Genomic DNA, 72,089 nt, shown 5'->3' with positions numbered 1-72,089 from the left:
AAATGAGTCTGAGGAGGGTGAAAACCGGGCTTTAGTTTTCCTCTGTCACTTCAGATTTCGGAATTAGTATAGGCAGCAGTTTGACTTCATTTTGCAGTGTAAAATCCTCTTCTATCTCGGGATGACATGGATCTCTTGGCAATTTCACTAAATGCGACAATGAACTGGAGGATCCCCTCAAACTGCTGAATTAGTTTCTGCTCTGTATTTTCTGTTCTTGCTTTTCTCTGCCTCTGTTCCAGGGAACTTGATGACGATTGCAAGCTTGTATCGGGGAAAGTGCGGTCTCTCCAAATGTGTCACTCGCTACCTGGTGGAAATGGCAGTGGCCGATATCCTGGTCGTTATCTCGGATCCGCTGCTGAGGTGGACTGCTAGGTATTATTTTCCACAGTCATTCCTGATCATAACTCTTGTGTGTAAACTCCGTTTCGGGTTGATTTTTGCGAGCACTGCGACCTCTGTCTGGCTGACTGTCGCTTTCAACGTCGATCGATTTGTGGCTATTTGCTGTAAGAAGCTGAAAACAAAATATTGCACCCTGAGAACGGCGGCTGTGGTCATCGGGACAGTGAGTGTGCTGGCCTGTTTGTAGAATGTCCCCAGGTGCTTTGCATAAGCGCATGAGGTTCCCTGGTATTGTGTTCTTACACCGAGATACAAAAAACCCTCTCTCATGGGCTGCATTTGCGATATTTCATCGCATTTTTACACCGTATGTCCCATTCTTTTCGATGTTGCTGTTCAACATTATGACTGTCAGGCGGATTCTAGCGGCCAGTCGAGCCCGCAGGGGGCTCCGGGGATAAAAGAGTGGAGAGAATGAGAAGGACCGGGAGATGGAGAACCGACGAAAATCCATCGTTTTGCTCTTCAGCATTACCAGTAGTTTCATATTGTTGTGGGTAAAACAAGTGATATTTTACATCTATCAGACGATTTCAAAGACTTTTGCTTGTTATGTTACTGAACCCCGTTACATCACAGAAACGACATCCAGAATGCGGCAGATTCTCAGCTCATATTCTAATACGTGCATTTACGTCCTGACCCAGAGCAAATTCCGGGAGGAACTAAGGAATGCGGTGAGGTACCCGTGCAATCCTGTGTTGAAGCTCATGAAACGTCAGAAATGAATGACATAAAGATTTATAATTCGGCTGTCTTCTTGCTCCCTTTTCTGCAATTAGGTGAGCTAATTATCAGGTGCGTTTCTATTTTTCTTCATAATTCTTCATTCCTCGTCCACGTAAGCACAATAGTGCGGTGAGAATGTCTCCGATTGCTGTGCTTTTTTCCGTTCGTCAGATATGGTCTCCCAGATAACCACATTACCATCAGAAGCAACTAGCCGTAGCTTCCCTGAATTATTGTCAGACTTCTTGTTAGTAGAATGACAATATTGTCAGTAGAATGAAAGGAAATTGGATCTAGAGCAGAGTAATCTGTGCCCGTTCCCCTTTGTGATGATACACTGTAGACACCGTTGATGACTGCCTACAAGGGAGGAACGTGGGTCGCAGAGACCGGGTTTCTGGCACTGAATCTAGTGCTGCCGCCCAGGTACGAAGAGTCTTGAAGGGGACGACAGTGTTGAGAGGAGATTAAAACAACGGAGAGCAGATTGGAGATTCTGCAGGCGCGATAGAGACTCCCGGATGGTCTGATGCCTCTCAGGTGCCCGGGTCAGAGATGTCTCAGATCTGGTCCATGGCGTTCTGAAGTGGAAACTTCGGCAGCCAGATGTCTCAGTACCTCTCAGTACGAATGACATCGATTTAAAAGATAAAGAGGTACTGAAGTGAGACTTTAGGTTGCTGGAAGAATTTGGGTTGCTAGAGATAGTCTGGATAGTCAGTCAGAGGTTTGTTTTTTGTTTTTTTTTTTGTTCCCAGGGCTGAAGGTTGCCAGAAGAGGACAAAGATTTAAAGTCCTGGGGAGTAGGTACAGAGAAGATGTCAGGGGTAACTTTTTTACTCAGAGATTGGACAGTGCGTGGAATGGGCTGCTGGCGACGGTGGTGGAGGCAGATTCGATGTGGTCTTTTAAGAGACTTTTGGATAGGTAGATAGAGCTTAGGAATAATAGAGGGCTATGTTTAAACCTAGTAATTTCTAAGTTAGGAGCATGTTCGGCAGCACTTTGTGGGTCGAAGGGTCTGTATTGTGCTGTAGGTCTATGGTTCTATGTTTTATATATGTGTTTGTATGAAAGCGGTAAAACAGGACATCCACGCTAGTCATCTTTGGAGCCCTTCCCGTGCCACACGGCAGACAGCAGAAGATAAGGATAATTTGGCAGATGAATGTGTGGCTGAGGAACCGCTGCAGGAGACAGGGTTTCAGATTTACAGGGCAGTGAGATCTCTTCCTGGGAGAATACAGCCGCAGAATAGAGTGATGGGCAGGAGAAGAATTTCATTTTAGCCAGAACTTGGTGAAATTGTGGAATTCATTATCATAATCAACGATGGGGGCCAGTTAATTGAGTATATTTAAGTCTGACTTTGATAGATTGTAGGACGTGAAGTGAAACGGGGGAAGGCATGAGACTGCGGCTGAGAGGGAAAATGAATTAGCCATGATGAAAAGGCGAAACAGACACGCTGGGTCAATTGGTTTAGTTATCCTTCTCTATCTTATGGACTTATCTGCGGAATCTTCTAAACCCTGAGCTACTGGAGGTGGTGGTAATCGGAGCGGTCTATGGGGAAGAGTTCAAGTGGAGACAGCTGAATATTTAAATGGTGGGGAAATGATGCCAGTGGGGTCCCGGAATACACAAGGAGCGTTGATCAGGTTTGATTATCCAGGGCAGCGTTCAGGGTTCGAGCGGTATCCTCTGCTGTGATCTACTGCAAGCCTTGGGAGAACCGTGCAGGGACTCAGTACCAGGGTACTGGCAATCACAAGATGCCGGTCTCCTCCACGTCCCTCACTGCATTAATGGGCAGGATGAGCAATGAATCTCCCAAAACCGCAAACCCTCCCTGCACTTTGAATGATCACACCGCCGAATTTCCATCACTCCCTCGGGGAAGAAATAACAACTGCAGAAATCTCAGCCAACTCCATAACGGGAACCAGCATCTCCAGCAGGGAAGGCATCTGCCAACCGCGATGATCAGAAAGGCGGCATCCATCATGAAGGATTTCCTACTTTGGAAGCTGCAGTCCAAGAGGAGTAAACGGAGCCTGGAGTCCCACATTCGGGCTCAGATTATTTCCCGCCAACGTGAATCTTCTGCGTGGACAATGAACCCATATACATTACCTCACTATTTATCATCTTTATAAGTAAATATTTAATTGAAATTCTTATTTTATATTCAGACCTAACTATGTATTTTACTAAGTTGCTGTCGTAAAACAACAGATTGTCCAACATGAGCCGGTTATAGTAAACCTGGTTCTGATTCTGATCTTCCCACCGTCATCCACACTTCACTCCCTCCCTTGAACATCTCTGACCGATCTCTACGAACCACACCAAACCGCATAATCACCTTCATAATCCCCATCACACCCCCTACCCAACGTCAGCCACACCCACACCCCCCACCACCAGCAACCACCACCACCGTCAGCTCCAAGGTCTCCTTCCACCGGAAACCACATGCCGTCTCTTCCCTGGATCCCCGCAGATCGGACTTCTCAAACGCCGGTGACCCCAATCACCACCATAGTCACCTCCAAGCAGCCACCTCTCCTGTTACTGAACAAGCTTCCGAGCTTTCACCCTTAATTGACCCGTTCTCTCCCTGAACACTCATTTACCTCATTTATTTTTCGGAAGAGTGGTGAAGAGGACGGCAGTGTTGAAAGGGGATTAAAACGCCAGAGCAGCAGAGTCGAGATTCCGTGCGTGCTTAGAAACACCCGAATGGTGTGTTCCCTCCCTCGCAGGTTCAAGGGTCAAGTTTACTCAGGTAGGGTCTAGGCATTGACGTGGAAGTGTAGGCAGTCAGATATCTTGATACATGTCAACACCAATAATCAAAGTAAGGAGGTCAGAAGAGAGACTGAAGGATGCTAAGTGATAAAAAGGTAGAACAGGACATCAACGATTGTTACCTCCGGAAACCTCCCTGAACCGTACGGAGGATGAGAAGAGAATAATTTGGCATGTTAATACGTGGCTGAGGAACTTCTGCGGGGCACACGGATTCAGATTACTGGTCAGTGGGACCACTTCTTGGGAGAACACAGCCTCAAATTAGAAGGAAGGAGACGAAAAGGAATTTATTCTGCCAGAGTATGATGAGACTGTGGAAGTTATTGCCAAAGTCAGCTGTGCAGACGAGGAGCTTTGCTCAGGTTTGAATTCACATCTTCACAGAGAATGGTGGGGCTGCTTGGAGGGTTCGAGTGACATCCTCTGCTGAGACCTACTGTGAGCTCGAGAAGACCAGGCCGGACCGGGATATCGGTGGACTGAGGGTCACAGTCTATGTCTTACGTCCGCGCCCCTCACTGTGCTAAAGGGCGGTGAAACTCCCAAAACAAAAACTCCGCCGTGAACCTTCAATGATCACCCGGCCGAACTTCCATCACTTCCAAGAAAATAATAAAAACAGCTGCAGAATTCTCAGCCGAGTGCATCACGGGAAACAGCCTCTCTGGCATCGAAAGCATCTTCGAAAATTGATGATTAGAAACGGGACATCTATCATTAAGGATTTTCAATCCTGAACATACCCTCTTCTCATTGCCACCGTCAATGAGGAGTTGACAGAGTCTGAAGGACCACATCCCCAGATTCAGGGACAGTTTATTTCTCTCCAGCACCAGATTTCCTACTGGAGAATGAACCACTCTGCACTACCTCACTATTTACCCTCTGTTTAAGAACTACATATTTACCTTAAAACACTTATTTTAGGAAAACATTTCAGGAATTATTTTACTGAACTGCTGCCGGAAAACAATAAATTCCAGACATAGGACTGCGATACTAAGGCTAGTTCGGAATCTGATCTCCGCACATACAGCCACATGCCACTCTCCGCAATATCCACCTCTAACTCCCCTCCATTACCCATCGTCAACTCCATGCCGCTCTCCTCCTGACCCTTGGCTGATCGGTCTCTCCGAACGCCATCACCGCCATTCCCACCTCCATCCATCCCACCGACAACCTCACGCCTCTTCCTCCCTGGACGCTCGCCAAACTTCTCTCAAAAGCCCCCCATGGCCTCCAATCACTCCATAGTCACCACTATCACCCCCTCATCACACAACCTTTACTAATTACATTTCCGAGCATTCACCCTTACATTTGACCCAAACCTTTTCTCTTCCCGAGCAGTCATTTATTTCCACCTCCCGCCCTTACTCTCAGCCTTCTTCTCCTTGTCCCGCAGTGAATGTTCGTCTCTCCACAATTAACATTAATGTCCCTGAGTCCCACGCACCCACCGGCCCCGTCCTCCATCCCTGGTGTTACTGTCTCCAAGTGAGACTGGTTCGGTGAGTGACCCCGTGGTGATTTGCATCCGTGGGACTGGAAGGGAAGAATTGTGAGAAAGCCTTCTGCCCCGGAATGAGGGAGACCCTGTCTGTCAACCGAATAATATTCAGCGAAACTCTGCCCACCTCAGCCGTCGCTTCAGACCAGAATAATTCCACGGTAGGTGACATCATCATAGCAGGAATTTGTTTAGCCCATCGGCCCCTGAGAGAAATCCCGCTGGTGACATTCTCTGCGTCGGTGTGTCTATGCATTCCCACTCTCCCACACCCCAAACGGCTTCCCCAACAGCGGGCAGCTGCCTCAGAGTGACTAGGCATTGGGAGGGAAGCGGGATGGGCTGTTTCAGGCCACTGCATTGTCTGCTCTGGGAGCAGGCTACCCTATGCGCTCGGTAGAGCTTCACAGACCTTCCCAAATGCTCGCCGGTACCGAATACAGCGAGTTTCTGTCAAGAGACTGAGACCAGTTTAATGCAAACAGCGTCAGCTTTATTGAGTCATGCAGCTGGATGGAGTAACGGTTGTACTACGGCGGGGCAGCGATCAGCGGCATAGTGTATAGTCAGTACCGATATCAGAGAAAGTGAAAACCGGAAAACTTTAACCCTTTCCCGTAATCAGAGCACAGGAGAATCAGTGTAGTTACATAGAGACAGAGGCAGATCACATCGAACACCCGCTGCCCGTTCTGCCCAGTGTGTGCACCGCTCCAGCGCCGACACGCGGGCGGTGAGACAGAAGTGACCTGTGGCCCCCATCTTCCCCAGTGCGTTCCCCGAAGAAACCCAAACATCCCTTAAAACCCCAAGCGTAAACCTGCGTGACTCGATGTTTTTAATGTCTTCCGGATCTCACTCTTGCACCACGAATGCAAAAGACCCCAGGGCAGGACGCATCTGTCTGTTCCCGACATGGGCACAGTTTTCTCAGGACTGCTTCCCTTATCAACGCGGTGCGATGTTCCTGGGTCAGTGGAGGACCATGGTGGCCGGAAGTCCTCGAAATGGTCTCCTAATCCAGCCACATTGCGGTTATTGTGAGAGTGGGTTATGATCCGTCACGTGTTGTTTACAGGGTGCCGAGGCCAGGCTGGGTGAACAGGCCAGTGCTGTGATTACTGAACAGCGGTATGGGAACACGTTGTTAGCGGAGAGCGTGCCGAAAGCGCTGATTGATACGAAGCAAGGCGGGCGATCCAGGGCTCGTCCTCACATGAGTGGGCAATCCATTTCGCCAGTGGCAACGAACCAGACCTCGTTACTGAAAGGTGAAACAGAGAGAGGTGAGGGGAAAGTTCCTCAGTGCAACCGCTGTCCCTGATCAATTTATCTCATTATCCTGTACACACCTAACTCGCCATCTCTCATCTTCTTTCGCTGCAAGGAGAAAACGCCGAGTTCACTCAGTCGACCCTCATAAGCCATACCCCCAATGAAGGGAATATCCTCGTAAATCTCCTCAGTGCCCTTTCTATGGTTTCCACGTCCTTCCTGTAGTGAGGCGACTGGAATTGAGCACTGTACTCCAAGTGGGGTCTGAACATGCTCCTACATATTTGCAACATTACCTCTCAGCTCTTAAACTCAACGCTGCGGTTGATGACGGCCAATGCACTGCATGTCTTCTTAATCACAGTCAACCTGCGGAGCAGCGTTGAGTGACATATGGACTTGGACCCTAAGATCCTTCTAATCCTTCATCCTGACACGAGTCTTACCGTTAATGTTATATTCTGCCACTATATTTGACCTACCAACATTAAATTATCTGCGAAACCTCACACTTATCTGGGTTGAACTCCATCTCCCAATTCTCAGCCCAGAATTGCATCCTATCAATATCCCGCTGTAAACTCTGAAAGCCCTGCACACTATCCACAACGCCCCAAACCTTCGTATCAACAGCAAATTTACTAACCCATTCCTCCACTTCCCCATCCACGTCATTTATACAAATCAGGAAGAGTAGGGGTCCCAGTACAGATCCCTCAAGCACACCACTGTTCACCGACCTCCATGCAGAATATGACCCCACTAAAACCACACTACGTCTTCTGTGGGAAGCCGGTCCTGGATCCCATGCCTGCTTATTTTCTCACTACATCCACTGCTCCAATGTGTTTAGTCACATCCTCAAAAAATTCAATCAGGCTCGTGAGACACAACCTCCCCTTGACAAAGCTATTCGGACTATTCCTAATGATATTACACCTCTCAAAATATTCATACATCCTGCCTGTCAGGATCTTCTCCATCAACCTACCAACCACTTAGGTAAGACTCACTTGTCTATAATTTCCTGGGCTTTCTCTACTCCCTTTCTTGAATAAAGGAACAACATCCGCAAACCTCCAATCGTCCGGAACGTCTCCCGTCTCCATTGATAATGCGAAGTTCATCCCAAGAGGCGCATCAATCTCTTCTTTCGCTTATCACAGTAGCCTGGGGTTCAGAATTCTTCCGTACATTTCCCTGAGAACATGTGTCTCCAATTATGCTTCCATTTCCCTGCCTGATAGCCTCGTATTTCCCCTTAGTTCAATTAGTCGTTTTCCTAACTTGTCTGTTCCTGTTCTTCTACAATGCTATGGTAAAGGAGATAGAATTGTGAACACTATCTCCAAAAGTTATGAGGCATGGGATAAGTGGAAACTTGGCTGCTTGGATTAAAAAAATGGCTTAAAGGATGAAAGCAGAAGGTAGTTGTGGAAGGGAAGTATTCTGCCTGGAGGTCGGTGACTAGTGGAGTGCCTGAGCGATCAGCCCTGGGATCCCTACGATTTGTGATTTTTATAAATGAACTGGAAATAGAGGCGGAAGGATGGGTGAGTAAGTTTACGGATGACAAGAAGATTGGAAGGGTTGTGTTTGGAACGGTAGGTTGTAGAAGTTTACAAGAGGATATAGACAGGCTGCAGAGTTGGGCAGAAAAATGGCAGGTAGATGGTGATGAGCTAACGGACAAATCAGCCATTATCTTATTAAATGGTGGGGCAGCCTTGATGTGTCGGATGGCCTACACCTGTTCCTATTTCTTATGTTCTTAAGTTTAGTTCAAGAGGACTCGAATTAAACGTCACATAATGCATGCAGGCTGTTGGGAAGTTTCTTGATTGGTGAGGGAGCTAACGGTTTTTGTGCGAAGGAAAGAGATTAGGGTTCAGGAACGAAACACATGAGAAAGAAAGCAGGAAGAGCTCGATGGAACGAATAGTCCAATTCCGCTCCTCTATCCTGTGGCTCAGTAGTCTTATTCCATGCATTTTGACCATCGGTCCTTCACCCAAAGCCTTACAAAAGTGCCTATCGAAGCTAACGACCGTGTTATGTTCATTTAAAATCTTTGGTACCTCGTTAAAAAATGAAAACCATCTATTGAAATGAGAATGAAAGGCCTCTTCCTCACAGATTCACCCAAGGCACCTTTCGAAATAAACTGCCTGCAGGCAAGATGGGCGTTGTAGAGAATTTCGCTATGCAGGTGAACACATCACAAAGTTGACACCAACTAACTGGACATAGATAGACTGTATAGATACACAGATACGCAGTAGGCGCTGCCTACTCACTCCGAGAATGGACGAGGTCCGATCTGCTCTCCGGGCGCTCAGTGAGTATTCCACCCCGACCCCCGTGACTCTATGTGCTCCTTTCCGCTCTGTCACCGTGAAACAACGGCTTCGTAGGTCACGACCGAAGTGTGATTTCATTACCGAAAGGGGCGTGGTGATGACCAGAGCGGGAATATGGTGAAAAAATACAAAACTAGATTGGACGGGAGGTAGAGAAGGGGGGAGTGTCATTTCTGGTTAGGGATAGTATCACGGCTACAGAAAGGGAGGACACTGCAGAAGGATTGTCCCAGAGTCCGACTAGGTGGAAGTCAGAAATAGGAAGGGTGCTCTCTCGGCCTCTAAATAGCCCTCGGGACACCGACGAGCAGATTAGCAGGCAGATTTTAGAATGGTGCAGGAAATGCAGGGTAGTAGTTATGGGTGATTTCAACTTCCCTCATATTGACTGGCACCTCCTGAATGCAAGGGAGATAAATGGGAATGAATTTGTCAGGTGTGTTCAAGAAGGATTCCTGACACAGTATGTGGACTGGCCGACGAGAGGCGAGGCTATACTGGATCTAGCTCTGGGTAATGAACCTTGTCAGGTGACAAGACTCTTGGTGTGGGAGCATTTTGGCGAGGGTGACCACAACTCCCTTAGCTTCAGCATAGCTACGAAAAGGAATAAAATCAAACGAAATGTAAAAGTGCTTAACGGGGGAAGGGCTAACTTTGAATGGATGAGGCAGGAACTAGCGAGAGTAAGTTGGAAGTAGATTTTCGAATTGGAAAGCGCAGAAGTAATGTGGGAGAAGTATAGGGACAACATGAGCTGGGGTTAGGATAGATTTTTCCCACTGAGGCAAGGAAAAAATAATAGGAAAAGGGAGCCGTTGCTGACGAACCATGTGAGGCAACTCGTCAAGTGGAAAAAGGAAGCATATGTTAGATATAAGAATCCGGAAGTAGCAGGGGCTCATGGGAAACATAGGGTAGCCAGGATGGAGCTAAAGAAACGACTTAGGGGAGCTCGAAGGGGGCATGAGAAGGCCTAGGCATGTCGGATTAAGGAGAACCCAAGGCGCTCTATGCGTATCTGAAGGATAGAAGGATGACGAGAACGAAGGTGGGACCGCTAAAGAATAAAGAGGGCAACATGTGCCTTGAGGCGGAGGATGTTGGGGAGGTCCTAAATGAACTTTGTTTCAGTATTCGCAAGTGAAAAGGATCTTGATAAGGATGAGGTCGAAGTAGAGCGGGCTTGTGTGTTGGACAGTGTGGAGATTAAGAAAGAGGTGCTGGATCTTCTTAAAAATCATTAATATTGATAAATCGCCAGGGCCGGATATGATTCACCCCAGCTTGTTGTGGGAATTGAGAGGAGAGATCGCAGGAACACTAGAGAAGATCTTTGAATCCTCTATGGCAGCAGGGGAAGTGCCGGAGGACTGGAGAATGGCAATTGTAGCTAACTTGTTTAAAAAAGGTAATAGGGAGAATCCTGGGAACTATTGACCTTTGATTCTTACGTCGGTTGTATGCAAACAACTGGAAAGGATTCGTAAGGTTAGGATCTACGAGCATTTGGAGAAGCACAGTCTACTCACATGGCTTTGTGAAGGGAAGATCGTACCGTACGAGCCTGATTGAGTTTTTTGAAGAGGTGACAAAATAAATTGGTAAGTGCAGGCAGTGGATGTGGTCTACATGGACTTTAGCAAAACATTTGACAAGGTCACTCATGAGAGACTATTCCAAAACGTCATGAGGCATGGGATACGTGGAACCTTGGCTGTTTGGATTAAGAAAGGCTTTAAGGAGGAAAACAAAAGATAGTTGTGGAAGGAAAGTATTCTGCCTGGAGGTCGGTGACTAGTGGAGTGCCGCAGGGATCTGTCCTGGGACTTCTGCTATTTGTGATTATTATAAACGACCTGGATGCAGAGACGGATGGATGGGTGAGTAAGTTTGTGGATGACAGGAAGATTGGAGGAGTTGTGGACGGAGCTGTAGGTTGTCGAAGGTTACAAGAGGATATAAACAGGCTGCAGAGTTGGGCAGAAAAATGGCATATGGAGTTCAATCCGGATAACTGTGAGATGATGCATTTTGGAAGGACAAACCAGAAGACTGAGTACAGGATTAATGGTCAGTTACCCAAGAGCGTGGATCTACAAAGCGACTTTGGGATTCAAATCCATACATCCCTCAAGTTCGCTGCACAGGTTGATAGGGTAGTTTTGAAGGCCTATGGGATGCTAGGCTTCATTAACAAGGGGATTGTTCAAAAGTAGAGAAGTCATGTTGCAACTCTCAAATTTCTGTTGAGACCGCACTTAGAGTATTGTGTTCAATTCTTATCACCTCATTATAGGAAGGATGTGGAAGCTACGGAGAGAGTGCAGAGGAGATTTGTCAGGATTTTACCTGGTTTGGAGAACAAGTCATATGAAGCAACGTTATAAGAGATGGGACTTTTCACTTTGGAGCATAGAAGAATGACCGGGGACTTGATAGAAGTCTACAAGGTTTAGAGAGGCATAGATAGGGTGGATAGTCAGTACCTGTTTCCCAGGGGACCAATAGCAAACACTAGAGGGCATAGGTACAAAATTAAGGGAGGGTTGTTTCGGGGAGACATCGGGAGTAAGTTTTCTACACAGAGCGTTGTGAGTTCCTGCAATGACTCGCCAGGGATGGTGGTGGAGTCTAAAACATTAGAGGTATTTAAAGCCTTTTGGGCAGGCACATGGAATAAAGAAAAATAAAGAGTTATGGGGAAGTGTGTGGGGTTTAGTACTTTTTTAAAGGAATATTTCGTTCGGCACCATGAAGGGCTGAAGGGTTTGTACTGTGCTATAGTTTTCTATTGTTCTAAAGGTTATGTCATTGTGTCCAATCTGCTGCAGTAGATATGTACGCATTTGAAGTAATATAGTCTGAATAAAGATAGTCAGCATGGTCTTGCCAATTGCAGGTCCTGTCTCAAGAATGTGATTAAATTCGTTCGGGTGCTGCGAACCAGGTTGCAGGTTTATACGATGATGGTGTATGTTATCAAGAGGTTTGATAAGATTCCTCATTGTTGGCCCATTCAGAAAGTCATGTGACAGGGAATCCAGAGAATCTTGTCTGTGTAGGTAGGGAACTGCCTTGCCCGAGAAAGAGTGTGCTAGCAGTTGGAGATTATGCCACCTGGAGTTCAGTGAGATACTGTGTTCCGTAGAGATCTGATCAGAGACTCTTGGACTTTCTGAATTTTACAAAAGATTTTGATGAGGAAATGAATAGACATAGATATCAGGCAAAATATGGATGCTAATGGATAATGTGGTGGGTTGTCGCAGGTTACAATTGGGCATTGATGGGTGCAGAGCTGGGTTGAGAAATGGTAAGTCAAGTTGAGCATGGGGAAGAGAGAAGAATTGCACTTTGAAAGGTCGGATTAGAATGCAGAATGCATGGATTATGACAGGCTAGTTGAAAATATTGAGGAGAAGAAGATCTTTTAGCCTTCATATAATCTTTAATGTTTCCGCGCCATTTAATAGGGTAGTTAAGGATGTGTATGAGGTACACGAGGTACACGAGGTACTGTTGCAGCACTATAAAACACTGGTTAAACCATATTTTAAATTTTGTACTACACTGTAGAGTGGAAAAAAATGCCAAGGGGAGGAAATTTTAAAGCGATTTAGGGCTATGTATAGGGGCAGCCAGCGGTGCGTTATTACCCATAGTGGTGAGTGTGTGAAACGGAATAGCAATGGTGGTGGTCTAAACACACACATTTGGGTCATTTCAGAGACTGTCTTAGCACACGGATTACGGAGAAATAGACGGCTCTGTAGGAGAGCAAGTTTAGAGTCGGTAAAACATCAAGGACCAAAGGGCCATCAAAAAGCTGTCCTGTTGAATGTTTTCTTATCTATGTACGTGATAAACTAGGATGGTCAGCACAGTTTATAATAGGGAAGATCATGCCTGGGTAACGTATCAGGAGCTCAAGGTAGGGACAGGGGTCACTGACCACACCAGGTTCGTGGACTCATTAAAGATCGAAAGGAAGCTGTTCCCTTGAAGGAGCAGAGTGAGGAGAAATTTGTTTCTCTTTCCCGCCGCCGTAGAGCTCCCCACCCCCCTCCCCCCGCCCCGACCGTGCATGAGCCCAAGCCTGGTACTTTAACGTCTCTGTTTCATCAACTAGCGCAATCACAGACACAACATTCCAATGCCCCTTACCCTGCCGGCATCGAGCTGAAGTCATACGATACCCTGATGGAGATGGTGAAAAAAATAACAAAAAATCATTAATCGCCCGACATCGTGAAGTTAACAATCCACAATCCACATCTCACTCACACTCAACACTGATCCCTTCCTGATGTGCTCAGAGGCAGCACCGGGACACGTTGGATCTCCGGATTTAACATCAAGTTCAACCCTTCAACTGAACTCCTTTCCTTAATTTACCAGAGAACCCTGCTGCAGTTCACTCTGGGCGCTAGCCCAGCTTACCGCTTTTCTCACATACACACACGATGCAGCAGTTACATCGTTTCACGTTTCGCAGGAGCAACTTGAAGACAGATGCGTCTGGAATAAGTAGCGTGCGATCACACTGATTGGTTTGAACTACAGGGTCTCCAATAGCTGCTAGAACATTAATGAACAGACAGGTAATGAACGCAATAACCTGTGTGAAATTAAATTTTGATCTCATTGGAAATTTCAACTTCCCCAATACAAAAATGTACATTCTCAATGCAAGGCGATTAGATGGGGAGAATGTATTAATTGGATGATTTATTAAATGAATATGTGCACCGTCCAACGAGAGGAGGTGCCCGACTGAAAAGGCAAACATGAGTAAAGTTCCTTAAATTCGGATCAAACGGAGCAAATCAGGAGTATAACGAAGCCAGTAATGTACGGAAAAAAAGAATGAGGATAACCAAGAGGGGACGTGAGAGGTCCTTGGCAGGCAGGATCAGGATGAATTTAATTAAGCAACGTTCTATGCCAATGTCAGTATCAAATGAATAACTAGGGGCCGTGATTTTTTGGCAGTGCGCGAGGCTAGTTTTGCTTTAATGCGGAACATGTGAGTGAAGTATTCGCTGAGTATTTTGTTTCCGTTTTTATCTAGGTAAAAGACATGGAGGAGCAGCAGATCGGTTGTCAGTGCATAAATATGCTAGGTGTTTAGAGCAAAATTAGGAAAAAGACCTCGGGACTCGGAATGAATTTTCAGGTGAATAAGTCCCCAGGTCATGATGGGAGTTCCATAGGTTTGTGACGGAAGCAAGAGACAGATTTGCACGATCCTTGGAAAAATATCCTCTCTAGCCACATGCGAGATGCCAGAGGACAGGTGAATGGCTAAAGTTTTACATCTTCATGAAAAGCGAAAATAGGGAAATCCTGGAAACTATTTACCAGTGAGTCTCAGGTTAGTTCCATTCCAGTGAGATATTAATTATTTAATGGCCTTATTGAACCTGGAGTTTTAATTAGTGAAACACAGCAAGGATCTATACTGGGACCTCTTCTGTTTGTGGTGTGAATAAATAACCGGGATTTAGATGTAGACAGGTTGTTGATGATATCCAGAATTGATGGAGTTGTGGATCGTGTAGAAGGACTTGCAGAGCATCCAGCGCAACGTAGATCAGTTGCAGATATAGTCAGAAAAATGGTAGAAGCAGTTCAACCCAGATAAATGTGGGATGTTGCACCTTGGTAGGGAAAATGCAAGGAGAAAGTACACTCCAAGAGCAAAGACCCTTAACTGTGTTGAGTTCAGAGAGACATTGGTGTCCAAGTTTAGAGCTCGTTGGTAACAGGTACACAGGTCGATAAAGCGATTAAGGATGTTTAAGCAATGTTCGCTTTTATTAGTTGAGGAATTAGTATAGTTGCGAGTAGGTTATATCGCAAGTTTATAAATATCCGGTTCGTCTGCATCTAGAGTATTGCATACAGTTTTAGTCTTACTACCATGGGAAGGATTTTGAGGCTTTGGGCAGGGTGCAGAAGAGGATTACCAGGATGCTGCCTGGTTCAGAGGCCATGTGCTAACTTGAGAGATACAACAACTTGTGTTGCTTTCTTTGGAGCGGAGGGGGCTGAGTAGAAATTATGAGAGGCATAGATGGAATTCACAGTATCTTTTTCCCAGGGCAGAAATATCTAATATCAGAGGTTGTAGGTTGAGAGGGGTTAGGTTCGAGGGTGATGTGAGGGGTAACTTTTTTTAACCCAGAGATTGGTGAATCCTTGGACTGTACGGTCTGGTGAGGTGGTAGAGGCAAATAAATCAGAGGTTATAAGTGACGCTTAGATATGAAGCTCCATGATTGTGAGTAACGTGGAAGATTATGGACATTGTATAAGTTGGAGGGATTTGGTTTAGGAGAGGTTTTATTTACTCTTCAGTTCGGCACCATATTGTTGGCCGAGGGGCCTGTTGCAATACTGTACTCTTCTGTGTTCTATGTTCTATCTCTGCCACCCTTCCAGCAGCATGAAAGCACACCCGATGTTGCGACGCCTTTGGTTCATTTAACTCCTCCTTACAGACGCAGCTTTCGCATTCCACTTACCCGCCAATGGAGACTTCTGCTCCCCAGAAGGATGTCCTATTTGAAAGACGTGAAGAAGTTAACAAAAATGGTTCAGTGAAAAACGCTCAGAGATAAGGTGCAGTGTTCACTCAGCCTTCTCTCAGTGCACGGTGCGGGTTGAGGTGCTGCCTTTAAATGGGACGGTACAGAAGGTCCATATTTTATGGAGACTCAGCAGTAAATAGAGGCTTAGGGAATGCGGGAATTGTCCGACCAAGCGCGTTGTAAATATTTTCGTAAAACTGTACATATATTACTATTACGCATTCTTATTTACATAATTCATTAGGGGTCATATATAGGAGGTGCATAAATGGCATACGTGATATGTGAGTGCCTCACTAATAGAAAACTAAGTAGACAAGTTACCCCTACACCTCCGCATTTAATTTGATTATTTTCTAGAGTTAGTAAACATAACAGCACTGGATAGGAAGGCATCAATGTTGTGGGCAGAGAAGGGTCGTGTTACCCTGGGTAGATCTTCTGATTCTCATAAAAAAGGACAAAAGTGTGAGCTCAATTCCCGTGTTGCATCTGCAGGGAGTGGAAGTGTTGGCTCGAATGATTAGGGGACACCACAGCTGTGCAATATGTGCAGTCCAGAGGGGCCACAACATATCCAAAAAGACCACAGCATTACGTAAGAAAACAAACGTTAGGCCCCAGGAATATTGGGTAAATTGAAAATGATGATGAAGATGTTGGAATGGAGATCAGGGAAAATTACTATGGAGTGAAATGTGTACTTAGCAGCTGCTTTCATTCAATAAGACGCCAGTAATATGCTCGAAATGCACGAGATATCGGAATCAAAGCGAGTATTACGGCCATCACAAAAGAACAGTTGGTGGGAAGATTGAACAGTCTGGAAGTGAGGAAATTACCTGGGTTAGATTAACTTCACGTCAGGCTTCAGGAAGGCACAGCGGAATACATCGTCGAGGCATTGTTAGGAAAAGTAGCAGAAGATTATAAATGGTGAATGTGACTCTGCGCTTTTGACCGGGGAGCAGGGAAGACGGCAGCCTCTTCTTGGGCAGTTATCCGACCTTGGCTACGCTGAGCTGCTTGAGAGTACTTCAAGTCTCACTTGAGGAAGTGAGAGCGCTGCGCTGGGGGCCCACAGAAAGCTGCGGGTGGTTCGGTGATCACTGGCGTTCCGCAGGGATCAACTCCATGTGATATTTATAAAAGATTTAGATGAGCAGGTGGAACGGTGAGTTAGGACATTTGATAATTGTACGAAGGTTGGTTCGTGGATAGTGCCCACGAAGACCCGGCAGGACATCTGCAAATTTTGACAAACTTCTATAGGTGTGTATTTAGAGTATCTCAACTGGCTGCATTACACCTTGCTGTATATAGACTGATGCCCTTGAACGGAATATCATTGAAAACGTAGTGGACACCAGCCAGTTCATCACGAATATTACCCCGCCTTCAACCGCGGAAAACTTCTGGATGGAGGCTGACGCAGAAATTCAGCATCCATCATCGAGGATCCCTGCAAGTCTGCTCATGCTGTATCCCCGCTGCTGTCATATTTAAGAAGGAACAGGCACCTTACAAACCACATAGCCTGGTTCAGGAACAGCAATCACTCCGGAAAAGTAGGTTATTGAACCAGAAGAGATGACTTCACTCAGTTCACTCGCCCATTGCTAAACTGTTCTCACAATCTATGGACACTCCCAATGACTCTGTATCCGATAATCTCCATATCCATATTTATTGCTTACTCAGCTGTTATTATACCGATTTCTTATTTTCCATTTTGGCTTTCCTCGTGTTGTTCATTCCGTTCAGTGGTCGCTTATCTGTCTGTTGGCTGTAACATTACGAGAAGATTAGAAGAGCACAGGTCCGTAAGGTACAGGCGCAGAATGCGCCCATTTGGTCCATTGAGTCTGTTGTATCATTTTATCATAGCTGATCCATTTTGTGTTCCCTTTCGGCCACTATCTCCTGTCTTCTCAGGTATCCCTTCAGGTCCTGACTAATCAGCATTCAGTGTAGCTGTTTCTGAAATATACTTAATAACTCGGCACAACAGCTGCCTGTGGCAACTAAGTCCACAGATTTACTCTTTCTAAAGGACACCCCTCTGTTCTGCTGTTTCTTCTTATCTTGGACACCGGCACAATTGGACGTAAACCTTCAAATGATCTCTATCGAAAAGCTTTCAACCTTCCATGGGTTTGAATTCGGACACCCTCGCTCTTCTGACCTTCAGTGAGTAGAGGCCGAGAGCAATCAGATGTTTCCCAGTGGCCACAAATTTTAATTCCACGTCCCATTCTCATTCTGATATGTCTATCCATTGGCTCCTCTACTGTCAAGATGAAGCCACACTCAGGTTGGAGGAACAACTCCTTATATACCGGCTGAGTAACCTCCAACATGATGGCATGAACATTGACTTCTCCAACTTCCGTTAATGCCCTCCTCCCCTTCTTACCCCATCCCTGGCATATTTAGTTGTTTCTTTATCTCGCTCTTTCTGTCTCTCTCTGTGCATCACTCTGCTTGTTCTCCATCTCCCTCTGGTGCACCCCTCCTCCTTTCTTTCTTTCTTCCGAGGCCTCCGTTCCATGATCGTTTTCCTTCTCCAGCTCTGTACCACTTTCGCCAATCACCTTTCCAGCTCTCAGCTTTTCCCCACCCCCTCGGTCTTTTCCTTTCATTTCGCATTTCCCCCTCCTCCCACCGCTTTCAAATCTCTTTGTAACTTTCCTTTCAGCTAGTCCTGACGAAGGGTCTCGGCCCAAAACGTCGACAGTGCTTCTCCTTTTAGATGCTGCCTGGCCTGCTGTGTTCCACCGGCATTTTGTGTGTGTTGTTTGAATTTCCAGCATCTGCAGCTTTCCTCCTGTTTGTTTTTTACATGACAGTCCTTCCAATCCAGGACATATTTTCCTCAACCTCCTTTGAATTCTCGAAATTGTCAGCACATACATCCTTAGAAGAGAGGCCCGAAACTGAGTACAAACTCCAAGTGAGTCCTCTTCAATGTTTTATAAATCCTCAATATTACGTCCTTGCTTTCTTCTATGCTATTTCTCTTGAAATAGTTACTGACATTGTACTTTCCTTCCGCACCTGCGATTCGGCAAGGAAACTTGACTTTATATTCTTGCTCAAGGACACCCGAAATCCTTTACACCTCAGATCTTTGATTTTGTTTCTGCTGTTGGAAAGTAACCTACCTATTTATTTCTTCTGTCAATTTACATAACCATCAACTTCCTGACAAGTATTCTATCTGTCACTTGTTTGTGCATTCGTTTCATCTGTCTAAGTCTTTATTTAGTCCATTAATCTCCTCTAAACTGTCTGAAAGTCTACATATTTCGTATCATCTGCAAACTTGGCCACAAAGGTATCAGTTTATTATCCAATTCATGACACGAAACTTTAAAAGAAGCTCTCCAAGCACTGATCCCTGAGGACCAACCATAGTCATTGGCAGACAAACAAAATAGATTCCCTTTATTCGCACAATTTGCCTTCTGCCTATCCATGCTAGTATATTTTCTGTAATACCATCGGCACTTCAGTTGTTAAGCAGTCTCACGAGCGGTACTTGTTTTGAAGGCATTCTAAAAGTCCATGTATTTATCATCCCCCTCTGGCTATGTTGCTTCTTATTTTCTCAAAAAAAAACAAACAAAATAAAACAACAGATTTTCAAACAGGAGGTTCCCTTGAGGATATCTTGCTGATCAGGGGCTATTTTATCATGGGCCTGCAAGTTCGCCGAACTACATCCTTACCAACCGCTGATGTCGGGTTAACCTGTCTATAATTTATTTAAATATACGCCTCTCTCTTCTTGAGGAGTTACGTGTCATTTGCAATTTGCCATTCCACCGCAAGCATGTCTGAGGATTTATTTCGGAACCAGGACAATTAGTGCCTCCACAATCTCTTCAGTTCCTCTTCAGAAACCTAGAATGTATGCCATCCCGAACAGCTGACATCCGCATTACACCTTTCCAAGAAATTTCTTCTTTGAAATGGCAACTTCTCACACTTCTGCCCGCTGTGACTCTCTACCCCCGAAGCTTTACACAGTAACGTGTGATGCAAAATACTTGTTCAGTTAGTCCGCCTTTGCCCTGTCCCCCATTACTAAGTCTGCAGCTTTGTTTCCAAAAGTCCGATATCCACACCCGTCACTCTTGTACACAGTATGCATCTGAATAAACCTTTGACATCGTATTTAATATTATTGGGTAGTTCGTCTTCGCGTTCCAAATTTTCCTTTTCAATTAATATTTATTTCTCCTCTGCTGTTTTTTAAATGTTTCCCTGTCTTCTAATTTCCCATTAATGTTTGCTCTACGATAAGACCTCGTTTTGACTTTTGTGTTGCTTTTGACGCCTCTTGACAGACATGGATGTGACTCATTTACTTTACAATGCTTCTCCCTCTGAAGGGTGTATATAACACGCGCTTTTTTTTTCGGAAAGTCGGAAATTCGGAATGTTTTTTTCGGAAATTCCAGCCATTGCAGCTCTGCCTTCAAAGCTGCCGGTGCAGTTTTCCATTTAATTTTAGCCAACTCCTCTCTCATGCCACTGCAATTTCATTTCCTCCATGGTAATGATGACACATATCACTCTAGCTTCCCCATCTCAAATGTCAGTGTGAATACATCTTAACGTAACTGGGAAGAAAATAACTTTTGGTATCGTGGATTATATTCTTGGCTAGTATGCCACCCAAATTCATCTCTTCCCTTTTCATCACTTTTAGTTGCCTTTTGCTGGATATTTTAAAAACAGCGGAATCATCCAATGTACCGCTCACTTTTGCTACCTTGTATGTCCTTTCCTTTTTGTAATGCAATCCTTACCGCCATTTGTCAGCCACGGTTGATTAGCCGTGCGACTTGATAACATTTTCCTCTGCGGTCCACATCTATCCTGTGCCTTGGAAAATTAAAACCAGAAACATCATCTCTGATTTCCCGTCAAGTCAGCTAATATCTTCCTCCAATTCACCTCGGTAAGCTCCTTTCTCATGGGCCTTTATATCCCCTTAATTCATTGCGATACTGATTCAAGTGAGTTACACTGGTCCCTCTCAAATTGTAGTATAAATTCAATTATATTATGAGCCCTCTCTCCTGAAGTTTTTTTTTTTTTTTTTCCCTACCTTAATCACCCTCATAAGGCCTGGTTTATTACACAACAACTAATCTAATATTGCCTTTCCCCGAGTAACCTACAGCTGCTTAAAAAAGCCATCTCTTAGGTGATCGATAAATACCCTTCGTTGCTATCCCACAACAACCTTTTCCACCAATCACCTTACATATTAAAGACCCTCATTTACACTTCTAATACTCATTTTCTAGCTCAGTTTGCATTCTCAAAAACACGGCTACTATTTTGATTTCCATAAGTGCATCCCAAACAGCTTTTGTTTATACACTTTCGGTTTCATAACTCCGCCTACAAAGATTCAACGGTCCAGGACTCTTTGCAACCTCTTTCTAAAGATGCATTACCAACCGATACAAACAGTTCCATAACACCGCCTAATACTCCCTGGTTGTCCTTTCAACACCGAGTATATCTTTTGATGTTCAGCTCCCAGCTATGGTGTGCTTTCAGCCACGACCAATCCCAAATTTCGGCACAAGTTCATACACGTTATTCTGAATGCTACGCGCATTTAAATGCAGCACCTTCCGTCCTGCATTCTTCGTCCTTTGGAACTTTGCCTCAGTGCCTGAATTTAACTCTTTGTTCTGTCTGCATTTGTACGCAACCATTGACATCTCCTTCCTCACGTTAATGCTACAAACAGCATCTACATATAAACCCGTGTGCGCATCCTCAGCAAGACATCCTGTTTCCCGTTCCACTGCCATCTTAGTTTACACAACTTCCAACGGCTCTGGTAAATCTGAGAAAGTCAATTGTTTTCTCTAGATTCTCAGAAATGCTTCAACAAGTTGCCGCCCATGAAGAAGCGCAGGGAGCAAAGTGCGCTTGGTGTTACTGAAGCGCACCCGACCTTATCCGTCAGTTTCTGCAGCCACCCGATACAGCAGAACTGTGGCTTGATTGATCGCCCCGCCCAGAGTCACAGAGTCCGATTTCAACTTACTCGCCACTGGTAAGGGCTCCCGCAGACGTGCGTATGCTACGTTTTCTGAGCCTGTGGGGAAACATAGAAATGATTATATCTCCGTGATCTGGAATCCGTAATCCGCTTCCCCTGTCATTAAACCATCCCCTTTTGGCCATTTCCCGGTCCTGCTATCCACGGCGGCCTGCATTTCTGATTCGCTGCCAAAATTTTCAAGCATGTCAGCCTGAAAAGGGATCCGTTTGAAGCATGCGAAGTGAACAAAGGACTAGAGGACCTGCCAACCGGACGGGATGATCAGCGAGGTACAACTGTGAGCAGAGGTGGGAGCCGAGAGGGGGGCCAGAGCTCGGGTAAGTTATTAAGCAGGGCGGCAGGCTGAGTACATGAGCTGGGTTGAAGGGCTGTCTGTGGATGACCATGCAAAACCTCAGGAGCGTTCTTTGTTCGCAGGAGATAGTAGCTGTGTGATTGTCAAGTAACGTAACGGGAATGCACAGCAAGGACAGAGTTCACCTGTGACAGTTTCCCCACAGTATAACCATATAACAATTACAGCACGAAAACAGGCCATCTCGGCCTTTCTCGTCCATGCCGACGCTTACACTCACCTAGACCTACTGGCCCGCACTCAGCCCATAACCCTCCATTCCTTTCTTATCCATAAACCGATCCAATTTTACTTTAAATGACAATACCGAACCTGCCTCTACCACTTCTACTGGAAGCTCATCCCTCACAGCTACCACTCTCTGAGTAAAGAAATTCCCCCTCTTGTTACCCGTAAACCTTTGCCCTCTAACTCTCACCTTATGTCCACTTGTTTGTATCTCCCCTACTCTCAATGGAAAAAGCCTAGCTACGTCAACTCGATCTATCCCCCTCATTATTGTAAATACCTCTATCAAGCCCCTCTCAACATTCTACGCTCAGAAGAATAAATACGTAACTTTTTCAACCTTTCCCTGCAACTTAGGTGCTGAAACCAAGTAACATTCTAGAAAATCTTCTCTGTACTCTCTCTATTTTGTTGATATGTTTCCTGTAATTCGGTGACCAGAACTGTAACACGATAATAAGAAGAGGACAGCCAAACACGACAGACACACGGTCACCGTGTCGCTGGCACTGGGTTTTGCAGTGGCTCAGAAGAGCAGATTGGTGAAGCTGACTGCAGTGTGATAGAAGACTCCACAGTCAGAGGAACAGAGACGAGATTCTGTGGGCACTATTGCGATATCCGGATGATAAGTTATCTGTCCATTCGAGGGTAAGTGATGTCTTAGTTGGGGTCCAAGAGAGAAACGATGTATTAAGAGTAGATAAGCACAAATGGCTTATTAAGACGAATAGACAGAGTGGAGAGGCAGCGCCTCTTCCCCAGGGCACCATTGCTCAATACAATAGGACATGGCTTCAAGGTAAGGGGAGGGAAGTTCAAGGGGGATATTAGAGGAAGTTATATTACTCAGAGAGTGGTTGGTGCGTGGAGTGAACAGCCTGAGTGAGTTGTGGAGGCAGATACACTAGTCAAATTTAAGAGACTACCAGACAGGTATATTGAGGAGTTTAAGATGGAGGGTTATAGGGGAGGCATGGTTTAAATTTCGGCACAACATTGTGGTCCGAAGAACCTGAACAGTGCTGTATCGTTCTATGTTTCTATGGCATAAGGAGACACAATAACGAAGTCCTGCAGAGAGAGTTTAGGGGGGCTCGATAGAAAGTTGACAAACTGGACCTACAGGACAGTATCCTCTCGATTGCTGTACCACATGGACAAGCCGAACCAGGGGTGCGTGAAAAGTGCTTGCTGATGAGCAGGATTTTCGAGATCTTGAATACAGAGATTCGCGGTAGATTTTCTGAATTTATGGAGCGATCGATCAATAAGCAAGTATACATAAACAGAAATAACTTTCAGACAGGAACGCAAGTAAGTTTAAAACAATATGCAGACTTTTGAGCAAGTTTTCTTCGAATTGGCCATTCGATGTCGTAGTGCATTAAAAGAGCTGCTTTTTTATGCAACCTTCGCTTCGCCTAGCGGCGTAATATAATGGGTGATAAACCCCGGCCCGGGAAAACGTAAGGAATCACGTTTGGGTGGATGCTGTGCGATGGGTGCCCTGTTACAGAACAGTGCCCGAAATAACAAACAGTGCACAATATGCGATTAAACGATTGAGCTTTATAACTGTTAGTTTGACTATCTGGTTAGTAGAGAAACGAAATAAAGGAAAAATAAACAATCTTATTAGACTGTCAGTGCGCAAAGTTGGAGCTCAGTCACAGGCCGATCGTTTAACATTAACTCCTTCCGATCGTCGCTACCATTTGGACCCTTGCTCCCAGTCCACCCCGTCCGGCGGTCTACCAAATATCTCCATTCGTGCCTTCTCCCCTCATGTCCCTGCATCGCTGGCAAAAGCAGGGCGAAATAAACTCCTACCAGATTCACAACAGAGTGCAACAAAATCCCGATTGGTTAACCAGCATACAAACGTCATAGAACCATACAACATTACAGAACAGAAACAGATCACTTGCCAATTCTTGGCTGTGCCGAACCATTTTTCTCCCTAGTCCCAACTACCTGCACCTGGACCATATCCTTCCATGCACCTCTTATCCATGTACCTGTCCAAGTTTTTCTTCAATGTTAAAAGTGAGCCTGCATTCACCACTTCAACTGGCAGCTCATTCCACAATTCCACCACTCTCAGTTTGAAGAAGCCCCCCCCCCCATGTTACCTTTAAAATTTTCTCCCTTCATCCTTAACCCATTTCCTCTGTTTTCTTTCTCCCCTAGCATGTGAAAAATGTTTGCATTCACTCTATCTATACCCATTATAATTTCATATACCTCTATCAAATCTGCCCTCTTTCTTCTGCGTTCCAGGGAATAAAGCCCTAACCCAGTCAAACTTTATCTGTAACTCAGTTTCTCAAGTCCCGGCAGCATCCTTGTAATCCTTCACTGCACTGTTTTATCCTTATGGATATCCTTCCTGTAATTTGGTGACCAGAATTGCAAACGATACTCCCAATTCGGCCTCACCAATGCCTTATGCAACCTCACCATAACATTCCAACTCCTATACTCAATACTTTGATTTATAAAGGACAACGTACCAAAAGCTCTTTTTACGACCCTATCTACCTGTGACGCCAATTTTAGGGAATTTTTACCTGTATTCCCTGATCGCTCTATCCTGCTGTCCTCCTCACTGCCCTACCATTGTATGTTCTACCTTGGTTTGTCATTCCAAAGTGCAATACCACAAACTTGTCTATATTAAACTCAATCTGCTATTTCTCAGCCCATTTTACGGCTGGTTCAAATTCCTCTGCAAGCTTTGAAAACCTTCCTTACTGTCCACCGCATCTCAAAACTTTGTATGCTCAGCAAATTGGAGGATCCAATTTGCCACATTATCATCCAGATCATTGATATAGATGACTAATAAAAATGGACCCAGCACTGATCCCTGTGGCATACCACTAGTCACAGGCCTCCACTCATAGAAGCAATCCTCCACTACCACTCTCTTGCTTCTCCCAATGAGCCAATGTCTAATCCAATTCATTATCTCACCATGTGTACCTAGCGACAAGAAATATTGAAAACTAACCTCCTATGCGGGACCTAGTCAAAGGCCTTAATGAAGTCCATGCAGACAACATCCACTGCCTTCCCTTCATCCACTTTCTTGGTAACCTCCTCGAAAAATTCAAATAGATTTGTGAAACATGTCCCACCACGCACAAAGCCAATTAACCCCCCAGTCACACTTAGAACCATAGAACATTACAGTACGGAAACAGGCCGTTAGGCCCTTCGTGACTTTGCTGAACCATTTTCTGCCTAGCCACAATAACCTGCACCGAGACCATTTCCCTCCATACCCCTCTCATCCATGTACCTATCCACGTTTTTCTTAAATGTTAAAAGTGAGCCTGCATTCACCACTTCAACTGGCAGCTCATTCCACCCCACTACTGTGTGTGAAGAAGCTTCTCATAATGATCCCTTTAAACTTCCCTTTTCACCATTAACTTATGTCCTCTGTTATTTTCTCCCTAGCCTCAGTGGAAAAAAGTCTGCTTGCATTCACTCTATCTGTACCCATCATAAATTTAGTCTCCCCTCATTCTTCTACACTCCAGGGAATAAGGACCTAGCCTATTCAACCTTTCTCTTTAACTCATTTTCTCAAATCCTGGCAACATCCGTGTCAACCTTCTCTGCACTCTTTCAACCTTATTAATATCCTTCCTCTAATTAGGTGACCAAAACAGCACAAAATACTCCAAATTCGAACTCACCAATGACTTATGCAACCTCACCATAACATGCCAAATCTTATACTCAATTCTTTGATTTATTAAGGCCAATGTGCAAAAAAGCTCCCTTTACGACCCTGTCAATCTGTGACGTCTCTTTTAGGGAATTATGTATCTGTATTCACAGATCCCTCTGTTCTACTGCACTCCTCAGTTACCTTGTATGTTCTATCTTGGTTTGTCCTTCCAAAGTGCAATACCTCACACTTAGTCTGCATTAACCTCCATCTGACATTTGTCAGCCCATTCCTCCAACTGGTAAAAATCCCCCTGCAAGCTTTGAAAACCTTCCTCACATTCCACTACACCTCCAATCGTTGTATGATCAGCAAATTTGGGGATCCAATTTGATCTGGATGACAAATAACAATGGACCCAGTTCTGATCCCTGTGGCACACCAATAGTCACAGGCCTCCACTCAGAGAAGCAATCCTCCAATACCACTCTCTGGCTTCTCCCATTGAGTCAATATGTAATCCAATTTACTACCTCACCATGTATACCTATCGACTGAATCTTCCTAACTAACCAATACAACATCCATTTCATTCCCTTCATCAGCTTTCCTAGTAACCCCCTTGAAAAATTCCAATAGATTGGTTAAGCATGACCTACCACACACAAAGCCGTGTTGACTCTCCCTATTAGGTCCCTGTCTATCCGAATACTTGTACATCTATCTCTTAGTAACCCTTCCAATAATTTACCTACTACCAACGACAAACTTATTGGTCAAATTTGATAAACAGCAGAACAACATGAGCTATCCTCCAATCCACCGACACCTCACCCGAAGTACCGACATTTTAAATTTCTCTGCCAGGGCCCCTGCAATTCTAACACTAGTCACCTTTAGGGTCCGAGGGAAAACCCTGTCAGGTCCTGGGGAGTTATGAACTCTGATTTCCCTCAGGATAGCAAGCACCTCCTCCTCTTCAATCTGTATAGGTTCTATGACGTCCCTACTTTTTTTGCCTGGTTTACGTTGACTTCATGTCAGTTTCCTTATGAAATACAGACGCGCAAATAAAAGACCATTTAAGATCTTCCCCATTTCTTTTGGTTCCACATATAGCAAACCACTCCCATCTTCAAGAGGACTAATTTTATCCCTTACTATCCTTTTGTTCTTCATAATTCTGGAGAAGCTCTTTCGATTATCCTTCACTTTGACAACCAAAGCTACCTCATGTCTTCATTTAACTCTCCTGATTTCTTTCTTATGTGTTCTTTTTTCTGCACTGTTTATATTCCTCAAGCGCCTGATTTGCTTTCTGTTTCCCCTACATGTCAGACACTTCTCTTCTTCTTAATCTTAGATTTAATATCTCTAGAGAACAAAAGTTCCTGTTCCTGATTCAGTTTGTCTTTATCCCTCTCAGGAACATACAAGCTCTGCACTCTCAAAATTTCTCCTTTGAAGGCCTCCTTTTTACCAACGACATCTTTGCCAGAAAATAACCTGTCACAATCCACGCTTGTTAGAGCCTTTCTAATTTCTTCAAATTTGTCCTTTTTTCTAGTTTAGAACATCAACCCGAGGACAAGATCTATCTTTACCAATGATCAAGTTAAACTAATGGTGTTATGATCACTGCAACCATAGTATTCCCCTACACACACTTCCATCACCTGCCCTAACTCATTTCCTAATAGGAGATCTAATATTCTATCCACTCTAGTTGGTACCTCTATATATTATTTTAGAAAACTTCCCTGAACACATTTTACCAACACTAACCCGTCTAACTCTTTAACAGTATGGGAGTCCCAATCAATATGTGGAAAATTAAAAACCCCTGCTATCACAACTTTATGTTTCCTGCAGTTGTCTGCTATCTCTCTGTAGATTTTCTCCTCCAATTTTTGCTGAATATCGGGTGGTCTATAACAGAACTCCATTAATGTGACCATAACTTTCTTGCTTCTCAGCACCACCCATATGACCTCAGTAGACAAGCTCTCTAATCAGTCTGCCTGAGCACTGCTGTAACATTTTCCCTGACAAGCAATGCCACAACTTCCACCCTTCATTCTTCTGCCAATTATCACGTCGGAAACTTCGGAGCTCTGGAACGTTAAGCTGCCATTTCTGTCCCTCCTGTAGCCACGTTTCGCTAATAGCTACAATGTCGTAATTCCATGTGTCAATCCTGAGCTCCCCACAATACGACTCGCATTGAAGTAGACAGACCTCAGAAGATTATTATCACCACACATAACGCTTCTATTTATGACTTTGCATGAACTTTTAACATCATGTATTTTCACCCCGCTCCAATATCTGGTCTGGCACTCTGGTTCCCATCCCCTTGAAATTCTAGTTTAAACCCTCCCCAGTAGAACTAGCAAACCTCCCTGCAAGGATATTCCTCCCCCTGTACTTTAGGTGTAACTCGTCTCTCTTGTACAGGTCCCTTCTGCCCCAGAGGAGGTCCCAAATGATACTGAAATATGAAACCTTGCCCCTTACACCGGTTTCACAACTACGTGTTCATCCACCAGATTATCATATTCTTACCCTCACTGGCACGTGGCACAGGTAGCAATCCTAAGATTACAACCCTGGATGTCCTGCTTTTTTACCTTCCTACGAAGCTCTCTGTACTCTCTCTTCAGAGTCAGCTCACTCTTTCTTGCAACGTGAGCGGTACCGATGTGTACCATGACATCTGGCTGATCACCCTCCCATTTCAGAATGCCGTGCAGGCGATCAGAGACATCCCAGACCCTGGCACCCGCGAGGCAGCAAACCATCCTTCTCGGGGGTGGCGGCCGTCCTAACCTTTCCCGCCGTGGACCCTGGAGTCGTCGTGCCTTTTGGCAAAGTCCTCTTACTGGGTGTAAGCTCAAAGTCGGACTCTAGGTCAAACTGCACCTCCTGTCCCAGAGGCAACAGCCAAGTCCGATGGACAATCTTGACAGGCCCATTCCCCTCCTTTGGATTCAATCAGAAAACTTGTAGGTTTGGCATCAGACTCTCCACCACAAAGGGTGTGGCCGCCCAGCGGTCAGCCAACTTGTGCTTTCCAGGCAGTCCCAAATTTCTCGGCAGGAGTTTGGAGAACCTCACTTTTTGATCATGCCGCCTCTTCTTTCCTCGATTCTGCTTGGCGGCCGCGACCCCAGACAATCCATAAACCCTTTTCAGATCTTATAGCACACACATTCTTCAAATAACTCTTCGATGGTATATCACCCTCGTCAGTCTCAAAACAAAATTGAATGGGCTAACTCGCCTCGGGCCCAAAAATCAGATACTATAGCGAGTACTCAGTAGCTTCACTTTGTGTACAATTATAACTGTGAACCAGATGCCCAGTATGTTGACTCCACATTCTCTTCTCGCTGTTCTCCAGGGTCCCGAGCATGTCGAGCAACGTCCGATTAAACCGTTCAGGCTGACGATCGCTGTGAGGGTGATACGTCGTGGTCCTAAACGTCTCGACTCCAAGCATTGCCAGTAACTCATAGATGAATCTGCGTTCTAAGTCCCGTCCCTGGTCACTATGTATCCTCCTGGGAAAGCCACAATCAAAGAAATACTTCTCCCATGACACGTTTGCCACCGTTGTCGCGCTCTGGTCCTTGGTAGGAAAAGTCTGAGCATATCTGGTGTAGCGGTCCGTGATGACCAAGACATTCGCCGTGTTGCTGGCATCGGGTGCTATTGACAGGAAATCCATACACACCAGGACGAGCAGCCCTGCACTCTGCAATTGGGACAAAGAAGCTGCCGGCCTAGGCACTGTCTTCCGTCGTATGCAGCGAATGCGCGGCTCGATTTCAATCAGTCGGTCCGGGGATGACCTGACCTGGTATTAGATGTTTTCTTCAACTTCAAATGAGGCCATTCGTTCAGTAATGGAGGCACAGAAGCGTGCTTCGACTTCTTTGCCTGAGCCATGTCTTTCTTTTCGACCACTGTCCAAATAGTGCCAACGCCCGGTACATTTCGCTGAGCAGAACTCAAATCCGGCAGCTGATCCGTCTTCATCGCAGTCCGATGACAGTAAACTTGGCGAATGGCGATATCAGAAGCCGCCAGTTGATCCGCCACACGATCCTGCCTTTCTTTTCCCTCTGCCTTCAGGGTGATGGCAAACTGACATGTGGCCTTCACTCCAAGTTCAGGAATGTTATCCCACTCTTCATCCCTGTCCGTTCCCTCATGCACCTTAAAAAAACTTTTGAACGTCATATGTGTGCGGTACATACGGCAATCGGATTTCCGCAAAATCCACCACCGGCGCCTGTGTCAGCAGCTCCTTCAGCGACTGAAAGGGCTCCTCGCAGTTTACATCCAACCACTGTGCAGAGTGCTCCTTTCAATGTTTCGCTCTCCCTTTCTTCCCCAAGGGAGGGTAACCACACAGAAGCTGATTCAATGTGTGACTCACTTTGGCGTCGCCCTTCACGAATCTCCGATAATAACCACAGAACCCAAAGAACGAGCGCAGAGCGTTCACAGTCGGAGCCCTTGCCAAATGGTCACCGCTTCACCTTCGCCGGGTCTGTAGCTGTTCCATTCCGTGAGGTTGTGTCAGACACAGCTGCCAGACGCTTAGCAGAACTGGCACTTGTCCAGGTAACGTTTTAACACTTCAGCTTTCAGGCGGCCGAGATCCTTCAGTAGCCTCGCTTCATGTTCTTCCAATCTGAATCCAAATACTATGAGGTCATCGATATACAACAACACCTCAAGCAGGTTCATATCCCCCGCAGTCTTCTCCATGAACCGCTGGAAGTTTGCAAAGGCTCCCAATATGCCCTGGTGCATAATTTCGAACTGGAATAATCCCAGGGAACATATAAATGACGGCATCAGTCATCGGGATCTGGTAATATCCACTACTCAAATCCAGCACACTAAACCACTTCGCACCTCTCAGACAGGCCAGCGCGTTTTCGACACTCGGGACGGTATACTGGTCACGGACGGTGCGGTGTTCAGAGTCCTGTAGTTCACACACATGCGTACCTTCCCGTTCTTCTTCTGGGCCACTGCTACTGGGGCGCCCTGGGGCTTCGGGAAACAGTGATGATCCCAGCTTCCTTCAGCTTACACAAATGCTGCCGCACGTCTTCCACGTCTGCAGTGGTCAGTCGCCGCGACCTCTCTCTAAACGGTGTGTCCTCGGTCACCCGCAGAGTGTATGCAGTCTCTTGCAACAACCCACATCATGCTCGCCAATGAAAAATACACCTTTCCTCTTCAAAATCATCTCTACAAGACTCCTTTCCTTAACCCTGCGGCACCGGACATTCCCCCGAGTTGAATTTCAGCTCCGCCCACGCGTTTTCCAATAGACCCTCCCCGGCGAGCCTCACAGTGACACTCGACATTACCGTCATCGGGAATAAAATGTGCGAAGGAGATGCCCAGATTGAAGGTGACCCTATTCGTGGTGTTCCTGAAAGTCACTGCCATCCTGCTTGCCTGTACAAACGAGGTCTTCAGTAGTTCGGAACTCACCAGTACCCAAGCAGCATATCCGGAATTGCCCTCGTGATCTTCCGGAACATCCACAAAGAGGGTTTCGCTCTCAGGCACTCCGGGAAATTTGGGGGTCCCCGTCACCCTCTGTACTTCCCCGGGCGGTACCACTATTAGCTTCGACTGGCTGAACCACACAGTCCCTTGTTTAAATTAGGTATCCAGCCCAATGCTGCCACGCACTTTCACAAAAGCAGCTCGAAACATTGGGTCCACCAGAGGACCATACAAGTATTGAAACGCCGCCCTTCTCAACAGGTTCCGGACAAAACAGCACCAATGTATCAAGAACCTCAGACAATCCCACATCGGTCTCCAAGAATTCCAGTTTCACTGACAAATAAACGTCGTATCGATAATCACCAGCACTGAGACCCCAAATCTACAGTGCGTCGAATGGTGTCAAGGGTAAATGCGTCAGATACCGTTCGGCTTTATCGTAATTACACTCTGTCCACAGTGAGACACTGGAGCGTGGAAACACTAAGCCTTCAAAAATAGGATCTGTAGCTTTGGGGAATTCTTGTTACATTGCTGGGAATGCCGCCCACTCTCAGTGTCTCCTCTAGGGTTTCACTACGACTGTCCCTGCTGAGGTACCCGGGGGCTCACTCTCCTTCGGGCGTGACACCTGCATTGTGTACCCCTTCGGGAATCCGCCCTCGTCAGCTGCATCTAATGGGGGCGGGGTCACAACCGCTGATTACAGACGACGTATCTCCGATCTCAACTCTCCCATAATCTCATCAACGGCTCCCCGGGGTAGGGTATCTGTGGTCACTTCACCGCAGGAGACAACTACCGAGGATTGTACCCTGCTGACTGCGTCGTCCCGCGCTTCCGCCGCGTTCTCCTCTTTCCGGACCTCTCGAATCAGCTCAATAAAAGATGCAGGGCCCGTCTTTTGAGCCTTTTGGAGACGCCACACCATCCGGTCATAGGACAGGGTGCCCCTGGCTATCTGGTCCGTTCTTACCACATCCAACTCACCCTCCCGAATGACCCCTCTGCGCCGCAAGCAATTTAGCTGCCTCTGCAGACGAAAAATAAAATCAGAACGCTTCTCTCCCTTCTCCTGACGCATGTTTTGAAACCACACCTTGAGCTCCAGTGGGCCTCCAGTCGGACCAAAAGCATGGTACAATGCTTGCTTGCAGAAAATTGACAGCTGTCCTTACGGCATAATTTAACCTGACGGCTCCCACAACGTCAGCGTCCCTCCCATTCAATCGTTCAACCATTCATCATCCTGCACTGCCAGTCATTAATAACTGAGACTACCTTCCGCCCTCATCTCAGGAGTGGGCGTTAATTCAGTGCATAGGCGGAACCTGCCACAGCTGGGTCTTTTAATTTGATTTCTGCATTTATTCTTCGCACTCCTCAGAAAGAATAGAACCCGCCCCCAGCCACCTCAGCGGTGGTCTGCATTAAACCGACACCTGCGCCACTTATTCATCAAACCTCCACTGAGAATTGCAACCTTAAGGGTATTAACAGCGGAATTAACAAACCATCTGGAGTACGAAAATCTGCCCCACTAGTTAATTGCTCAGGGTAATCACACGCATCCAACGGATTCAATCCAAGACGAGCCCCCACACTTGTAAATCTCACTTCGCCTAGCAGCTTAATAGAGGGGCTGATAACCCCCGGCCTGGCCAAACTTAAGAACTCTCCTTTGGGTGGATGCTGCGGGGTCTGTCCCCTGTTACCAATCAGTACTCCGAAATAGCAAACAATACACAATATGCGTCTAAACAATTAAGCCTTATAACTCTTCCTTTGACTATCTGGTTAGTAGAGAAACGAAATTTTAAAAAAAGAAAAAAAATATATATATATCGTATTAAACAGTCTGTGCGTCAAGTTGCTGCTCGCTCATCGGGCAACCGTTCAAAATCGACCTCCACCAATCGTCGCTATCCTTCGGACCCTCGCTCCGAATCTGCCCCGTCCGGAAGCCCACCAAATAACATATAACAATCACAGCACGGATAAAGGCCATCTCGGTCCTCCTAGTCCGTGCCGAACGCTTACTCTCACCTAGTCCCACTTACCTGCACTCAGCCCATAACACTCCAATCCTTTCCTGTCCATATACTAATCCATTTTTTAATGACAAAATGGAACCTGCCTCTACCACTTCCACCAGGAGATCGTTCGACACAGCTGCCACTCACTGAGTAAAGAAATTCCCCCTCGTGTTACGCCTAAACTTTTGACCCCTATCTTTCAACTCAATGTTTTCTTTAATCTTCCCTACTCTCAATGGAAAAAAAGAAACCTATCCACGTCCCCCTCAACCCTTTACTCTCCAAATAATAAAGACCTAACTTGTTCAACCTTTCTCTGTAACTTAGGTGCTGAAACCCAGGTAACATTCTAGTAAATCTTCTCTGTACTACCTCTATTTCGTTGACATCTTTCCGATAATTCGGTGACGAGAACTGTACACAATACCCCAGATTCGTCCTTACCAATGCCTTGTACAATGTATAGGAGTTGTACATCCCTACTCCTATACTCAATGCTCTGAAAAGGCCTGTTGTATTCATGATCTCTGTTTCCAGCCTGTCAGCCATTCCGTTATCATTTAATTGTCTCTTTCCTGTAACATTATAGGAGGTTATCTAGTTAAGCAGCATTATTTTTGGCACCTTAACAAATGCATTCGGAAAGTCAGTGTAAAATCTCTGTCATGACTCTGGTATGTAGTACATCTGGCTAAAGTGAATTACGCTACTTAAATCCCAGCAGTTTCCATGGCACCTGTTACTTTCTGATAGCAACTCGACTCACGCATGCTCCCGATTATTCACAGATCTCTGGTACTCTGCTGGTGTCTTCCACGATGAAGAATGATGCAGAATACCTGTTGGACATCGGCGATTTCTTTGCCCCTATTACTTCCGCACCCGCATAATTTTTCAGTGTTCCAATATCAACTCTAAATTCCATTTTCTTTCATATAACTTTAAAAAAATTTAAAAAACGTCTTTTAGTATCCTGGCTATATCGTATTTGCTAGTTTACTCTTATATGTCAACATATCCCTTCACATAGCTTTTTATATTTTTTTAGAAACTAAGCATCCTAATCCTCCAACTGTCTTCTCACTTTTGTTTCCTTAACTGCCCTTTCTTTAGCTTTCATGCAGTCCTTATCGTCCATTAGCTGCCACCCTGGCCACTTGTGAATCACTCCTTCTGTGGTTCATATGTATCCTGCGTCTTCTGAGACACTGCTATATTTTTTATTCATTTCATGTCCGCCGGTAAACGCTCCGATATTCCCCTCCAATCCACCTGCTTAAGCACCTCTCTCATGCCCCACTACAAACCTTTATTCCTGTGCAATACTGCTACATGTGAGTTAAACTTCTTCCTCAGAAATTTAAGTATAATACAAACATAATACAATCACTGTGTCCGAGCACAAATATATTTGTTCTCTTTCAGGTTGCTAACTCCGCCTACAAATTATCCACTTTCTTTCTCACCTCTTTCTAAAGAATTAATGTCCTCTGATATCAACAGGGCCACACCACCGCATACGCCTTCCCGTCTGTCCTTTAAATACAAAGTATATTCATAGATGCTAAGCTTTCTACCGTGGCCTTCTTTCAGCCGCTACTCAATGACGCACACGACGTCATAGCGACCAAATTCTGGTTGCACCACGAGTTCCCCTTCTTCTGTCCAAGAAAAGAACTTAAATTCTGCATTAATTTTTCAACTCGAATCTGAAGGCTGCCGGGATCAACATGGGGAAACTTCAATCCTGAATTCTTTGCTCATTGCACTTCGTCTCAGAGGTAGAATTTAACTCTGAGCTCTGTCGGCATTTTTAATCAATCATTGAATTGTCCTCCCTTACAAACATATTGCACACATCCTGTACTTGTAACTATGCGGGCTCTACATCAATCGTATCATACTCAATCCCTGAGAACTGCCATATTCATTTTACCACGCCCAACAGCCCAAGTAAACCTGACCAAAAATAAAAGTCAATTGTTGTTTTCTGCGGCTTTCGGAAACCCTATAACAAGGTGACGCATATGAGATGGCTTAAAGAGCTAAATTACATGGTATTACGACAGCGCTCCTGACATTACCGTCATTTTGAGCACCCGCGCGATACAGCAGCACTATTGGTTCATTTTTCGTCCCGCGCATAGTCACTGTCTTCGATATCCATTTACCTGTCAAGGCGAGTAGGCACCGGAGGTGCAGTTGTGGTATCTTCGTCGGCCCTGTGGACAAAATAGAAATACTTATATCTCCGTAATCCGGAACTCATCTGCTTCCCGTCTCGTTAAACCACAACTTGAACCATTTCCCGATCCAAAGAGAGCGTCAGATTGTTCTGACGTCAGAACGTTAGTGCCAAAGTGAATGATTTTGACCCATGAGAAAAAAAAAAGGCAAAGAATCAGCGGACGTGCCAGCACAGCGGGGTGCTGAGCGACGCAGAACTGGGACGGCACGGGGCAGGGAGGAGGGATCAGAGCGGGGGCCGATCTCGGGTGAGTTGTGAAACGGGGCGAGAGGCTGAGCACATGAACTGGGTTGACGTGCTGGATGTGGAGGTCACGTGAGGTCTCAGCAGCGCACTTTGTGCGATTCAGGCGGACGTCAAAAGAACAAAATTGAAAGTACGCTTACAAAAACCATGGGCTATTGCAAATTGTGCTGGAGAGCTTTGAATGGAGTTCAGGGAAATGATGGATGGATGGATGAGCGGAATAGGTATTTTGCATCTGTCTTCACTGTGGAAGATACCAGTGATTTGACCAATTACTGTCGTGACGGGTCCAGTCAACGGAGAGGGATTCAACAGAAACAGCGGAAAATTCAAGTGCAGCTTAGAGGCAGTGCCATTTAGTGTGCTAAGTTTTAGCTTGCGCCTGTTTCAGATCCTCAGACTTAAGGGAGGTAACAAATTTATCATTCTGCTCGTACTTCTCCATTTCACATCTGGCAGTGCCAATTGCTCCGGAGACAGTGTTTTCTACTGAGTTTGCGATGTGGGAGGTCTACATGGCGTCAACCTTTATGGATAATCAAATCTGCACCTGCTGCACCGTGCTGCCGCTTTTGTGAGAACGTTTCAACGATCTGGAGAAGCAGTTGATTATCTTCAACTCATAAGAGAGAATAAAGAGGTGATAGATAAGAGCTGTAGGGAGCTGGCCATATCCTGGTTGCCTATAACTCCTGTCTGCTCCTCCTCACTTTTCTTGACAGGACGAAGGTCATCGAACTACCTGTCTCGTACCCTAATTCGGTCCCTAAGGAGAAGCAGCTCGACGCACCTGATGTGCACGTAGTCGTCCGGCAGGCTGGGTGTCTCCCGGATTTCCCATATCTCACACCCAGTACAGAACACCGGCCTCACAGACATATATCCTGTTTCTATTCCTCAGAGTTTGCATACCTCACTTCGACCCGTTATCCACGAATCCCGAATGAACCAATGCCCTACCGTTCTGCCTGCGATCACTTCTGTCGATGAACGCTCCTTTGATGACTGCTCCGCTTGGCAGCCTCCCTTTTCTGCCTGAATCTGTCCTCCTATTTAGCTCACGATTTCCTTCCTACATGCGCTTTCCGAGCTCCCTTTACAAAGTAATACACACATGTTCTCTATTATTCTGACTTCTATATATTATTCACATGTGTATTTATTCGCAGAATTTCCTAAATCCACCTACAAAGATTCCAAATGCTCTGACCCTAACATCTTTCTACAGATGTTATATCACCTGTTACCAACAGAGCCATCCCAAAGCATATACCTTCCTGCATGTGCCGTTGACAAAAAAGGATATCCTTAGATGTTAAGCTCCCACATTCGACCGTCTTTCAGCCGGTACTCAGTGACGCCCATGGCGTTAGTGTCTAATTGTTGGTCCATTCCATTCTAAATGCTGCACGCATCTAAATGCGGCAGGGTCAGTCCAGCATTCCTCGCCATTTGAAATTCACCTCTGCCGTAGAACTAATCTCTTTGCTCTGTCTGCCCTGGTCCTTCTCTACAGGCATCTTACTCACATCATCTACTTATAAACTTGCTGACCCTTCATCAACTGTATCATACTGGATCTCTTATCTCTGCAATTTTATCTTAACCACGCCCAACTGCTTTAGTAAATCGGACGTAAAGGAAAATTAATTATTGATTTATTAGATTTTCTGAAGGGTTTTCAAAAAGTTCCACAGATGAGGCGGCTTAACGAGATAGGATGACATAGTGTTATCGGAACACACCCGTCCCTACCATTAGTTTGAACCCCCTCTCGACACAGCAAAACAATTAGTCTTCAATTTCCACTCACCCTTCAAGTTGAAAAACAGCCCACCCTGCAAATGGACTGTGTTGGCCAAGCCTGTGAACAAAATAGAAACAATTATATACCTGTAATCTGGAACCTATCTGCTTCGCGGCTCATTAACCCAACCTTTGAACTTGTTCCCGGTCCTGTCACTGTGCACTTTTTTAAATTTTAACCAGAACGTTCCTACAGGTCATTTCGAAAAGGGCTGAGACTGAAGAATGTGATGAGAACAACGAATGACTGGGCCTGTCAGCAAAGTTGGATGCATAGGGACGCAAAGCCGCGACCGCCCCGATGCAGAGAGGGAGCTCAAGGCTGGACCACATCTCGGCTGAGTTACTAAACAGGGTTAAAGCTGAGCACATGAAGTGGGCTGAAGAGCTGGCAATATATGATCACGTGAGATCTCAACAGCGCACTTTATACAATTAAGGTGGACAACAAAGGGACCCTGGAAAAACACATTTGATGATATGGAAAGAATAAGCGATGTTATAAGGCACAGTTACAAATAGAACGTGACGGTGGAGAGGTTTCAATGAGACTCAGGGAAATGATGGATAAGCGCAACAGGTTATTTGAATCTATCTTCACTGTGGAAGACACCAGTGATCTGGTGAACATCTCAAGGGAAATCTGTTGTGCGGACACCCACCGGCAGAGAGGGATTCAATGGGAATGCGGAAATTTCAAGCATGTGCGTCGCGGCAATGCACTTGTGTGTTTTAGGCTTTAGAGTGCGGTGGAAAACTATCGGCAACATTATCACCCGATCTTATTTCTCCATTCCTCGTCGGTTAGCGAGAATTAGTACAACGGCAGTGTTTTTGCAATGTGGGAGGTCTAGACGTCGTCCACCCTCTCGGATAAACAAATCTGCTCCAGGTGCACCGAGCTGCAGCTTATGAGGGGACGTATTAAGGATGACAACGTGCCGCACGAAGCTGGTTAACGAGCTAGTTTCGCATAGTGTTACTGAAGCTTTCCCGACCCGTCCGTCGGATGGAGAAGCCACCCGATACGGCAACACTTTAATCGCCCCGCACATAGACCTAGTTTTCGATTCTACTTACAACGGCCCTTTACAACGTCGCGCAGGTGGAGATGTGTTGCATTTGCGTTTCCTGTGGGGAAAAATAGAAAAATCTTTCTCAGTAACGCGTAAACACCTCCCGGCTTCTTAAACCACTCTTTAGTCCATTTCCCCGTCCTGTCACAGCGTACCACATTTCTCATTCGCTGTCCAGTCATTCGAGCAAGTTAATTTGAAAAGTGAGTTAGTTTGAAGAATATGAAATAAACAAAAGTTTAGAGGACCTGCCAGCAAAACGGAATGCCCAGCGATGCAGAACTGTGACGGTCAGTGAGAGGCGAGGGGAGCTGAGAGCTGGGCCAAAGCTCGGGTGAGTTATTAAACAGGGCAAAAGGCCGAGCACGTGAAATGAGTTGAAGATCTGGCCGTGGATAACGACGTGAAACCTCATGAGCGCACGGTGTACAATTAAGACGGACAACACAGGGATCATAGAAGAACAGATTTTTAGATAAGGAAACAATAAGCAAGAGTCTAGAAGGAACAACTGTAAATTGAACAACCATATGCAATAGTCTAGAAGGAACAATTAGAATTTGAACATTATGCTGGAGGGGTTTGAATAGGATTCAGGGACATGGTGGATGAGCACAATTAGTATTTACATTGACCATTGCTGCGGAAGACACCAGTAATTTGGCCAACATTCAAGGGCGATGAGGTGTGCGGCAACCAATCTACAGAGAGGGATTCGTCAGATAAGGCGGAAAATTCAATTGCATGTCTATAGGCCATGACTTTGAGTATGCCAGGCTTGAAAGTGCGCCAGTCTAAGATCGTCCGGTTTAGGCGACAGAAAAGTGTCTGGCTATTTTATCATTGAGTAATCGCCTGATTGCTGTACCACGTGGGCAATCCACACCAGAGGTGCGTGGAAAGAGCCAGTCCATAAGCAGGACGATCGAGAGTATGGTTTGGCTGCAGATCTTCTGAGTTCATGGAGTAACCAATCAGCAAGCGACTATGCGTAAACAGAGATATTTTTCAGTCAGGAACGCGCAGAAGATTTTAAAAAAAGTGAACAGAGTTTCCAGCGATTTATCTCTGAGTCGGCCATTCAACATCGGGGTGCAGTAAAAGAGTTGTTTTTTCATTAGGCGGCGATCCAGATTTTGATGGAAAGTTTCTAATTTATTTTGTCTGTTTTTTTTTTGCTTCTGAATTGAGGAGCGACCATTCTGAAAGTTGAATTCATTAGAAAGGGATGTACGAGACCTGTTTTGGGAGAGGGTTCGGCTCATCAGGCTTACGCGAGGTCAGGCTTTGGTGAGGCATATAGTCTTATAAGTTGAACTCTCTGTACTTATTTGTCCATTCTTCATTCACTAGGGCATATTGTTTAGGTGAGAATCGCAACAGAAACAGTGTTCTGTACACGGGTGTGAAGTGGGAAGTCGGCCAGACGTCCAGCATTGCAACTGAACACAAAGGAACAAGAGCTGCAGATCGACGACCTTCGGAGAATGAGGACAAGATCGATCGCAATTGCTGGTCTGGAGCTCTAAAACAGTCAAACGCACCTGATATGTTAACTCCATCAGTCCCGGAATTACTAGCATGTACTATCTCATTCCCATTAACTTTCTCCAATGACAACACGTCCTTTCTGAAGAAAGGGGCCCAAAACTGTTGAAAAACTGCAAGTGCGGCTGACCAGTGCTTTAAACAGGGTCGGCCTTTGGTCTTTGCTTTTGTATTCTATTCCTATTAAAATAAATGGCACCACTTCATTTCCTTTCAATACCCCAGTCTTACACTGTAAGTTAACCATTTGGGAAATTTGTACGAGGTATCTTGATCTCTCTGCATGAATGTTTACGTTCCCCATTTAGATAAGGGTCCACATTATTGATCCTTTAACCAGAATGCGTTATCGTTCATTACCCAACACTGTTTAACATCTGTCACATTTTTTCAAAGTCGTTCACTTTGTATATGTCATGCTGCAATCTCTAAACTTCCACAGAACTATCCATCCCTTTAGCCATCTTCGTATTATCCGCAAACATTACCACAAAGCCAACAGTTCCTTTATCTATGTCATGGACAGACAACGTGAAAAGCAGATGACCCAGTACTGAACATTGAGTAACACCACTAGTTACGGGAAGGCAATCAGAAAAGGCCTATTTTAATCCTATTCTCTGCCTCCAGCCTGTCAGTGATTGTATATTTCCTGTAACGCTGTAGGATTTTATCTTGTTAAGCAGCCTCGTTTGTGGCACGTTCTCCAGCGTCTTCTGAAAATCTAAGTAAATGAAATCCATCACCTCTCCTATTATCACGCTGCTGGTTGCTTCCTTGAAAAAATCTACAGATTTTTCTGCAAGTGCTCCTTTCACAGAAACCATGCTGATTTTATTTTTCCATTATAAAAGACATGTACATGTTACACATAGCATCTAATTGTAAACCAGCTGACTCGTAGTCAGCTGTATCATACTTGCTCACATTCCTCAGCCATATTACAGACAGACAGAGAGATAGACGGACCGACATACCTTATTGATCCCGAGGGGAACTGGGTTTTATTACAGCCGCACCAACCAACAATAGTGTAATATAAAACCATAAATAATTAAATAATAGTAACTTAGTAAGATACTCCGAGGGAGGAGTTGTTAAGTTCAGTGGCCACAGGAAGGAATGACTTCCTATGACGCTCATTGTTATATCTCAGTTGAATAAGTCTCTAGCTGAATGTATCCCTGCGCCTAACCAGTACATTATGGAGTGGATGGGAGACATTGCCCAAAATAGCATGCGACATGGACAATCCTTAAGCCACTGCCAACAACCCTGGTAAATCTGAGAAAGTCAATTGATATTCATTCCTTAGATTTTCAGAAAGACGTTATCAAGGTACTGCACACGTGGTTCATTTTTAAATTTTTAATGCTTTCTGTTAGCGGCAGTCACCCCACTGCATATGCCTTCCTATCTGTCCTTATGATACAAAATACATTCGAAGATGCTAAGCTCTCAACTATGACTTTCTTTCAGGCACGACTCGGTGATGCCCACGACGTCATCGCGAAAAATCTCTGATTGCACGATAAATTCGTCCACTTAATACTGAATGCTGCGCGGATCTAAATGCGAAAGCTTCAGTCCTACATTCTTCGCCCATTGAATTTTGTCTCGATGGTAGAATTTAATTCTTTGCTTTGTCTGCATTTGTGACTAATCTTGATTCGCCCTCACGTACAGCATGTGACACGCATTCTCTACTTCTAAATGTGCTGACTCATCATCAATTGTACCATACTCGATCCCTTCTCTCTGCCATAATATTTTAAACGCACCAAACAGCTCTAGGAAATCCGAACGCAAAGACAAGCCAAATGTTGTTTTCTTCGACTGTCAGAAACGCTTTAACAAGGTGCCACGGTTGAAGCAATTTAAGGAGCTAATTAGCATGTCATTACCAGAGTGATCTCGACCATACCGTCAGATTGAGCACCCACGCGATACTCCAACACTTTTGTTTCATCTCTCACCTCGGGCACAGTCACAGCCTTCCATTTCCACTCACCTGCCACGGCGAGAAGCTCTTGGAGATGCAGTTGTCACGCGTCCGCCGGACCTGTAGGCAAAGTAGAAATGATTATATCTTCGTTATCCAGAACCCTTGAGCAGGTTAGTGCGAAAGCGAGTGAGTTTGCAGAATGTGAAGAAAAGAAGGAAACAGTGGACCTGCCAGCAAAGCGCGTGTCTCAGAGACGCAGAACTGCGGTGGGCACGGTGCAAAGAGACGATGTCAAAGCTCTGTCCGATGTCGGGTGAGTGATTAATCAGGACAGAAGGCTAAGTTCATAGCTGTCGAGATCACGTGAAATCTCAGTGGAGAGCTTTGTGCGATTAAGTCGAACAGCAAAAGGACACAGAAACAACAGCTTTAAAGATATGGAAACAACAAACGGCATGTGAGACGGCACAACTATACATTGTGCTGGAGACGTTTGAATGCGAATCAGGAAAATAATGGATGGATGAGTGCAATAGGTATTTTGCATCTGTCTTCACTGTGGAAGACACCAGTAACTTGACCAGCATCTGAAACTAATGGGCTATGCGGCGACCAATCAACAGAGAGCGACTCAACCGAAATAGCGGAAAATTTCCGTTCCGTTTTCGCGGAAATCCCTTTGGAGTGCGCCTGTCTAAGATCCTGAAGCTTGGGCGAGCTAAAAATATTTGTCAACTTTATCATTGTAGTATGTGGGAAGTCAGGGCGAGCACAGCTGTCCCCGATGACTACACCTGCAAAAGGTGCATCCAGCTGCAGCTCCTGACAAACCGTGTTAGGGATCTGCAGCTGGAGCTGAATGAACTTCGGATCATTCGAGAGCTACAGGCAGAAATAGACAGGTGGTTCAGGGAGATAGTCAACCCTAGGCGTCAGGAAGCAGGTAGTTGGGTGACTATCAGGAGAGGAATGGGCAGAATGAAAATAGCACACCTGTGGCCGTTACCGTCAATCATAAGTATACCGCTTTGGATACTGTTGGTGGGGACGACCTATCAGGGACTAGTTGCAGTGGTTGCGTCTCTGGTACCGAGACTGGACCCTCAGCTCAGAAGGGAAGGGATGGGGTGAAGAGGACAGCAGGACTGATAGGAGATTAGATAGTTAGGGCGACAGATAGGAAGTTCTGTGGAAGAGATCGAGAATCCCGGATGGTCTGTTACATCCCTGGTGCCAGGGTCCGCGATGTCTCGGATCGAGTTCTCAGTATTCTCAAGAGGGATGGTGAGTAGCCGGATGTTGTGGTCCATGTAGGGACCAATGCCGTTATGTTGGAAGAGTGAGGAGTTCCTGAAAGGTGAGTTTAAAAAGCTAGGTGCCAAGTTAAGGGACAGGACCTCCAGGATAGCAATCGCAGAATTGCTACCAGTGCCACGTGCAGGTGGGTTTAGTGATAGTAAGATACTGCAGATCAACACGTGGCGGAAGACATGGTGCAGGAGGCGGGGCTTTAGAGTTGTAGATAATTGGGCAGTTTTCCAGTGAAGGTGGGACCCGTTTTATATCTGAACTGGAGGGGGACAAATATTCGTTCAGGCAGGTTTGCTAGAGATGCTCCAGTGGATTTAAACTAGATCCCGGTGGTGTGGGGGGGGGGGGGGGTGAGGGGAACGAAAGATTAGGAACAGATGTATGGGATAAGGAAGAAATAGAAGACGGTAAATTTCTTTCCACTGTTAGAGATAAACAAAGAGGAGGAGGCGGGGAATTTGTCAAATATATTTATTTTAATGCCAGAAGTATTGTAAGGAAGGTTTATGATCTTAGAGCATGGATTAATGCCCGGAAATTTGATGTTGTAGCTATTAGTGAAACATCGTTGCAGGCGAGGTGTGATTGGTAACTAAATATTCCTGGATTTTGCTGCTTCGGGCGTGATAGAATCGGTGGGACAAGAGGGGGCGGTGTTGCGTTGCTTGACAGAGAAAATATTACAAGGTTGCTTTGGCAGGATAGATTAGAGGGCTCGACTAGGGAGGTTATTTGGTTGGAATTGAGGAATGGGAAAGGTGTAGTAACACTTATAGAGGTGTATTATAGACCACCTAATGGGAAGCGAGAATTGGATCAAATTTGCAAGGAGATAGCAGATATTTGTAATAAGCACAGGTCTGTGATTGTAGGAGATTTTAATTTTCCACACATAGACTGCGAAGGCCATACTGTAAAAGGGCTGGATGGTTTGGAGTTTGTAAAATGTGTGCAGGATAGTTTTTTGCAGCAGTACGCAGAGGTACCGAATAGAGAAAGGGCAGTGTTGGATCTTCCCTTAGGGAACAAAATAGGACAGGTGATGGAAGTATGTATTGAGGATCACTTCGGGTCTAGTGAACTCAATGCCATTTAGTTTCAATATAGTTATCGGAAGGATAGGACTGGACCCAGGACAGAGATTTTTGATTGCAAAAAGGCTAACTTTGAGTAGATGCAAAAGGATTTAGAAGGAATGGATTGGGACAATTTGTTTTATGGGAAGGATGTAATAGAGAAATAGAGGTCATTTAAAGGTGATGTTTTGAGGGTACAGAAGGTTTATGTTCTTGTTAGGTTGAAAGGAAAGGTTAAATGTTTGAGAAAGCCATGCTTTTCAAGGGATATTGGAAGCTTGGTTAGGGAAAAGAGAGATAAATACAATATATATATGGAGTAAATGAGGAGCTTGGGGAATATAAAGAATTTAAGAAGAAGCTTAAGAAAGAAATTAGAAATTGCTTTTGCAAGTAAGGTGAAAATAAATCCGAAGGGTTTCTACAGTTATATTAATAGCAAAGGGATAGGGAAGGATAGGGTGCTTCAGAGAATCAGAGTGGACAGCTATGTGTGCAGGCAAAAGAGATGAGTGAGATTTTGAACAACTTATTTTCTTCAGTATTCACTAAGCAGAAGGATATTGAATTCTGTAAGGTAAGAGAAACAAGTAGGGAAGTTGTGGAAAGTATGACGATTAAAGAGAAGGAAGTACTTGCGCTTTTATGGAATACTAAAGTTGATAAATCTACGGATCCCTCGGACCTTGAGGGAAGTTACTGTAGAATCGCGGGGGCTCTGACAGAAATATAAAAAATGTCATTAGAAACCGGTAAGGTGCCCGAGGATTGGCGTATGGTTCATGTGGTTCCATTGTTTAAAGAAGGTTCTAAGAGTAAACATAGCAATTATGGGCCTGTCAGTTTGGAGAAAGTCTAACATTGTGGAGATGCGAAGGGACTTAGAGAGAGTGGATCGGGTTAAGTTGTTTTTTGGGAAGGATGTAATAGAGAAATGGAGGTCATTTAAGGGTGCAATTATGAGGGTACAGAATCTATATGTTCCTGTTAGGTTGAAAGGAAAGGTTAAAGGTTTGAAAGCGCCATGGTTTTCAAGAGATATTAGAAACTTGGTTCGGAAAAAGAGGGATATCTATAATAGATATAGGCAGCATAGAGTAAAGGAGTTGCCGGAGGAATATAAAGAATGTAAAAGGACTTTTAAGAAAGAGATTCGAAAAGCTAAAAGAAGATAAGAGGTTGGTTTAGTAAATAGGGTGAAGGTGAATCCCAAAGGTTTCTACAGTTATACTAAAAGCAAGAGGATAGTGAGAGATAAAATTGGCCCCTTAGAGAATCAGAGTGGTCACCTATGTGTGGAGCCGAGGGAGATGGGAGAGATTCTGAACGATTTCTTCTCTTCGGTATTCACTAAGGAGAAGGATATTGAATTGTGTAAGGTGTGGGAAATAAGTAAGGAGGTTATGGAATCTATGACAATTAAAGAGGTGGAATTACTGGCGCTTTTAAGAAATTTAAAAGTAGATAAATCTCCGGATCATGACAGGATATTCCCCAGGAACTTGAGGGAAGTTTGTGTAGAGATAGCAGGAGCTCTGACGGAGATCTTTAAGATGTCATTAGAAACGGGGATTGTGCCGGAGGATTGGCGTATTGCTCATGTGGTTTCATTGTTTAGAAAGGGTTCTAGAAGTAAGCCTAGCAATTATAGACATGTCAGTTTGACAAAATTAAATAAATGTAAAGTATTCTTAGAGATAGTATTAATTATTATCTGGATAGACAGGATCTGATTAGGAGTAGCCAGCATGGATTTGTGCGTGGAAGGTCATGTTTGACAAACCTTAATGAATTTTTTAAGAAGTTACGAGGAATGTTGACGACGGTAAGGCAGTGGATGTAGTCTATATGGACTTCAGCAAGGCCTTTGACAAAGTTCCACATGGAAGATTAGTTAAGAAGGTTCATGCGTTAGGTATTAATGCTGGAGTAATAAACTGTAGCTAGATGGGAGATGTCAGAGAGTAGTGGTGGATAATTGTTTATCGGGATGGAGGCCGGTGACTAGCGGGGTGCCTCAGGGATCTGTTTTGGGCCCAATGTTGTTTGTAATATACATAAATGATCTGGAAGATGAGGTGGTGAATTTGATTAGTAAGTATGCCGATGATACTAACGTAGGAGGTGCTGTGGATAATGAGATGTGTTTTCAAAGCTTACTTGGAGGTTTATGCCCGTTAGAAGAATGGGCAGAACGTTGGCAGATGGAGTTTAATGCTGAGAAGTATGAGATTCTATATTTTGGCAGGAATATTCCAAATAGAACATACAAGGTAAATGGTAGGGCATTGAGGAATGCAGTGGAACAGAGAGATCTAGGAATAACAATGCATAGTTCCCTGAAGGTGGAGTCTCATGTAGATTGGGTGGTGAAGAAGGCTTTTGGAACGCTGGCCTATATAAGTCAGAGCATTGTGTACAGAAGTTGGAATGTCACGTTGAAATTGTACAAGGAATTGGTAAGGCCAAATTTAGAATATTGTGTACAGTTCTGGTCACCGAATTATAGAAAAGATATCAATAAATTAGAGAGAGTGCAGAGACGATTTACTAGGATGTTACCTGGGTTTCAGCACTTAATTTACAGAGAAAGGTTGAACAAGTTAGGTCTATTTTCATTGGAGCGTAGAAGGTTGAGGGGGGGGGGGGGTTTGATCGAGGTATTTAAGATTTTGAGAGGGATAGATAGATTTGACGTGAATAGACTGTTTCCATTGAGAGTAGGGGAGAATCAAACGAGAGGACATGTTTTGAGAGTTAGGGGGCAAAAGTTTAAGGGAAACACGAGGGGGTATTTCTTTACTCAGAGAGTGATAGCTGTGTGGAATGAGCTTCCTGTAGAAGTAGTAGAGGCCAGTTCAGTTGTGTCAATTGGATAGGTATATGGACAGGAAAGGAGTGGAGGGTTATGGGCTGAGTGCGGGTAGGTGGGACTAGGTGAGATTAAGAGTTCGGCACGGACTAGGAGGGCCGAGATGGCCTGTTTCCGTGCTGTGATTGTTATATGGTTATATGGTTATTATCTTTCACTTTGGCAGCCAAAGCTACCTCATGTCTTCTTTTAACTCTCCTGATTTCTTTCTTAGGGTTCTTTTTACTGCACTGTTTATATTCCTCAAGCGCCTGATTTGCTCCCTGTTTCCCATACATGTCATACATCTCTCTTCTTCCTTATCTGAGATTCAATATCCCTAGAGAACAAAGGTTCCAGATCCTTATTCATTTTGTCTTTATACCTCTCAGGAACACACAAACTCTGCATTCTCAAAATTTCTCCTTTGAAGGCCTACTTTTTACCAACGGCATCTTTGCCAGAAAAGAACCTGTCACAATCCACGCTTTTTAGATCCTTTCTCATTTCTTCAAATTTGACCTTTTTCCAGTTTAGAACATCAACCCGAGGACCAGATCTATCTTTACCAATGATCAAGTTAAACTAATGTTGTTGTGATCACTGGAACCATAGTGTTCCCCTATACACACTTACGTCACCAGCGCTAACTCATTTCCCAATAGGAGATCTAATATTCTATCCACTCTAGTTCGTACCTCTATATATTATTTTAGAAAACTTCCCTGAACACATTTTACCAACCCTAACCCATCTAACCCTTTAACATTATGGGAGTCCCAATCAAAAGGTGGAAAATTAAAATCCCCTGCTATCATAATGTTATGTTTCCTGCAGTTGTCTGCTATCTCTCTGCAGATTTTCTCATCCAGTTCTCGCTGAATATCGTGTGGTCTATAATACAACTCCATTAATGAGGCCATAACTTTCTTGCTTCTCAGCACCACCCATATGCCGTCGGTAGAAAAGCTCTCTAATCAGTCTTGCCTGAGCACTGTTGTAACATTTTCCCTGACAAGCAATGCCACAACGTCCACCCTTCATTCTTCTGCCAATTTTCACGTCGGAAACTTCTGAACTCTGGAACGTTAAGCTGCAATTTCTGTCCCTCCTGTAGCCAAGTTTCGCTAATAGCTACAATGTCGTAATTTCATGTGTCAATCCATGCCCTCAGCTCCCCACAATACGACTCGCATTGAAGTAGACAGACCTCAGAAGATTATTACCACCACACACAACGCTTCTATTTGTGAGTTTGCATGAACTTTTAACATAATTTATTTTCACCCCGCTTCAATATCTGGTCTGGCACTCTGGTTCCCATCCCCCTGCAATTCCAGTTTAAATCCTCCCCAATAGCACTAACAAACCTCCCTGCAAGGATATTCGTCCCCCTGTACTTCCGGTGTAACCCGTCGATCTTGTACAGGTCCCTCCCGCCCAAGATGAGGTCCCAAATGATCCTGAAATCTGAAACACTGCCCCCTACCCCAGTTTCCCAGCTATGTGTTCATCCACCAGATTATCCTATTCTTACCCTCACTGGCACGTGGGACAGGTACCAATCCTAAGATTACTACCCTCGATGTCCTGCTATTTTAACTTGCTACGAAACTCTCTGTACTCTCTCTTCAGGGTCCCCTCACTCTTTCTTCCTACGTGAGCGGTACCAATGTGTACCATGTCATCTGGCCGATCACATTCCCATTTCAGAATGACGTGCACGCGATCAGAGACATCCTAGACCCTGGCAACCGCGAGGTAGCAAACCATCCTTCTCGGGGGTAGGGGCAGTCCTAACCTCTCCCGCTGTGGGCCCTGCAGTCGTCCTGCCTTTTGGCAAAGTCCTCTTACTGGGTGTAAGTTCAAAGTCGGGCTGCAGGTCACCCTGCACCTCCTGTCCCAGGGGCAACAGACAAGTCCGATGGACAATCTTGACAGGCCCATTCCCCTCCTTTGGATTCAATCAGAAAACTTGTAGGTTTGGCATCAGACTCTCCACCACATAGGGTGTGGCCGCACAGCAGTCAGCCAACTTGTGCTTTCCAGGTTGTCCCAAATTTCTCGGCAGGATTTGGGAGAACCTCATTTTTTGATCATGCCGCCTCTTCTTTCCTCGATTTTGCATGGCGGCCGCGACCCCAGCCAATTCATAAGCCCCTTTCAGATCTCATAGCAGACACATTCTTCAAATAACTCTTCGGTGGTAAATCACCCTCGTCAGTCTCAAAACAAAAGTCAATGGGCTACCTCGCCTCGGGCCCAAACATCAGATAATACAGCGAGTACCCAGTAGCTTCACTTTGTGTACAATTATAACTGTGAACCAGATGCCCAGTATGTTGACTCCACCCTCTCTTCTCGCTGATCTCCAGGGTCCCGAGCATGTCTAGCAACGTCCGATTAAACCTTTCAGGCTGACGATCGCTGTGAGGGTGATACATCGTGGTCCTAAACTTCTCGACTCCAAGCATTGCCAGTAACTCATAGATGAGTCTGCTCTCTAAGTCCCGTCCCTGGTCACTATGTATCCTCCTGGGAAAGCCACAATCAAAGAAATACTTCTCCCATAACACTTTTGCCACCGTAGTCGCGCACTGGTCCTGGGTAGGAAAAGACTGAACATATCTGGTGTAGCGGTCCTTGATGACCAAGTCATTCGCTGTTCTATTGACAGGAAATGCATACACACCAGGACGTGGAGCCCTGCACTCTGCAATTGGCACAAAGAAGCTGCCGGCCCAGGCACTGTCTTCCGCCGTATGCAGCGAATGCACGGCTTGATTTCATTCAGTCAGTCCGGGGTTGACCTGACCTGGTGTGAGATGTTCTCATCTATTCCAAATGAGGCCATTCTTTCAGTAATGGAGGCACAGAAGCGTGCTTCGTATTCTCTGCCTGAGCCATGTCTTTCTTTACGACTACTGTTCAATACCCGGTGTATTTCACTGAGCAGAACACAATTCCGGCAGTTGATCTGTCTTCAGAGCAGTCAGATCACAGTATACTTGACGAATGGCGTTATCAGTGCGTTCACAGTCGGAGCCCTTGCACAAATGGTCACCGCTTCCATCTTCGTCGGGTCTGTAGCTGCTCCATTCCGTGAGGTTGTGTCAGACACAGCTACTAGACATTTAGCAGAACTGACACTTGTCCAGGTAATGTTTTAACCCTTCAGCTTTCAGGCGGCCGAGAACCTTCAGTAGCCACGCTTCATGTTCTTCCAATCTGAATCCAAATACTATGAGGTCATCGATATACAACAACACCTCAAGCAAGTTCATATCCCCGCAGTCTTCTCCATGAAGCGCTGGAAGTTTGCAAAGGCTCCCAGTATGCTCTGGGGCATCATTTCGAACTGGAAGAACACCAGGGAACATATAAATGACGTCATCAGTCATCGGGACTTGGTAATATCCACTACTCAAACCCAGCACACTAAACCACTTCGTATCTCTCAGACAGGCCGGCGCATCTTCGACACTCGGGACTGTATACTGGTCACAGACGGTGCGGTGTTCAGAGTACTACAGTTCACACACATGCGTACCTTCCCGTTCTTCTTCTGGGCCACTGCTACTGGGGCGCCTTGGGGCTTCGGGAATCAGTGATGATCCCAGCTTCCTTCAGCTTACAGAAATGCTGCCGCACGTCTTCCACGTCTGCAGGGGCCAGTCGCCGCGACCTCTCTCTAAACGGCGTGACCTCGGTCACCCGCAGGGTGTGTGCAGTGCTGTTGGAACAACCCACATCACACTCGCCATGGAAAAGACACCTTTCATCATCAACGTCTTCTCTGCCAGACACCTTTCCTTAACCCAGTAAGAGGACTTTGCCAAAAGGCAGGACGACTGCAGGGCCCACAGCGGGAGAGGTTAGGACTGCCCCTACCCCAGAGAAGGATGGTTTGCTACCTCGCGGTTGCCAGGGTCTAGGATGTCTCTGATCGCGTGCACGTCATTCTGAAATGGGAATGTGATCAGCCAGATGACATGGTACACATTGGTACCGCTCACGTAGGAAGAAAGAGTGAGGGGACCCTGAAGAGAGAGTACAGAGAGCTTCGTAGCAAGTTAAAATAGCAGGACATCGAGGGTAGTTATCTTAGGATTGGTACCTGTGCCACGTGCCAGTGAGGGTAAGACTAGGATAATCTGGTGGATGAACACATAGCTGAGAAACTGGTGTAGGGGGCAGTGTTTCAGATTCATAAGCCCCTTTCAGATCTCATAGCAGACACATACTTCAAATAACTCTTCGGTGGTAAATCACCCTCGTCAGTCTCAAAACAAAATTGCATGGGCTACCTCGCCTCGGGCCCAAACTTCAGATAACATAGCGAGTACCCAGTAGCTTCACTTTGTGTACAATTATAACTGTGAACCAGATGCCCAGTATGTTGACTCCACCCTCTCTTGTCGATGATCTCCAGGGTCCCGAGCATGTCTAGCAATATCCGATTAAACCTTTCAGGCTGACGATCGCTGTGAGGGTGATACGTCGTGGTCCTAAACTTCTCGACTCCAAGCATTGCCAGTAACTCATAGATGAGTCTGCTCTCTAAGTCCCGTCCCTGGTCACTATGTATCCTCCTGGGAAAGCCACAAACAAATAAATACTTCTCCCATAACACGTTTGCCACCGTAGTCGCGCTCTGGTCCTTGGTAGGAAAAGTCTGAGCATATCTGGTGTAGAGGTCCGTGATGCCCAAGACATTCGCTGTTCTATTGACAGGAAATCCGTACACACCAGGACGAGGAGCCCTGCACTCTGCAATTGGGACAAAGAAGCTGCCGGCCTAGGCACTTTCTTCCGCCGTATGCAGCGAATGCGCGGCTTGATTTCATTCAGTCGGTCCTGACCTGGTGTGAGATGATCTCTGCAACTCCAAATGAGGCCAGTCCTTCAGTAATGGAGGCACAGAAGCGTGCTTCGTCTTCTCTGCCTGAGCCATGTCTCTCTTTTCGACCTCTGTCCAAATAGTGCCAATGCCCGGTACACTTCCCTGAGCAGAACTCAAATCCGGCAGCTGATCTGTCTTCAGAGCAGTCTGATGACAGTAATCTTGGCGAATGGCGTTATCAGAAGCTGTTCAGTTGATCCACCGCACGATCCTGCCTTTCTTTTCCCTCTGCCTTCACGCTGATGGCAAACTGACATGTGGCCTTCACCCCAGGTTCAGGAATGCTCTCCCACTCTTCGTCCCTGTCCAGTCCCTCATGCACCTTAATAAAAAAACTTTTGACCATCATATGTGTGCGGTACATACGGCAATCGGGTTTCCGCAAAATCCAGCACCGGCGCCTGTGTCAGCAGCTCCTTCAGCGACTGAAAGGGCTCCTCGCAGTTTACATCCAACCTCTGTGCAGAGGGCTCCTTTCAATTTTTCGCTCTTCCTTTCTTCCCCGAGGGAGGGTAACCACACAGAAGCTGATTCAATGTGTGACTCACTTTCGCGTCGCCCTTCACGAATCTCCGATAATAACCACAGAACTCGAAGAACGAGCGCAGAGAGTTCACAGTCGGAGCCCTTGCCCAAATGATCACCGCTTCCGTCTTCGCCGCGACTGTAGCTGCTCCATTCCGTGAGGTTGTGTCAGACTCAGCCGCCAGACGCTTAGCAGAACTGGCACTTGTCCAGGTAATGTTTTAACCCTTCAGCTTTCAGGCGGCCAAGAACATTCAGTAGTCTCGCTTCATGTTCTTCCAATCTGAATCCAAATACTACGAGGTCATCGATATACAACAACACCTCAAGCAAGTTCATATCCCTAGCAGTCTTCTCCATGAACCGCCGGAAGATTACAAGGGCTCCCAATATGCCCTGGGCCATCCTGTCGAACTGGAAGAATCCCAGAGGACTTATAAATGACGGCATCAGTCATCGGGATCTAGTAATATCCACTACTCAAATCCAGCACACTAATCCACTTCGCACCACTCAGAGAGGCCGGCGCGTCTTCGACACTCGGGACTGCATACTGGTCACGGATGCTGCGGTTTTCAGAGTCCTATAGTTCACACACATGCATACCTTCCCGTTCTTCTTCTGGGGCGACTTGGGGCTTCGGGAATCAGTGATGATCCCAGCTTCCTTAAGCTTACAGAAATTCTGCCGCACGTCTTCCACGTCTGCAGGGGCCAGTCGCCGCGACCTCTCTCTAAACGGCGTGTCCTCTGTCACCCGCAGAGTGTGTGCAGTGCTCCTGGAATAACCCACATCACACTCGCCAATGGAAAAGATAACTTTAATATTCAACGTATTCCCTACCAGACACCTTTCCTTAACCCGGCCGCACAGGACATTGCCCCGAGTTGAATATCTCAGCGATCAACTCCCCCAACACATTTTCCAATAGTCCCTCCCCGGCGTGCCTCACAATGACACTAGACATTACCGTCACCGGGAGTAAAATGCGCCAGGGACATCACCAGCTTAAAGCTGACCTCCCTATTCGTAGAGTTCCTGAAAATCACAGTCATACTGCTCGCCTGTACAAACGAGGGCTTCTGTAGTTCGGACCTCATCAATACCCAAGCAGGAAATCCGGATTTCCCCTCGTGATCTTCCCGAGCATCCACAAAGAGGGTTTCACCGTCTGGCACTCCGGGAAATGTGGGGATCCCCATCACTCTCTGTACTTCCCCAGGCGGTACCACTATTAGCTTCGACTGGCTGAAGCACACAGTCCTTGCTTAAATTAGGTATCCAGCCCAATGCTACCACACACTTCCTCAAAAGCAGCTCGAAACACTGTGTCTACTAGAGGTGTGTGGGTCTGTACCAGTATTGAAACACCGCTCTTCTCAACAGGTTCCGGACAAAGCAGAACCACTGTATCAAGTACCTCAGACACTACCACATCAGCCTACGAGATCTTCAGTTTCACTGACAAATAACCGTAGTATGGATGATCAACAGCACTGAGTCCTCAAATCTCCAGTGGGTCCAATGGTATCAAGGGTAAGTGCGTCAGATACCGTTTGTAAAACGAACAGTACAGTAACGTGACCTGCGACCCGGTGTCGAGTATGGCTTTAGCATAATTACCCCCATCCACAGTGACACACTGGAGCGTGGAACCACTAAGCCTACAAGAATAAGATCATTTGCTTTGGGGAATTCTTGTTACATTGCTGGGGATTTGTTCCACATAGACACCAGGCCGCACCCTCTCAGGGTCCCCTCTAAGTTAACCCTACGACTGTCCCTGCTGAGGTACCCGGGGGCTCACTCTCCTTCTGGCCTGACACCTTCATTGTGTACCCCTTGGGTAATCCGCCCTCTTCAGCTGCATCTAATGGGGGCGGGGTCACACCCGCTGATTACAGTCGACGTAACTCCGTTCTCAACTCTCACACAATCTCGTCAACGGCTCCCCGGGGTAGGGTATCTGAAGTCACTTCACCGCAGGGGACTACTAAGAGGAGTGTACTCTGCTGACTGAGTCCTCCCGCGCTTCCGCCGCTTTCTCCTCTTTCTATACCTCTCTGATCAGCTCAACAAATGATGCAGGGCGCGGCTTTTGAGCCTTTCGGAGACGCCACGCAATCAGGTCATAGAACTGGGTGCCCCTGGCTATCTGGTCCATTGTTAACTCATCCAACTCACCCTCCCGAATGACCCCTCTGCGCCGCAAGCAATTTAGCTGCCTCTGCAGTAGAAAAATAAAATCAGAACGCTTCTCTCCCTTCTCCTGACGCATGTTTTGAAACCACACCTTGAGCTCCAGTGGGCCTCCAGTCGGACCAAAAGCATGGTCCAGTGCTTGCTTGCAGATAATTGACAGCTGTCGTTACGGCATAATTTAACCTGACGGCTCTCACAACGTCAGCGTCCCTCCCATTCAATCATTCAACCATTCATCATCCTGCACTGCCACTCATTAATAACTGAGAGTCCCTTCCGCCCTCATATCAGGAGTGGGCGTAAATTCAGTGCATAGGTGGAACCTGTCACAGCTGGGTCTTTGAATTTGATTTCTGCATTTATTCTTCAGAGAATTAAGGGCGGATATTCTTACACTTCACGTGGGACGTACTCTATTTAAACATTCCGAATTCGACCACTCTTTCCTCGCACTCCTCAGAAAGGATTGAACCCGCCCCCAGCCACCTCAGCGCTGGTCTGCATTGAAACGCCCGCTTTTTCATCAAACCTCCACTGAGAATCGCAATCCTAAGGGTATTAACAGTGGAATTAACAATTCATCCGGAGTACGAATATCTGCCCACTCGTTCATTACTCAGGGTAATCACACGCATTCAACGGATTCAATCCAAGACGAGCCCCCACACTTGTAAATCTCGCTTCGCCTACCGTCAATTTGAGCACCCGCGCGATACAACAGCACTTTTGGTTCATTTTTCGTCCGGCGCATAGTCACTATCTTCGATATCCATTTACCTGTCAAGGGGAGTAGGCACCGGAGGTGCAGTTGTGTTTTGTTCGTCGGCCCTGTGGACAAAATAGAAATACTTATATCTCCGTAATCCGGTACTCATCTGATTCCCGTCTCGTTAAACCACAACTTGAACTATTTCCCGATCCTAAGAGAGCGTCATATTGTTCTGACGTCAGAACGTTAGGGCCAAAGTGAATGACTTTGAACCATGTGAAAGAAAGGCAAAGAATCAGAGGACGTGACAGCAAAGCGGAATGCTGAGCGATGCAGAACTGGGACGAGCACGGTGCAGGGAGGCGAGATCAGCGCGGGGGCCGATCTCGGGTGAATTACGAAACGGAGCGAAAGGCTGTGCACATGAACTGGGTTGAAGAGCTGGATGTGGAGGTCACGTGAGAACTCAGCAGCGCACTTTGTGCGATTCAGGCGGACATCAAAAGAACATAATTGAAAATACGGATACAAAAACCATGGGCTATTGCAAATTGTGCTGGAGAGCTTTGAATGGAGTTCAGGGAAAGGATGGATGGATGGATGAGCGGAATAGGTAGTTTGCATCTGTCTTCACTGTGGAAGATACCAGTAATTTGACCAACATGCAGAGGCATGCGTGTCGTGACGGGTCCAGTCAACGGAGCGGGATTCAACAGAAAAGGTGGAAAGTTCAAGTGCAGCTTCGCGGCAGTGCCATTTAGTGTGCTAAGTTTTAGAGTGCGCCTGTCTCAGATCCTCAGACTGAGGGAGGTAACAACTTTATCATTCTGCTCGAACTTCTCCATTTCTCATCTGGCAGTGCCAATTGCTCCGGAGACAGTGTTTTCTACTGAGTTTGCGATGCGGTTGGACTACATGGCGTCCACCTTTATGGATAATCAAATCTGCACCAGCTGCACTATGCTGCCGCTTCTGTGAGAACGTTTGAACGATCTGGAGAAGCAGTTGATTATCTTCAAGCAATAAGGGAGAATAAGGAGGTGATAGACAAGAGCTGTAGGGAGCTAGTCATATCCTGGTTGCCTATAACTCCTGTCTGCTCCTCCTCACTTTTCTTGACAGGACGAAGATCATCGAACTACCTGTCTCGTACCCTAATTCGGTCCCTAAGTAGAAGCAGCTCGACGCACCTGATGTGCACGTAGTCGTCCGGCAGGCTGGGTTTCTCCCGGATTTCCCACATCTCACACCCAGTACAGAACACCGGCCTCACAGACATATATCCTGTTTCTATTCCTCAGAGTTTGCATACCTCACTTCGACCCGTTATCCACGAATCCCGAATGAACCAATGCCCTACCGTTCTGCCTATGATCACTTCGGTCGATGAACGCTCCTTTGATGTCTGCTCCGCTTGGCAGACTCCCTTTTCTGCCTGAAACTCTCCCCCTATTTAACTCACGATTTTCTTCCTACATGCGCTTTCCGAGCTCCCTTTACAAGGTAATACACACATGTTCTCTATTATTCTGACTTCTATATATTATTCACATGTGTATTTATTCGCAGAATTTCCCCTAAATCCACCTACAAATATTCCACATTCTCTAACCCTAACATCTTTCTACAGATGTTATATCATCTGTTACCAACAGAGCCATCCCAACGCATATGCCTTCCTGCATGTGCTGTTGACAAAAAATGGATATCCTTAGATGTTAAGCTCCCACATTCGACCGTCTTTCTGCCGGTACCCAGTGACGCCCATGGCGTTAGTGTCTAATTGTTGGTCCATTCCTTTCTAAATGCTGCACGCATCTAAATGCGGCAGGGTTAGTCCAGCATTCCTCGCCATTTGAAATTCACCTCTGCCGTTGAACTGATCTCTTTGCTCTGTCTGCCCTGGTCCTTCTCTACAGGCATCTTACTCACATCATCTACTTATAAACTTGCTGGCCCTTCATCAAATGTATCATACTGGATCTCTTAGCTCTGACATTTTATCTTATCCACACCCAACTACTTTAGTAAATCGGACGTAAAGAAAAATCAATGATTGTTTTATTAGATTTTCTGAAATGTTTTCACAAAATACAGCAGAACAGTTAGAGCAAAACAGTTAGTCTTCAATTTCTACTTACCCCTCAAGTTGAAAAACAGCCATCCCTGTAAGTGGACTGAATTTGCCAAGACTGTGAACAAAATAGAAACAATTATATCTCTGTAATCTGGAACCTATCTGCTTCGCTGCTCATTAACCCAATCTTTGAACATGTTCCCGGTCCTGTCAATTTTAACCAGAACGATCCAACAGGTCATTTCGAAAAGGGATGAGTTTGAAGAATGTGATGAGAACAACGAATGACTGGGCCTGTCAGCAAAGTTTGATGTATAGCGACGCGGAACCGCGAACGCCCCGATGCAGAGAGGGAGCTCAAGGCTGGACCACATCTCGGCTGAGTTACTAAACAGGGTTAAAGACTGAGGACATGAAGTGGGCTGAAGAGCTGGCAATAGATGATCACGTGAGATCTGAACAGCGCACTTTGTACAATTAACTTGGACAACAAAGGAACCCTGGAAAAACACATTGGAAGATATGGAGAGAATAAGCGATGTTATAAGGCACAGTTACAAATAGAACGTGACGGTGGAGAGGTTTCAATGAGACTCAGGGAAATGATGGATAAGCGCAACAGGTTATTTGAATCTATCTTCACTGGGGAAGACACCAGTGATCTGATCAACATCTCAAGGGAAATCTGTTGTGCGGACACCCACCAGCAGAGAGGCATTCAATGGGAAAGCAGAAAATTCAAGCGCGTGCGTCGCGGCAATGCTCTTGTGTGTGTTAGGTTTTAGAGTGCGCCAGTCCAAGATCTTCAAGCGTAGGCGGTGGAAAACTATCGGCAACTTTATCATCCGATCTTATTTCTCCATTCCTCGTCGGTTAGAGAGAATTGGTACAACGGCGGTGTTTTTGCAATGCGGGAGGTCCAGACGTCGTCCACTCTCTCGGATAAACAAATCTGCACCAGGTGCACCAAGCTGCAGCTTGTGAGGGAACTTATTAAGGATCACAACGTGCCGCACGAAGCTGGTTAACAAGCTAGGAAAGCATAGTGTTACCGAAGCGTTCCCGACCCATCCGTCAGGTGCAGCAGCCACCCGATACGGCAACACTTTAATCGCCCCGTGCACAAAACTAGTCTTCGATTTTAAGGTCACGTTACAACGTAGCGGAGGTGGAGATGTTTTGCATCCGCGTTTCCTGTGGGGGAAAATAGAAACATCTTTCTCAGTAACGCGTAATCACGTCCCGGCTTCTTAAACCACCCTTTGGTCCATTTCCCAGACCTGTCAGAGCGTACCACATTTCTCATTCGCTGTCAAGTCATTCGAGCAGTTTAGTGTGAAAAGGGATCTGTTTGAAGAATCTGAAATAAACAGAGGTTTAGAGGACCTGCCAGCAAAGCGGAATGCTAAGCGATGCAGAACTGAGACGGTCAGTGAGCAGCGAGGGGAGCCGAGAGCTGGGACAAAGCTCGGGTGAGTTATTAAACAGGGCAAAAGGCCGAGCACGTGAAATGAGTTGAAGATCTGACCGTGGATAACGACGTGAAACCTCATGAAGGCTCTTTGTACAATTAAGACGGACAACACAGGGATCCTAGAAGAACAGAATTTTAGATAAGGAAACAATATGCAAGAGTCTAGAAGGAACAACTGTAAATTGAGCAACAGTAAGCAATAGGCTAGAAGGAACAATTATAAATTGAACAACCATTAGCAATAATTAGAAATTGAACCTGATGCTGGAGCGGTTTGAATAGGATTCAGGAACATGGTGGATGAGCGCCATTATTTTTGCATTGACCATCACTGCGGAAGACAACAGGAATTTGGCCAACATTCAAGGGCGATGAGGTGTGCGGCAACCAATCGACAGAGAAGGATTCGTTAGATAAGGCGGAATATTCAATTGCATGTGTACAGACAGTGACTTTGTGTATCCCAGGCTAAAGGGGAGATTGAATCAGCTCATGATGAAATGGCGGAGCAGACTCGATGGGCAGAATGGCCGTCTTCTGCTCCTTTGTCTTATGGTCTTATGGTAGTAGAAATGGCCAACGTGACCTATACACCTTAAGTCTTTGAAGTTTCCCTGGCACCTGTTCCTTTCTGATAATAACGACACTCATTTCTGCTTCCTGATGTTCACCACCCTCTGATGCAACGCTAGTGTGTTCAACAGTGAAGGCAGAGGCAACGTATCTGTTGTACATTGGCGATTTGTTGCACCCAATACCACTGCACCAGCATCATTTTCCAACGTTTCAATATCAACTCTCAATTCCATTTTTCGCTTTACATAACTTAAAATAAAACAACTTCTTGTGTCCTGGGTTTATAGTATTCGGTAGCCTGCTCTCATATGTCATCTTTTCTAAACTTACTCCTTTTTGGATGCCCGTTTTTCGAATTGAAAAGCTTCTTACTCACTTTTACTGAATGAAAATCAATTTCTATGCTTTTTATGCAGTCCTTATAGTCCATTAGCTGCCACGGCTGCCTACCCCGTTCACTTGTCAAACTCTGCTGCTGTGTTACATATGTATCCTGTTCCTTCTGAGTTATTCCCAGAATTTTCCGTCATCTCTGGTCGGCCATCATCCTCCCCGATATTCCTCACCAATCCACCTGGGCAAGCACATCACACAAGCATTTGTAATTCCCTTTATTCCATTGCAATACTCTTAGATGTGAATTATACTTCTTCTTCCGATCAAAGTGCAGTATTAATTGAATCAGAGTATGATCTCCGACTCCTAAGAGCTCATATACGTCACCCTTCCCGAATTATTACAGAAAAACAATCTAAAATGTTTTTCCACGAATGGGCTCGAGAACAAGCTGCTCGAAAAAACCATCTTACAGCGATTCATCAAATTCCTCATGTGCAATGCGTTGGCAAACAAATTTTCCCAATAGCCTTGCAGATTTAAGTTCCCGTTAAGATTGTGTCATTTTCCTTCCTAAATGCCTCTTCTAGCTCCCTTTGCAATCTGAACCACACATTCTGTCTACTATTTTGAGGCCTATATATGGTTCCCAGAGTGTGCATTTTTCCTCTTACAATTTCCTTACCAAACCAAGAAAGATTCCACCTTTGTTGTCGCCTCTTTCTGAAGATGTTAACGCATCTGTTGCAAACAGAGCCACACTACTGTTATTAAAAATAACAACTGTGAATAAAAAGTAAGTGGTACAGCACAACAATATAAAAGTACTGAGATAGGACAATATGGATGCAAAACTGTTTAGTGCTGTGATGTGATGTTCAGCAGTGTCACAGCCTCAGGGAAGAAGCTCTTCCTGAACTTGCTGGTTGGGGAGTGGGGGCTCCTGAAGCGCCTAACCGGATGGGAGGAAAGTAAAAATTCCATGGTTATGGTGAGATGCATCCTTAATAAATCTTTATGCCCTGACCAGTCATATTTGAATGTAGATGTTCTCAATGGTGGGCAATTTCGTGCCGTTAATCAGGTGTGCTGTTTTAACCACACGCTGGACTGCTTTGCACTCCGATACGGGACAACTGCCAATACCACACTGAGATGCAGTTGGTGCTCTCAATAGTACAGCGATAAAAGTTAGTCCGTATCCTGAGACAGAGGTGAACGTTTTCTTGCTCCTCAGGAAATAAAGGAGCTGTTGCGCCTTTTTTTATCAGGATGGAGGAGTTCAGGGACCAGGTAAGTTCATCTGAAATGTGGACAGCAAGGAATTTGATATTTTATACACCCTCCATTACAGCTCCGTTAATGTAGATGGGGACATGAGTGTGGCTCTTAGCATGCCTGAAGACCAAAAGCATCTACTTGGTCTCTGTGTTAAGGGCCAGGTTGCTGTCGGCACAGCACGTATCCAGGTGTTGGAACACGTCCGTGTTGGTCATCTCGTCATCCCCTGTGAACAGGACAACTAGCGTGGTGACGTCTGCGAACTTGATTATAGAATCATAACAACGTACAGGAACGCAGTCATACGTGAATAGGGATTACAGAAGATTGCTCAGCACACAGACTACAGGAACGCAAGTATTCAGGATGAGAATGGAGGAAGAGAGGTAGTCTAACTTAACAGATTGTGGTCTGTTAGTCAGAAAGTTCAAGGTCCAAATGCAGAGGGATGAGCTGATATCAAGAAGACGAACTTTGGCGATCAGATTGGAAAGGATCACTGTATTGAATGCCGAAATAAAGACAATGAACAGCATTCTGACGTAAGAGTTGGGTCTGCCTATGACGTCATAACAACACGTGTTCGTCCACCTTATTCAAAATGCAGCGTGCATTTAAATGCAACTTCTTTAGTATTGTACTCTTAGCCACTTGGAATTTTGCAGCAGAATTTACTTTTATGCTCTGTCTGTATTTGTTCTCAATCATTGATCTATGATCCCTTAGAGGCATTTTTTCACACACATCATCTACTTGTGAAAACGGTGGCTCATCCCCAGCTAAAGGAAAGTAAAGTCAATTGTTGCTGAGTTCTTTAGATTTTCAGAAGGGCTTTCACAAGGCGCCGCACATGAGGCGGTTTAACGAGCTACGGTCGCATGGTGTTATCTGAGCACATCCGACCTTTTCGTCAGTTTGAGCACCCAACGCGTACAACAACACTTTTGGTTAACTTATCACCCCGCGCACAGACTCACTTACCCATTTTCAGGTGTACGTATGCTGCGTCTGACCTTCCTGTGGGGAAAATATAAATAATTATATCTGCGTTATCTGGAACACATCTGCTACCCGCCCCATTATTCTATCCTTTGAACCATTTCCCAATTCTGACACAGCGTCCCTCTGTTCTGACTCGTTGTCAGAACGTTAAATCAGTTCAGCTGAAGAAAGGATGAGTTTGAAGAATAGGAAGGTTAAAAAGAAGTAGAGGAACTGCCAGCAAAGCGGGATGCTCAGCGAGGGAGAACAGCGATGGGCGGGGTCAGAGAGGGGAGTTCAGAGCCGGACCAGATCTCGGGTGAGCACATGGACTGGATTAAAGACCGAGCGGTGGACGATCACGTGAGATCTCAGCAATGCACTTTGTGCGATTAAACAGGACAAGAAATGAACTTCGGAAGAAAAGTTTTAAGATACGGTGACAATAAGAGATTGCCTTCCTCTGCCACTTGAGAACATCTTCCTCTGTGGAACATGACTATCCTGTGCCTTATCCAAGAAAACTTCAGCTATCTCTGCTCTACCGTCGTAACCTCGAGTATGCCCCTCCAATCCACCTGAGAAAGCTCGTGCATCATGCCTCTGTAAATCGCTTTATTCCATTGCGATACTGATACATGTGAGCTATGCTTCTCCCTTTCAAATTGCAGTCCCAATTCAATCACGTTTGTTCACATAAGGATTCATATACGTTAAGCGCTCGAATAAGATGTTCGTTAAAACACAACATCCAATCTAAGATAGCCTTCGCCTTATTGGCTAGAGAACAGACTGCCATAAGAAGCCCTCTCCTAGGCATTCAACAAATGTCATCACTGGCGATCCGACACCAACTAATTTCGCCAAACCCTTGCATATTAAATTCCCACATTACATTTAAGTCAGTACTATTATTGTATGCCTTTTTTTCAGCTCCTTTGCAACCTTATCCGCACTCCATTGCTACTATTACTAGTACAATTAACTTCTATTTCGTTTACTCCACCCACAAAGATTCAAAATCTTCTGTCGTTATTCTCTTCTTGGAGATGTAATTCCATCTCTTACCAATAGAGCCACACCACCGCCTATGCCTTCCTGTTTGCCATTCTGATGCAAAGATGCTTCGATGCTGATCTCTGAACTACGGCCTTCTGCTAACCATGCCTCAGCGGCGCCCCCGACGTCGTACCGATTAATTCTAATTACGCCATGAGTTCGTCTACATTGTTCAAAATACTATGCCCGTTTAATTACATCACGTCTAGTCCGGCATTATTTGCCGTTTTGAATTATCCCTGTGAGGTACAATTTAGCTGCTTACTTTATCTCCATTTGTACGCAACCATTGGCATGTCTTTTCTTATATTCATGTTACACTCATCATTTACTTCAAAACCTGCTGACTCGTCGTCAGCACTATTATACTGGTTCCCATTTTCCTGCTATGTTAGCTTGAAACACTCGCAGAGGTTCCAGCAAATCTTCCGAATACAGCTCCGGAGCATTCTGAGCCGAGTGGAGAGAATTGTGGGAGAGGTACTCCACTTTCGCTTTCCACTTGTAGCACCCTCTCACCCAATAATTCTCAAATTGAGAATATTTTTTTTTTGTTAACATGAGTACCCATCAATGATGTTTCTTGGAGTTCACATCAGCGATGACCTCACCTGGTGATTTAATAACACCTGAACAGGGAAGCACAGCTGCAACTTCAATCCGAAATAGACTGGGGCAAGCCAAGCTCCCAAACCCAACTGAAATGCAAATTAGAGGAGTACGACTGCTAACATCTTGACAATTGCTTCTCCATCTGGCATAGTACCAGAGGAGAATCTGCCCTGGAGTCACTACAACTGACAGTGAGAACGGCTGAGAGGTTCATACGGAAAACCCTAACATTAATCTGGGGAACTTATCAGGAGTGATGCATTTGCAGGGTGCTTTGTATTACTAAGGATCCCACCCATCCATCCAGCATCTTGGGATCCGAGCCCACAGGACACTCAAAGCTGTTGCTCAGGTTGACTCTGTGGTTCACAAGGCACACGGTGCGTTCACCTTCGTAACCGGTGGGATTGATTTCAAGAGTCAACCAGGTAATGTTGCAGCTATATTGGAACCTAGTCAGACCCCACGTCGAGTACTGTGCTCAGCTCTGATCACCTCACTAATGGAATGATGTGGAAGGGTGCGGAGGAGAATTTGAAGGATGTTGGCTGGATTTGCGTGCATGCCTTATGAGAATAGATTGAGTGAACTCGGCCCTTTCTCTTTGAAGAGACGGAGGATGCGATGTGACCTGACAGAGGAGTAAAAGATGACGAGTTTCATTGATCATGTGCTTTGCCGGAGTTTTTTTTTTCCCGAGGGCAGAAATTACAAAAACGAGAGGGCACAGCTTTAAGGCGCTTGGGAGTATATGCAGAAAGCTGCCGAGGTTAAGTTTTGTATGCAGAGAGTGGTGAGTGCGTGGAATGGGCTGCTGACGTTGGGAGCGGAGGTGAAACCGATAGGGACTTTTCTGAGACTTCTGGATCGTTACAAGCTTCTAAAAATAGACGGCTGTGGGGTAGCCTAGATATTTCTAAGATATGGACATGTTCGGCAGAGCACTGTGGGCCGAAGGGCTGGTGTCGTGCTGTAAGTTTTCAATGTTTCTAAGGGCAATGATTAGCAGCCAGAAGTCTCGCTGCAAATTGGCACCAATGACATAGGTAGGCGAAGTGATGAGGTCAGAAAGAGTGGTTAAGGGAATTAGGTGGAAAGCATGTGAAGAGGATTTCAAGGATGATAATCGCCAGATTGCTCCCTATTCCTCGTACCAATGAAGGTAAAAATAGAAGGAATTTGCAGATCGATGCATGACTGGCTATCTGGTGCAGGGGGCAGTGGCAAGAGTTATGGATCATTGGGATATCTTCAGGGGAAGACATGATCTGTACAACAGAGACAGTTACACCCGGAGACCGGAGAAATCCAAAGTGCTTGCGAATACATGTATGTTTAAATCAATTCAGCAGGGTGATGAGAAGCGTTTGATAGCGCCAAACTTGTGGTAGTTGGTTTTAAAACAGAGCCAGTGTATAGTGAGGCGGCTGGCAAGGAGAGTCTGATAATAGAATACATTTGCAGTCAACAGGATTCGCAGCAATGTGGAATTGAAAAGGGTAACTACAGGACTGAGGGTGATTTTTTTTTTTAAATACACAAGCTGTACTCTGTAAGTTCGATGAATTTGAAACACAGTTCCAGAATAGCTAGTATGTTTTTGCAGGCTTCATTCAACCATGGCAAAAAGAACATTGACTGTAGCTGGTAACTTAATGTCCAAAGGATGCATATTGTCTCGAAAGTGTAGGCAGGAAGGAAAAAGGGATGGTAATGCTCTGCTGGCAAAAGGTGAAACCAAATCATCAGGAAGATCTGAGACAGGTAGAGTCGGAAGCAAAGGTGTAAACATAGTTCGGGAGTTTAAATCGTCTGAAGTTACATCGGGAAGCTAAAGGGTCTAAAGGTAGATCGGGAAGCTGAACAGACTGGAGGTGGATCAGGCGGCTGACATACCTGAAGGTACATAAGCCCTGGTCCGTGCTTGAAGGTATATTTTCAGGTTAGCAATGTCTCCTGCATGAGACCGGTGACAGGTGGAAAAGAGCTGGACAAACGTGGATTTATCTGATCAGCTTATCGTGTTGTTCTTTAGGAATCGGTGTTGTTATCGGGACTTTTCAAGTAATATGTAAATGATTTGGAATACGGAATGTCTGGCTTTATGTCCACCTTCTTCAAACGATACCAAGGTTAGTGAGAAGGATGGTTGAGGGTGGTGGGGGGGGGGGGGTAATATGTAAATGACTTGGAATGCGGAATGTCTGGCTTTGTGTCCACCTTCTTCAAACGATACCAAGGTTAGTGAGAAGGATGGTTGGGGGTGGTGGTGGTGGGGGGGTAATATGTAAATGACTTGGAATGCGGAATGTCTGGCTTTGTGTCCACCTTTGCAAACGATACCAAGGTTGGGATACAGGGTGGTTGGGGGTGGTGGTGGGGGGGGGGGAGTTGCTGCTGCCGAAGTTTGAGGAAGTCGGAGAAATTCACAAGTACCAAAATGGATTTGGAAATGAGGAAAGGATTTGTCAGATGGAATACTGTTCTAGGAAATTGATGGCCATGCACTTTTGAAGAATGAATAAAGGCGCAAACAACGGTATGAAAATCCATTAATAAGATGTGCAAATGGATGTTGGTATCTTCGTCAAGGATTGCCTAATGGTTAACATGCAACGTCTGTTGACAACAAGGATGGCAAATGCAGAGTCAGCATTCAATTCGAGAGGATTGAAATGCAAACGCAAGGAGGTAATGCTGAGGATTTATGAAACACTGATCACTATACATTCAGTGTACTGCTAGCAGTTCTGGACTCCTTATATAGCATAGTGTGCGTTGGCGTTGTCGATGTTCATGAGGACAATCACAAGAATGCTATCGGAAATGCCAGCGTTATCCTTAGAGGAGCGTTGGATGGGACTGTCCATGTACTCGCAGGAGGTTAGAACAATGAGCAGGGATCTGCTGAACTGCCGAGATAGAGTGGACCAGAGTGCAAAATTAAGAATAGAGGGACTTCCGATGGGTATTGAGATGATGAAGCATTTCTTCAGCCAGAGGATGGTGAATCCAAGGAATTCACTGCTACACATGGAAGTGGATTCCAAGTTCTTGTGGACATTTAAAGTGCAGGTTGATAGGATCTCAATTAGCAAAGGTATCAAAATCTACAGGGAGAAGACAGTGGAATCGGGTTGAAGGAGATAATGAATCAGACATTATTAACTGTCGACAGACCCAATGGGCCACTTGGCCCAAAACCTCCTTCATCATTTCGTTTTATGAACAATATTTCAGAGTCATTTCGTCTAACTTAGTTGCTGGCAAATTTTTTTCTGAGGATGACATTTAGAATTATTTTGAAGTATCAAATAAAAAGGATTCAAGTCAGCACGCTTTTATTTTCAGAAGTCTTCCGGGAAAAAATTGAAAAGCACAAGGATGGAATACCATTCTCCATGACCATAACAAATCCACAAGAATTCGCCATCGGAGTCGTACTCCGGTTCTCTCCCAGGTACTCTCCCTCCTGGCAAGCGGCGAGGAGAGACATTTCTATGCCCCGCTAGGCACTGGCTGCACAGCAGACTCAACTACACGCCTCGGTGTGCTACCTACCCTTTGCAGAAAGACACGAAGAAGAAGGAGTTGTTGAATTTGGCATTCTGCTCCATGAGCGTGCGATTGAAGTCATTTGCCTGGGTCATGGCATTCCAACGAATCCTCCTGGAGAGTACGTCCATCGTCGGGAAGCGAGTTATAAACGCCTGCAGGATACAAACAATGTAGAAATTGAAACAGGAAAAGTACGATATTCGAACATTTATCGGTCCTGTCCGACTATTCACTCAGGTGGAAGGTCATACGTGAGATGACCTCCCGGATTTTCTTAAACTCACCCTACTCTCCTGATGGGTGACATGTTCCTTTGCAGTCCCTTCCTGATCCCGAGACTTCCCAAATGAAACTTTGCGTTCACCTTTATCCCGCACATCCGCCAGTGCCTCCAACTTCCTGATTTACCACATCCACTGACCCTAGTGCGGCCTCAGGTTCTGATTCAGATACATTTATATATCAGCGACCGACTCGCCTTTGTCAAACCTGTATGTTGTGTCCTCAAGGAATTCCAACTAATTTGCAGGGTGTAATTTCCCCTTGAGGAAACTGTGCTGAATTCGACGTACTTTATTGTTTGCATTTAAGTAGATCAAAACACTGTCCCTTAATAACGAACATCAAAAGCATCACGAGGAGCAGTGTCTCCCGCGTCCTGAAAAACCTCGACATACTCTGGTCCTAAATATCTCACATATTGGCCGAAGCCAGCATTCCTCCCTCAGGAGCATGTCTCCAGCTTCAATAGCTGAAAGGTAGACGAAAATGTAACCATCACCACATTGAGCACGCCTCCCCATCTGGTTCCCGAACGCATTTCACCGCTCAGGTCATTATCCAGCTGGTACTCACTTGTGGGCTTGTTGGTGTTGGAGGGTTTTCCCAAAGTTCTTCGGGAACCAACAAATACATTGTAATCTCTCCATCTCCGGTGAATGAAATGAGAAACTGTCCATTGCTTTGGATCCACAATTCTGGGGGTAATGTAGAAAGTTGAAAAGATTTATACTTCTCACTGGAAACAGAAACAGGAGTTTCAATAGAAAGCAAAGGAGGAACTCAATCCTACTATGCTCTGATGACATTATGACCTACTTTAAGATCAACCTAACTATCCACTCCCACAGAGACCACCGCATTATCTGCCATTCTTGTTTTTTCCAATAATTTCAGAAAAAAATCCTGTTGTTTCTGCGACGACGCCAGACAATGAAGACCAACACATCACAGACATTCTGAACGAACCTGGTGAGTTCTGCAGAATGTTCGATGAACCTATAGCCACATTCAAATGAAGTGCCCTTACAGTCATTGTGCTTTTATAATCTTACAAACTTTTACACTTCTGTGCTTGACTTTTCCTCACTCAACTCTTAAATTTCTTTTTTTTTTATCATTTCCATGTCTTTATTTTTATCCACACTTTTTCACTTTATCCAACCTAACGAAAACATTTAGTTTAAACTCATGTCCACAGCACTAGTTATGTGATTCCCTAGGATTAAGGGCCGATAACGTTTCAGGTACAGCTCCCTCCTTCCCAAGAACTGTTGCCAAATTCCCACGAATTCATCCCCAGTACTCCCACACTGAAAATTGAGCTACGCATTTAACTTTCTAATGTTCTTGACGGTATGCCAATTTGCCAAAGTGTTTAAAAAGTTATTAAGAAGGATAGACAAAGGAGAATCTCGGCTATTTAACACCTAAGTCTCCTGACTCTGCTTTCTCTGAGTTAACTCATCCTCTATCCATACTAATATATCACACCCAACTATCTGTATCCCTCTCACATGTATAATTTTTATGATGCACCTTATCAAACGCCTTCTGCAACGCTTGGAAAGGAACGCACATCTGTTCTCCTCTATAGACAGGGCTCGATATAAGTTTACTGAAGTGAAAGTTACACTATCGTCGACCTGAAAATTTCAGAGCGGTACTGACCCTCCGGCGCAAGATTTTGTGCCGACATTTTACCGACACTGAGATCAATTTAACCCTTTCAAGCTTCACAGCCCTACTTTTAATTTATCACCCGTGTGCAAGATTACCTCTCTGCTCCTAAACTCAATCCCACGATTGATGAATGCCAATGAACCGTATGCTTTATTAATCAGAATTAATCTGCGTAGCAGCTTTGAATTTCCTATGGGTTGAACTCAATCTGCCACATCGCAGCCAAGTTTTGCATCCTATCAGTGTCCCGCTATAACCTCTGACAACCGTCCACACTATCCCACACCATTAACGTCTGTGTCATCAGCACGTTGACTAAGCTATCCCTCCCCTTCCGCTTCCAACTCATTTATAAAAAGAACGAAGAGTAGGGGTCGCAGAACAGAGCCCTGAGGCACACCACTAGTCACCGATCTCTATGTAGAATATGACCCGTCTACAATCACACTTTGCTTTCTATGTTCAAGCCAGTTCTGGATACACAAGGCAATGTCCCCTTGGATCCCATGCCTCCTTATTTTCTCAATAGGGTTTGCATGGGGCATCTTGTCAAATGCCTTGCTGAAATCCGTATACACTACATCTACTGCTCTAACTTCATCGATGTGTTTTGTCACGAAGGTCCTTTTTCTTTGTACTTTATCCACATTTCTCGAATCACTTCTCTACAAATTAATGTAAGGTCCTGTCCACATCCCTCGTTATGTGATTCACTCCGGTCCAGGTTCAGCCCCTCCCACTGCTATGGCTACTTCCATTCCCAATTGTTATGCTAATTTCCCATGATTTCAAACCACTTCTCCCTCTCTATTCCTTGAGCTACGAATGTAACCATCTATTATTCTAGACACTATGTTAATTTGCATAAATAATTAAAAAGATAATAACCTGGATAGAAAAAAGTGAATCTGATGATCCTGTGTACCTGGATTTTTGGAAGTTCTTTAGCAAGTTGCCACGCACTAGGCTGGTTTTCAAGCTTTGATCCCGTAGTATTGCAGGAATGATTCTAGCATGGATAAAACAGTGACTGCTTGCTAAGACGAAATGAAAGGGAATAAATGGAGCCATTTCTTGTTGGCTGCCGATACCTGCTGGTGGTTTTCCAATTGGAACTATGTTAGGATCGTTTCTTTTTGCGTTATACTCCAATGAATTAGATTATTGAATTTATGGTGCATTTCTCTTCTGATCCCTATTAATTTTGTGTTAAAGTGACTCATCTCACCTTATGGGGGGGTTACCTCCCAGGGACATGCAGATGTGCAGATGTGGTTACTGGCACTAAGCATGTGTCCGTGTGCAGAAGGGAAAGAGGGAGAAAAGGCTGTGGATCAGGATTCAATAGTCGGAGGGACCGTCAGGAGATTCGCTGGACGTGAACGTTGACTCTCGGGTACAAGGGTAAGAGAAGTATGGGGTCGCTTCGGTGTTATTTTGGAGAAGGACGGAGAGCAGCGAATTACCTTGGCACTTATATATGCCAATGAGTTAGAAGGCAAAGCAAAGAGGTGCTGAAGAGAGAATTTAGAGAGCTGGGCAGCATGCTGGGACGCAGGACAGTAATTCCTGTATTGCAAAATGTCCCACGCGCCAATGCGGATCGATGAAAGGAGATTTGGCAGATGTTTGTATGGCTGAGAAACTGGTGCAGAGGCTTCAGGTTCCTTGATCACTGAATTTTTTTCTGGGTGAAGAATGACTTTAGGAGAAAATAAATGAGTACAGTTGTGGGGAAGATGCTTGAGTCCATTATTAAGGACGAAATAGTGGCACATCTAGATGGCAGAAATAGGAATAGGCCGAGCCAGCATGGATTTACCAAGGGCAAATCATGCTTGACTAATCTGTTGGTGTTTTTTGAGGGTGTAACAAGGATGTTAGACGAGGGTAAGCCAGTGGATGTTGAGTACCTAGATTTTCAGAAGGCATTCGATAAGGTGCCACATAGGAGATTGGTGAATAAAATCAGAGCTCATGGCATTGGGGGCAGGGTTTCAACATGGATAGAAAACTGGTTGGCAGATAGAAAGCAAAGGGTAGCAGTGAATGGGTGTTTCTCAGACTGGCTGGAGGTGACTAGTGGG

This window comes from Hypanus sabinus, unplaced genomic scaffold (genome assembly GCF_030144855.1).
Source record: "Hypanus sabinus isolate sHypSab1 unplaced genomic scaffold, sHypSab1.hap1 scaffold_661, whole genome shotgun sequence".
NCBI classification, from domain to species: Eukaryota; Metazoa; Chordata; class Chondrichthyes; order Myliobatiformes; family Dasyatidae; genus Hypanus; species Hypanus sabinus.
The sequence above is the reverse complement of the archived record's forward strand: the minus strand, read 5'-3'. Positions refer to the sequence as shown.